The 72,089-nt window shown below is 46.6% G+C and overlaps 2 protein-coding genes across 3 annotated transcripts; one reads left to right on the top strand and one right to left on the bottom strand.

Moving 5' to 3' along the window:
* Positions 1-37,996: 37,996 nt before the first annotated feature.
* FBXO45 (F-box protein 45) lies at positions 37,997-54,327 on the bottom strand. Its single transcript, XM_063915542.1, has 3 exons — positions 53,828-54,327; positions 51,498-51,854; positions 37,997-38,959 (listed from the first exon to the last, which is right to left on the bottom strand). Exons 1-3 carry the CDS (start codon positions 54,116-54,118, stop codon positions 38,774-38,776), a joined length of 834 nt encoding a protein of 277 aa, XP_063771612.1. The 5' UTR covers positions 54,119-54,327; the 3' UTR covers positions 37,997-38,773.
* WDR53 (WD repeat domain 53) lies at positions 54,310-60,785 on the top strand. 2 transcript variants are annotated; one of them, XM_063915541.1, is made up of 3 exons: positions 54,310-54,549; positions 56,423-56,916; positions 59,615-60,785. In XM_063915541.1, the coding sequence occupies exons 2-3, from the start codon at positions 56,425-56,427 to the stop codon at positions 60,194-60,196; spliced, it is 1,074 nt and encodes a 357-aa protein (XP_063771611.1). In that variant the 5' UTR covers positions 54,310-54,549; positions 56,423-56,424; the 3' UTR covers positions 60,197-60,785. The 2 variants fall into 2 exon arrangements, with proteins under 2 accessions (XP_063771611.1, XP_063771610.1); XM_063915540.1 differs by having other exon boundaries at positions 54,311-54,544.
* Positions 60,786-72,089: the final 11,304 nt, after the last annotated feature.

Below are 72,089 nucleotides of genomic sequence, written 5' to 3'. Positions count from 1 at the left end.
AAGAGGCTTGAATAAAACTCCCACCCTTGTTGTAACAAACGGTACCAGGACTATAACCTGGTCTTGACATAATTTTGGGATTGCCGCGGTTACTGCTTCGTTTTCTGGCGGAGAAGCTGGCAAGGTCGATTTGAAAAATCGGCACGGGGGAATGTCTTGAAACTCTAGCTTGTATCCCTGGGATACTATTTGCAACACCCAGGGATCCAGGCCTGACAGAATCCAATCCTGGCTGAAGAGTCTGAGACGTGCCCCCACCCGAGCAGTCTCCCGCAAGGGAGTTCCAGCGTCATGCTGGCGATTTGGCAGAATTAGGGGTAGACTTCTGCTCTTGGGAACCTGGAGCCGGTGTGGGCTTATTTCCCCTTCCCCTACCTGCAAAGAAGGGGGAACCTCTCGCCTTTTTGTATTTATTGGGCCGAAAGGACTGCATTTGCGGTTGATAGGTCTTTTTTGCCGGTGCAGGCGCAGAGGGCAAAAATGTTGACTTGCACACAGAAAGAAACCAGGAACTAGCGCTGCATAGTACACACAAAAGAAACAGGATAGTTCTTCGTAATTCATGAGATTGCTGCTTTATCTCTCACTGGAGTCACACTTACAGATTGTTTCTACCATGCATGTCCATAAAGGTATCTTTTCATACGATGTATTAACCCCACACAAATAGAAAATGGTACACACTTACAGGATATTTCTACCTCGCGTGTCCACAAAGGTATCTTTCGCTGCACATGAATTTTCAAAAGTGTAGAAAATCCCAAAAAACTTCACACAATATGCAGATATGGATATAACTTACATTGACTTTCTGTCCCGCATGCCCATAAAGGTATCTTTATCTTTTCCTTTTGTGTTAGACTCTGGTGAGTATTCCCAAAAAGGATCCAACAGGATAATTTCCACCAACAGGAATGTTTAATACATAAAGATAAAAATAATAAAAATTACAAAAAAACACAAACAGAAAGTCAAAAGGGATATCTGGATCTTGGCAGCTGATGGAAGACTCGTTCACCCACCGAACGGCTGCAGACAGGATGGTGACCAGGAACAGAGTCCGAATCGCCGATACCAGGATCCCACACTAAAAGCAAGAGACGGCTTCAACGCGTTTCCGGGAGTTCACTCCCCTTTGTCAAGAAGTGCTGTCCTCTTCACATTTCCGGATATTTATACCGTCTTTAATTATACAGCTGACAATCATTAAAAAGTTTCTTTACAACATCTCATATCACAAATGTCATATAACAACATACATAAAACATAATAAATTCTCACTTTTAATATTATATAAAAGATATAGTCAAGAAAATATAATGAAGCAAAACATACATATAATGAGGTAAAAGGGTGAATTACAACGGGCATTTACTCTGTCCATTCATATCCGATGATTACCCAAATTGCAAAAAGGCTGTAAGCCTCATGCAGCAAACCCGCTGTCTAAATAAAATACCGTCCTTAAATAGAATATTATACGGTAATAGAATGGGATACATAATATGAAAGATTTTAACAAACTTCTCTGACCTAAACTGTAATAAAACAAAAGATGCCCATAAAGGTATCTTTATCTTTTCCTTTTGTGTTAGACTCTGGTGAGTATTCCCAAAAAGGATCCAACAGGATAATTTCCACCAACAGGAATGTTTAATACATAAAGATAAAAATAATAAAAATTACTAAAAAAAACACAAACAGAAGAAAAAAGGAATAAGGTTAACTGAGGGTAATAAGAGTGTAAAAGAAACCACTGTCCCGGCCATAGAGAATCATGGTAGAACCAAAATATATAATCTAAGCGATTATATATTAACTAAAGAGGAAACGGAAGTCCTTAAAAAAGGACTCAAGTTTTCTCCATCGAGTAAATTAAATGAGTTTGAGGTATATGTAGACCTGCAAAGATTTGTGCGCAAATTGGCATTGAAAAGGTTTTTTTTCTGAAAAAGATGGAAACAAGGATTTATAAGTGGGGAGCGTTAAGGTATTTAAAAAGAAATCCACTTTTTACCCTAAGCATTAAAAGGGTTGTTTCGTGGCCAATTTTGAAAAACTTGTTAAGGAAGACCTAGAATTAGCTACGTTCAAACATCCTAAAGGGAATCTAAACCAGGCACAAATAAAGGCCATAAGTTCCCTTAGAAGCAATAATTCCATTGTTATAAAGCCAGCAGATAAGGGAGGGGGCGGGGGGGGGGGGGGGGTTACTGGTTCTAAATAGGGACGATTACCATGCAGAAATAAACAACTATCCTGCAAAGATACATATAGGAAATTGAGGGGTAATCCCTCTAGTTCCATATCAAAAAAGTTGGAGGTATTTCTTAACTTATATTTGTCCGACAGAACCATTTCAGATACTGAGGTAGAGTTTATAAGGTTGGATAACCCCTCCATTCCGGTTATTTATGTTCTCCCTAAATTGCACAAGAGCATAACTAGTCCCCCCGGACGCCCTATTGCGGCAGGTGGAAATTCCATTCTATCTAATTTGTCAGCTCTCATAGATAGTAAACTACAACCATTTGTATTTAAGATAAAATCATATCTTAAGGATACAGGAGCTACTATACAGAGATTATTGGAAGTAGAATGGAGCCCACAGTTTTTTCTTATTACAGCCGATGTTAAGTCGTTATACACTATCATTCAACACCACTTGGGTTTGGAAGCTGTCAATTACCATCTAAGACAAAATAATGAAAATGTACAGGAAAATAACTTTATTATTGATGGAATATCTCTAATTTTAGAAAATATTTTTTTCTGGTACGAGGGGGACTTTTTTCTCCAAACGTCAGGTACAGCTATGGGCACCAGGCTGGCACCCAGTTATGCTAATTTATTTATGTCCCATTGGGAGGACCAGTCAGTATGGACAGGCCACCAGTGGGGTGCCAGCCTGGTGCTCTGGGCTCGTTACATAGACAATATTATTTTTGTATGGAGTGGCAGTAGGTCGGATTTGGACTCTTTCTGTACCCATCTTAATGAGAATAATAAGAACATCGAACTGACCTTTGAGATTAGTAAGGAAAAGGTAAATTTTTTAGATCTTACCATTTATCCTGAGGGTGGTGGTTAATTACTACCAATTATAAGAAACCCCCGGATAGCAACGCATACATAAGTCAAAGTAGTAATCACCCCTCCAATTGGATAAGAAGCATACCCAATAGTCAATTTAGACGACTAAGACGGAATTGCACAACAGATGAATCCTTTGATATGGGTTCTAGATCAATGGAGGTGGATTTTATAGATAAAGGCTATAATTTGGCCTTAGTACAAAAAGCAAAGGTAGAAAATAGGACACTATCACAGGCAGATATCATAAAAAAAAATAAGGAAGGATGATAAGGTTAATGACTCTAAAGGTGTTAGTTTTATTAGTAAATACTCATCACAACACAAACAATTTGAAGGTATCATACGAAAGCATTGGAGTATACTTACCAGGTACCCATTATTGAAAGCCCAAATTACTGACACCCCGAAATTTATATACAGAAGGGCAGACAATTTAAAAAATATGTAGTAAGAAGTTCTTTGGAAGTAGAAAAGAGACAAACCCGTATAGTGTCCAAGGGTTTTTACCGGTGTGGTAGCTACAACATGTGTAAAAATTGTAAATCTGAAGTGAGTAAGCTCACCCATTATAAATCCAATCAAACACAAAAATTATTACCAATTAAAGATTTTATCACATGCTGCAGCAAAAACTTTATCTACTTATTGGAGTGCAAATGTGGCACCCAGTACGTAGGGAGAACGAGAAGAATGCTTAAGGAGCGTATGGGGGAACACTGTAGAAACATAAAAAAAGGCCTTGAAGGACACAGTATATCTCTTCACTTCAGGGATAAACATAATTGTGATATAAAGGGGTTGAAAAGCTTTTGTGGGATAAAAATCTGTAAGGGAAATTGGAGGATGAATAATATAGAGGTGAATTTAGCAAAACTAGAGATGAAAACCATCTTTGAACTTAGAACATTAACACCTAATGGTTTTAATATGGAGTTTGAAACGAAATGGTTTATTTAGTATGTCATACACTAATATACCTGTTATGGTGTTGTTTTGTCCTCCCTTTTCCCCATTGTATGAGAATTCCCGGCAAAAAGGGTGAAGAAATATGATCATCGAATATGGTTCCATATATGGATTTAAAAGGACTGACAGACTATAGGATCCTTTAAACCTTTATGATTCAAGGACTTATTTAAACATCTTTTCTCTGTTTGTAATGGATCCCACAGTGTATAATGTATTGAAATCAAAGGTATTTACTTGGCACTATGAAATCTTTTTCACTTGCCTTATTCGCTATTTTAACTACCCTCTAAATTATTCAAATAAACATGTTTCCCTTATAAGATTTTATGTGGGAATAAATCCCTTCGTCTTTGTAGATTCTGGTGGGTATCCTTAGTCAAAGGTATATGCTGTAGCTGTAGAAGCCGGGTATAATTTGGGTTTGTTCCCCATTCATAGTTTCTATTCACTCCGTCCACTCCGATCACGTGATCAGAGTTTTAGAATTATACTTTCTACTTTGGGTCTGTAGGGTATCAGTAAATCCCTTCGGTTTTATTATTTGGTACTGTATAGGATGTTTGTGTTAAATGTGTGAATATGAGCGGGCAGCATTCTGTCCATTTGTAGTAACATTACGGGATATGTGTACCCGTCTTATTAGGACTTTAGAATCTCTGCCAATCACGTGATTGGAGCTTCTTAATAAATATACATCTTTTGTTTTATTATAGTTTAGGTCAGAGAAGTTTGTTAAAATCTTTCATATTATGTATCCCATTCTATTAACGTATAATATTCTATTTAAGGACAGTATTTTATTTAGACAGCAGGTTTGCTGCATGAGGCTCACAGCCTTTTTGCAATTTGGGTAATCATCGGATATGAATGGACAGAGTGAATGCCCGTTGTAATTCACCCTTTTACCTCATTATATGTATGTTTTGCTTCATTATATTTTCTTGACTATATCTTTTATATAATATTAAGTGAGAATTTATTATGTTTTATGTATGTTGTTATATGACATTTGTGATATGAGATGTTGAAAAGAAACTTTTTAATGATTGTCAGCTGTATAATTAAAGACGGTATAAATATCCGGAAATGTGAAGAGGACGGCACTTCTTGACAAAGGGGAGTGAACTCCCAGAAACGCGTTGAAGCCGTCTCTTGCTTTTAGTGTGGGATCCTGGTATCGGCAATTCGGACTCTGTTCCTGCTCACCATCCTGTCTGCAGCCGTTAGGTGGGTGAGCGAGTCTTCCATCAGCTGCCGAGATCCAGATATCCCTTTTGACTTTCTGTTTGTGTTTTTTTGTAATTTTTATTATTTTTATCTTTATGTATTAAACATTCCTGTTGATGGAAATTATCCTGTTGGATCCTTTTTGGGAATACTCACCAGAGTCTAACACAAAAGGAAAAGATAAAGATACCTTTATGGGCATGCGGGACAGAAAGTCAATGTAAGTTATATCCATATCTGCATATTGTGTGAAGTTTTTGGGGATTTTCTACACTTTTGAAAATTCATGTGCAGCGAAAGATATCTTTATGGACACGCGAGGTAGAAATATCCTGTAAGTGTGTACCATTTTCTATTTGTGTGGTGTTAACACATCGTATAAAAAGATACCTTTATGGACATGCGTGGTAGAAACAATCTGTAAGTGTGACTCCAGTGAGAGATAAAGCAGCAATCGCATGAAGAACTATCCTGTTTCTTTTGTGTGTACTATGCATCGCTAGTTCCTGGTTTCTTTCTGTGTGCAAATTCTGTAGTTTGAGAGGTCTCTGGGTGTAACCTCTATTACCTAGGAACAAGCAGCAGCTAGAAAGCGCAGGGCTACAATCAATCTGTCTTTTTCTAAAAATGTTGACTTACATGCGGTAGCCGCCGAGACTAACGCATCCAGGCCATTGCCAAATAAGGCCTCACCTTTATATGGGAGAGCCTCCATGTTTCTTTTGGAATCTGCATCCGTGATCCACTGGCGAATCCCTAACGCCCACCTAGCCGATACTGCCATGGTAGCGGCTTGTGAACCCAAGAGTCCAATATCCTTCATTGCTTCCAGCATGTAGGCGGCAGCGTCCTTGATGGGTGTAGTACTGGTGACCGGTGGTCTCCTGACCGCCGGTCACCTTACCGACGCCGGGATCCCGGCAGCATACCGACGCCGGGATCCCGGCGGGGAGGGGCGAGTGCAGCAAGCCCCTTGCGGGCTCGCTGCGCTCGCCACGCTGCGGGCTCGGTCGCGACCTGCGGTCGCCATGGGTTCTATTCCCACTCTATGGGTGTCGTGGACACCCACGAGTGGAAATAGTCCCTGTTGGTCGGCATGCCGACCATCGGGATAGTGAGCCGTCGGGCTCACGGAGGAGGTCATGTGACTGTCGGTCAGCTGACCGGCGGTCACATGAATACCATCCGTCCTTGATATTCCCTAACTTAAGGAGTATCTCATCTTTATCAATTGTGTCAATTTCTGATGACACGCTTTCTGACCATTTTTCAATAGCACGACTCACCCATGTGCAGGCAATAGTGGGCCTGAGCAGTGTACCATTGGTAACATAAATGGATTTCAATGTCGTTTCCATTTTGCGGTCTGCCGGCCCTTTAAGAGAAACCGTGCCAGGAGCAGGGAGAATTACCTTCTTTGTCAACCTGGAAAGTGCACTGTCTAACACAGGGGGTGACTTCCATTTTTTCCTGTCTTCAACCGGGAAAGGATAAGCTATGTGAATCCTTTTGGGAATAAAAAAAATTGTATCAGGATTCCCCCACATCCCTTCAAACAGAGCATTTAGTTCGTGTGAAGGAGGGAACGTGAGTTTGGATTTCTTTTCCTTACATAAATAAGCTTTCTCCTGAGGTACAGGAGTGCTTTCTGTAACCTCCAACACGTCCCTTATAGCCACAATCATATATTGTATACTTTTTGCCAATTTATGATCTCTCTCTCTGGATTCACTATTTTCGACACAAGAATCAGAATCCGTGTCGGTATCAGTGTTTAAATTTGCAAATGGTTTCTTATGTGAGCCAGAGAGGCCACCCGCATAATGAATAACAGCATCCTGAAAAATCACATCTTCCACAGATTTTCTCCAGCATGCAGCCTTAGATTCAGACTTATCCAATCTACGGTTAATCAGATGCATACTGTCACGTAGCTCTTGCAGGCTCTTGGTGTGCCGGTAGCGCCACCACATTACAACTCTGTGTCCCTAAAATGGCTTCCTCCTGGGAGGAACTCCCTGCCTCACACGTGTACACCACACTCACAGACACACTGGGACTTATTTTGGGGACAGACCCACTGTAAAATCTGTCAGAGGGACACAGGATAGGAGCAGCCAGTTCACAAACCCAGCTCCAGTATTGCCTGTGAACACAGTATGTCCACAGCCCAAAAGCGCTTTTAAATAGTAATATACACTATCAAATATACCACAATCGCTTTGTGCCCCCCCTTTATAGCACCCTGTACTTGTCAGAAGTGGAGGAGAGGACCAGCGTGTTCTCTGCAGCCTGAAGAGAGAGAGAAAATGGCGCTGAGTAGTGTGCTGGCTGCCTGAGGAAGAAGCTCCGCCCCCACAATAACGCATCCTTACACTCAGTATATTGACTTATTATTTATACTGGTGGGGGTAGGGCTGTGCCAGCGGCATCTTATGCCCCCTTTTAGCCCGCTCCCTGCACTGCCTGTGTGGGCAGCACTGGCGTGCTGCGCTCCCGCCAGCCTCGCCGCACCTCAGCCGTCACTTACTTGATTACTTTGAAAGTCTTAAAGTGCCCATGTCTCCTGTGGATCTCATCTATACCCCCATGGTTCTTGAAGTGACCCCAGAATCCTCTACGGACTAAGAGAAAAGGATTTACCGGTAGGTATTAAAATCCTATTTTCTCACACGTCCTAGAGGATGCTGGGGATGACATCAAGACCATGGGGTATAGACGGGATCCGCAGTAGACATGGGCACTCTAAAGCCTTTTCATTGGGTGTGAACTAGCTCCTCCCTCTATGCCCCTCCTCCAGACCCCAGTTTTGGAAACGTGCCCATACTCATACTCACCTGTCTTCTGACTTCTGGCTCTGTGAGGGGGTGACGGCGTGCTGTGGGAGTGATCATCTAGACACGGCTAGCGTTCAGTTCCCTTCAGGAGCTAATGGTGTCCTGTCAGCCAGAAGCAGAGCCATGAAACTCTGAGGAAGTTGGTTCTGCTTCTGCTTCTGCCCCCTCAGTCCCACGAAGCAGGGAGTCTGATGCCAGCAGATCTCCCTGAAAATAAAAAACCTAACAAGTCTTTTCAGAGAAACTCAGTAGAGCTCCTCAGAGTGCATCCAGTCGACCTGGGCACGTTTCCAAAACTGGGGTCTGGAGGAGGGGCATAGAGGGAGGAGCTAGTTCACACCCAATGAAAAGGCTTTAGAGTGCCCATGTCTACTGCGGATCCCGTCTATACCCCATGGTCTTGATGTCGTCCCCAGCATCCTCTAGGACGTGTGAGAAAATAGGATTTTAATACCTACCGGTAAATCCTTTTCTCTTAGTCCGTAGAGGATGCTGGGGTCACTTCAAGAACCATGGGGGTATAGATGAGATCCACAGGAGACATGGGCACTTTAAGACTTTCAAAGGGGTGTGAACTGGCTTCTCCCTCTATGCCCCTCCTCCAGACTCCAGTTATAGGAACTGTGCCCAGGGAGACGGACATTTCAAGGAAAAGGATTAATTTTTAAACTAACGTGAGATACATACCAGCTCACACCTCAAGCACACCGTACAACATGGCATTTAACACAATGCAAGTCAACGGCATGAACAACATCAGCAACAGGCTGACTATAAACGTAACACAACATGTGTTCAACCACAACTAGTAACTGCAGATACAGTACGCACTGGGACGGGCGCCCAGCATCCTCTACGGACTAAGAGAAATAGATTTACCGGTAGGTATTAAAATCCTATTTTCTCATACGTCCTAGAAGATGCTGGGGTCACTTCAAGAGCCATGGGGTTTATACCAAAGCTCTAAAATGGGCGGGAGAGTGCGGATGACTCTGCAGCACCGATTGACCAAACATGAGGTCCTCATCAGCCAGGGTATCAAACTTGTAGAACTTCGCAAAGGTGTTTGAACCCGACCAAGTAACCGCTCGGCAAAGCTGTAATGCAGAGACCCCCCGGGCAGCCGCCCAGGACGAGCCCACCTTTTTGGTAGAATGGGCTTTCACCGATTTCGGTAACGGCAATCCAGCCGTAGAATGAGCCTGCTGAATCGTATGACAGATCCAGCACGCAATAGTCTGCTTGGAAGCAGGAGCCCCAATTTTATTGTGAGCATGCAGGACAAACAGAGCCTCCATTTTCCTAAACTGAGCCGTTCTGGCCACATAAATTTTCAAAGCTCTGACAACGTCGAGGAACTTCGATTCCAACAAGGTGTCAGTAGCCACTGGCACCACAATAGGTTGGTTCAAGTGGAACGACAAAACCACTTTCGGCAGAAATTGCTGACGAGTCCTCAACTCTGCTCTATCTTCATGGAAGATCAAATAAGGGCTCTTGTGAGACAAGGCCGCCAATTCAGACACCCGCCTGACGGATGCCAAGGCCAACAGCATGACCACTTTCCAAGTGAGGAATTTCAACTCCACCTTTTGTAAAGGTTCAAACCAATGAGATTGAAGGAATTGCAACACCACGTTAACATCCCACGGTGCCACAGGGGGCACAAAGGGAGGTTGGATGTGCAACATGCCTTTCATTAAAGTCTGAACTTCTGGAAGGGAGGCCAATTGTTTCTGGAAGAAAACCGATAAGGCTGAAATTTGTACTTTAATGGAGCCCAACTTTAGGCCCGCATCCACAGCGTCTTGTAGAAAATGGAGAAAACGTCCTAACTGAAATTCTTCCGTAGGAGCCTTCTTGGATTCACACCAAGACACGTATTTTCTCCAAATACGGTGGTAATGTTTAGACGTTACTCCTTTCCTGGCCTGAATAAGAGTGGAGATGACTTCCTTTGGAATACCCTTTCAGGCTAGGATCCGGCGTTCAAACTCCAAGCCGTCAAACAAAGTCACGGTAAGTCTTGGAACACGCACGGCCCCTGCTGTAACAGATCCTCTCGTAGAGGAAGGCGCCAGGGATCACCTATGAGTAATTCCTGAAGATCCGGATACCAAGCCCTCCTTGGCCAGTCTGGAACAATGAGGATCGCTTGAACCTTTGTTCTTCTTATTATCTTTATCACTTTTGGAACGAGTGGAAGTGGAGGAAACATGTACACAGACTGAAACAACCACGGTGTCACCAGGGCGTCCACTGCCATTGCTTGAGGGTCTCTCGACCTGGAACAACATCTCTGAAGTTTCTTGTTGAGGCGAGATGCCATCATGTCTATTTGAGGAATTCCCCAAAGACTTGTCTCTTCTGCAAAGACCTCTTGATGAAGACCCCACTCTCCTGGGTGGAGATCGTGTCTGCTAAGGAAGTCTGCTTCCCAGTTGTCCACTCCGGGAATGAAGATCGCTGACAGAGCGCTTGTATGCCTTTCCGCCCAGCGGAGAACCTTTGTGGCCTCTGCCATTGCCGCTCTGCTCTTTGTTCCGCCTTGGCGGTTTATGTATGCTACTGCTGTTATGTTGTCCGACTGAATCAAGACGGGACGACAGCGAAGATGTTCTGCTTGCAGTAGGTCGTTGTAAATGGCCCTTAGCTCCAGAACGTTTACGTGTAGACAAATTTCCTGGCTTGACCATCTTCCCTGGAAGCTTACCCCCTGTGTGTGACTGCTCCCCAGCCTCGGAGACTCGCATCCGTGGTCACTAAGATCCAGTCCTGGATCCCGAACCTGCGTCCCTCTAGGAGGTGAGAGCTGTGCAGCCACCACAGGAGTGAGATTCTGGTCTTGGAAGACAGGATTATCCTTCGGTGCATGTGCAGATGGGACCCGGAACATTTGTCCAACAGGTCCCACTGAAACACTGTGGCATGAAATCTGCCAAACTGAATGGCCTCGTAGGCCGCCACCATCTTCCCCAGCAACCGAGTGCATTGATGGATCGATACTCTTGCTGGTTTCAGAATTTGTTTGACAGGTTCTGAATTTCCAGCGCCTTTTCTACTGGAAAAAAAAACTCTGTAATTCTGTGTCCAGAATCATTCCCAAAAACGACAGCCATCTCGTCGGAACCAACTGTGATTTTGGCAAGTTTAGGAGCCAAACATGTTGCTGCAGAATTATCAGGGAGAACTTAATGTTCTGCAGTAATTGGTCCTAGGATCTCGCCTTTATCAGGAGATCGTCCAAGTATGGGATAATTGTGACTCCTTGCTTGCGCAGGAGAACCATCATTTCGGCCACTACTTTGGTGAAAATCCTCGGAGCCGTGGACAGACCAAACGGCAACGTCTGAAACTGGTAATGACAATCCTGAAGTGCAAACCTCAGGCAAGCCTGATGTGGAGGATAAATGGGAACATGTAAGTAGGCTTCCTTTATGTCCACTGATACCATAAAATCCCCCTTCTCCAGACTGGAGATCACTGCCCGGAGAGATTCCATCTTGAATCTGAATTTTTTTTTAGGTAAAAACTGAGGGATTTGAGGTTCAGGATTGCGCTGACTGAGCCGTCTGGCTTCGGGACCACGAACAGGCTCGAATAAAAGCCTTCTCCCTGTTGCGACGGGGGAACCCTGACAATGACTTGATTGTGACACAATTTTTGTATTGCAGCACATACCACCTCCCTATCCGGAAGAGAGGCTGGTAAGGCCAATTTTTAAAAAAGGTGAGGGGGAACGTCTTGAAACTCCAGTTTGTACCACTGGGACACTATTTCTAAAACCCATGGGTTCAGGGCCGAATGAGCCCAGAATTGACTGAAGAGTTTGAGATGTGCCCCCACCGGTGCGGACTCCCGCAGAGGAACCCCAGCATCATGCTGTGGACTTGGCAGAAGCCGGGGAGGACTTCTGCTCCTGGGAACCGGCCACGGACGGAGATCGTTTACCTTTTCTCTTTCCTCTAGTAGCAATGAAGGAAGACCCTCTGCCTTTTCTGTATTTATTGGGCCGAAAGGACTGCATCTGATAGTGGTGTGATTTATTTTGTGGTGCAGGCACATAAGGTAAAAATGATGACTTACCCGCGGTAGCCGTAGATACCAAATCAGCGAGGCCGTCACCAAACAATACACCACCTTTATATGGTAGAGACTCCATAGCTTTCTTTGAGTAAGCATCAGCATTCCATTGATGAATCCACAATGCTCTCCTAGCTGAGACTGCCATGGCATTGGCCCTTGATCCCAAGAGGCCAATATCCCTCACAGCTTCCTTTAGGTAGACTGCTGCGTCCCTGATATAACCTAATGTCAAAAGAACGCTATCCCTATCCAGGGTATCTGTGGGGATATAGCCAGGGCTAATACTGTATTTGTGGTGTTTCAATCTTTATAGCGTATAATGTACTTTTTATTCCTTGTTCCCATGTCTCTCTGGCTTGTGTCACTATTACCCCATGTGTGTGTTCATCCATTAGCCTATATATTCTGAACTATAATCTTACCCAGGTAAATACAGGTGTGCTGTGACCGGGCACATAGTGCTGTCATGTTATGTTATTGTAGGAGGATGCCAGTCTGGTATGAGGTTATTACAGGTTATCATTGCTATGCCTATTGAGTCCATCTATGATCCTCATATGGTCACACAGGAAATACATTTGAGGGCCAGGTTATGTCTCTTTGAAGCTTCTCCTGCACAGGGGACAATCAGGACTTAAACCAATTTCCCTGTCATTGTGCCTTCTGTTTACTGTCCTCTGTTCCATCCTGGTCTCTCACATACAACGCGGAGCCTGACCCAGCATGTGGTCAGCAGGAGGCCAGCTGTGGGAGGGAGTAGGAAAATACCTGAGGTGGGGTCCCACCAATCAGGAACCTGCGTCTCCTCCCCAGGTGAGCGCGGCATGATGGGCATTTGGAAGGTTTTAAAAGAGGTTGCGCAGGTCAGCTCCTCATGTTAGTTGCAGGACTCTGGCTAAGGGGTGATACTCTGCCAGGGTACCTTGTGGAACGCATCACCAGTGCTGTGTGGCCTTATATGTATTTACTACTGCATGGACTAATCTACTATCACTGCTGTGTGGACTCAGTGATAGTTCTGCTGTGTGGACCTGTTTATCTGGAACTTCTGCGTGGAATTGCTGTGGACCTAAATCCTCTACTGGGACTTACTATCTGGACTGCTACCTCTATACTGTTTCTGGGTTATACCTATTTCTGTTTCCTGTGAATTATCTACTACTGTGTGCTGTGAGAAATAAACCATCACTTTGGTTTCATCGGCTCTGTGTCTGAGTGATTAGAAGAACCCCGTATCCTCACATTTGGCGGCAGCGGTGGGATCATTCAGACACCAAACACCGACCACAGGACGCGTGAAAGCCCAGCAGAGAACAGAGGATCAGGCCATATGTAATGCAAGAGGAACTGCAGTGAGGTGGTAGCAAGTGAGCAGGTGTCAGTTCTGTGCAAGATAAAATGTTTCTAAGGAAAGAAAATGAACGCCTCAAGTCTCCCAGGGCCGTGGAGCTCGTGGATGGAGGTGTGTCGGTGTATCAGCAGGCTGGTAAGCCGAATCTGTTATTAATTGTTACAAAGATGCAGTACATTTGGGAGTACTGGAATGAAGCTAGGCGGATGATCAGTGGCTGGAGAGTATCCAGCATACAGGACAAGTTGTGTTACCTTGGGGATGTATTCCTGTACTGTAAAAGTGAGGCAGCCTCATGGAATCTGCTGGGGGAGCCAGAGTTTGTAGAATTCACAGAGGAAGTGATTGCTACAGTGACCCAAATGATGCAGAGAAGTCAATATTCTGAGGCTGAAGGGCAAGTCCAGAACAAATTATCTTCTGGGTTAGAGCCATATCCAAAATGGGGCCGCTGCAACCCGGGCAGATGACTGAGGGGTCCGCCTTGCAAGTGCCTGTTACCAAGGGAGAAGAGTTATTGTCAGCGGGGCCCATAACCACATTGGAAGAAATGAGCATGGAGGAGCTGATAGCAGAATGCCAGCTGCGGGGCATCCCTTTCCAATTCTGCACTCGCAGGGAAATCCTCCAGCTTATTCTCCAGGATCAGGGGGATCCAACAAAAGCGTTCACTGACTATCGGACATGGATCCTCCATACCGGCCCAGGGAGGAGTGTGTGGGAACAGCTGGAGTGTCTGGAGGAGTGCTTCATTGTGGCAGAGGAAGAGGCAATGGATCAGGGGCTTCTGGATACCCCAGCATGGCGAGACCGGTGTTGCAGGGTGGATGCAGAAAGACACTGTCTGCAACAGCTTCTCCCACACCCAAAGGAAGCAGTTGCCCAGTGTACTATGCTGGGAGAGGCTAGCGCTGAAGTGAAGAAGGATATGCCCACAATACAGACATCCCAGGAGGAGCTGCGCTACACCTTCCCTTTTGCTGAAGTGGAAGATGTAGATCAAGTAACTAGCTGCCAGGGAATCAATGAAGACTGTGCCCAAGAGATCACCATGGTTGGGGGAGTATTGTTCAACGCCCCGACTATAAACACACCAGTCAAGGATGGCCTTTTGCTCCAGGATGCCCAGCTTATTCAGCTGGGGGAGGCTCATCGCGATGGATTGGCGATGGCAGCCCCATATATTTCACTGAGGAAGGCTGATGAGAAAATTTTCTGTGTATACCCAGCTACCCTAACTCTACAAGAAGATTATGAAGGAGTATTCCCATTTAACAATTTGGCAAATGAGGAGCTGCAATCGGAATACTGATACGTACCCTGTGATTAAAAAGTGACATTGGTAGCAGAGACTGTTACCATAATATCAGAGCAGGAACTAGAAAAGGATGTGTTGCATCACCGTAATGTCTTTGGAAGTGTTGTGGACTGTAACTATGTGCCAACGGATGCGCCTGCCTTAAGCAAGATCCAAGCAACTACATATCGAGTGGAGGTTGGGAGACGCCGCTTGCTATCTCGTCTCCTTTACCAGGGTAAAGGCACAGTACAACCCACACCCCTTTCATCTGCAGAGCAAGAGAAAGTTGTGGAGATAATTGTAGAAGCTTCAGTTGTTAAAACCCTGACTGGTACCCCACAAGCTACTAAGCGCACAGGACTGGCAGGGGAGGAGGTTATCCAGGAGGAGGAGTGCGCAGAAGGAGCTGCAGGTGAGATACTGGCTTTCAAGGGGGGAGCGCTGGCACAGGAACAGCCTGTGCTGTTGACTCCCCTGCAGCCATTAGCAGAATTTTTCCTGCGGAAGGGTCCATTCTCAGCACTGGGCATTGAGCCCACATGTTGTACTGAAATTTGCCAGCCCCCTAGTTGGGGTTTGAGGAAGGAAGGACGGGACAGAGTTGCGGAAGTGCTGTGGGCAGAACCCCAATATTGGCCTGCCTTTAGGCAGCTGTTCCTTGTGCAAGAGGGGGAGGTGGAAAGTACTCCCTGCCCCATTGTGCCAGAGGCAAAGGTATTAGTACACCCACTAGGTATGCCAGGTGTAGGAGTTTGCAATGTTGCGGAGTGGGGGTACCCAACATCTGAATTGCTAAATCCCCTGTTGATGAATATGGATATGTCATATTGTAATAGTGTCCTTGCTGGTTGTTTAACAACACTGCCTCTTACCACATGGGTCTGGTATGACATCACCCTGTGGGACTCAGGTGTAACACACACAATATTCTCTCCCCTGCACCCACCGCTCCTGGGTGGTAATGTTTCCTCAACACTTCGGAACGATGTGGGGATATGGCCAGGGGCTATTACTGTATTTGTGGTTTCAATCTTTATAGCGTATAATGTACTTTTTTTTCCTTCTGTTCCCATGTCTCTCTGGCTTGTGTCACTATTACCCCATGTGTGTGTTCATCCATTAGCCTATATATTCTGAACTATAATCTTACCCAGGTAAATACAGGTGTGCTGTGACTGGGCACATAGTGCTGTCATGTTGTTATTGTAGGAGGATGCCAGTCTGCTATGAGGTTATTACAGGTTATCATTGCTATGCCTATTGAGTCCATCTATGATCCTCATATGGTCACACAGGAAATACATTTGAGGGCCAGGTAATGTCTCTTTGAAGCTTCTCCACCACAGGGGACATTCAGGACTTAAACCAATTTCCCTGTCATTGTGCCTTGTTTACTATCCTCTGTTCCATCCTGGTCTCTCCCAGACAACGCGGAGCTTGACCCAGCATGTGGTCAGCAGGAGAAGGCCAGCTGTGGGAGGGAGTATGGAAATACCTGAGGAGGGGTCCCACCAATCAGGAACCTGTGTCTCCTCCCCAGGTGAGCGCGGCATGATGGGCATTTGGAAGGTTTTAAAAGACGTTGCGCAGGTCAGCTCCTCATGTTCGTTGCAGGACTCTGGCTAAGAGGTGATACTCTGCCAGCGTACCTTATGGAACACATCACCAGTGCTGTGTGGACTTATATATACTTACTACTGCATGGACTAATCTGCTATGACGGCTGTGTGGACCTGTTTATCTGGAACTTCTGCGTGGAATTGCTTTGGACCTAAATCCTCTACTGGGACTTACTATCTGGACTGCTACCTGTATACTGTTTCTGGGCTATACTTACTTCTGTTTCCTGTGAATTATCTTCTACTGCATGCTGTGAGAAATAAACCATCACTTTGGTTTCATCGACTGTGTCTGAGTGATTAGAAGAACCCCATATCCTCACAGTATCTAATTCAGATGACAAGTTATCTGCCAATTTTTCGATAGCGCTACTCACCCACGCAGATGCAATGGCTTGTCTGAGTAGCATACCCGTGGTGATATAAATGGATTTCAATGTATTTTCATACCTACGATCCATTAGAGCTGCCGTGTCAGGGGACTGAAGAGCCACCTTTTTGGACAGCTGAGATAGAGCTTTGTCCACAACAGGGGGTGACTCACATTTTTCCCTAGCCCCAGAGGGAAACGGATACGCCACTAGAATCCTTTTGGGAACCTGAAACTTGTCAGGATTTTCCCAAACCTTTTCACAAAGCGTGTTCAGTTCATGAGAGGGAGGAAACGTTACCTCAGCTTTCTTTCCTTTATACATACAGACCCTAGAATCAGGAACAGTAGGGTCCTCAGTGATATGTAATACGTATTTTATTGCCACAATCATGTACCGAATGCGCTTTGCCAGTTTTGGAACTAATCTGGCATCACTATAGTCGACACTTGAGTCAGTTTCCGTGTCAGCCAGCTGGGAAAAATGAACGTTTTTGTGACCCCGAGGGGGTCTGAACTTGAAACACATCCTCTACGGATTTCTTCCATGCGTGGTTCTGAGACTCAGATTTAGCCAATCTCTTATTTATCAGAGCCACATTAGCATTCAAAGCACTTAACACATTCACCCAAGCAGGTGTCGGCGGTGCCGACAGGGTCACACCCACAGCCATTTGTGTCCCTAACATAGTCTTCTCCTGGGAAGAGCACTCCGCCTCAGACATGTCGACACACATGCATCCAACACACGCGAACACACTGGGCCTATAGGGGACAGACCCACAGTAAAGCCTGTCAGAAAGACACAGAGGGAATTATTGCCAACTCACACCCCAGCGCCCAATCTGTCTGAAACACCACAGCAAATGCCCCAGACCTGCAGCGCTTTTATAATATACATAAAATGCACCAAAATCACTGTGCGCGCGCCCCCTGTTACTTGTACAGCAGTGTGAGGAAGGACCAGCGTCTCTGCAGCCTTGTGTAGAGAAAATGGCGCCAGGCTGTGTGGGCTAAGCTCCACCCCCGTGGCACGCTTCAGACCCGCTTTAAAAAAAAAAAAAAAAAAAAAATTATACTGGCGGGGGTCCAGACAGAACCCTGGCACTTAGTCCGCTCTTGCCAGGTTGTTATTGAGGCTAGATATGCTGCCCAGGGCAAACCCCTCCCCCGCGCCCTGCAGTGCCGCTGTGTAGTAGGAGCATGGCGCGCAGCGCGGTACCTCAAAGCCGTCACTGAAGTCTTCTGTTCTTCTACTCACCTGTCTTCTGAATCTGCAAGGGGGGGGTGACAGCAGGCTCTGGGAACAAGCATCTAGGCGTACCTAGCGATCAGACCCTCAGGAGCTAATGGTGTCCTGTAGACAAAGAAGCAGAGCCTTTAAACTCACAGAAGTAGGTCTGACTTCTTTCCCCTAAGATCCACAAAGCAGGGAGACTGTTGCCAGCAGTACTCCCTGAAAATAAAAAACCTAACAAAATCTTTTTAAAGAAACTCAGTAGAACTCCTCAGAATGCATCCAGTCTGCCTGGGCACAATTCTAAACTGGAGTCTGGAGGAGGGGCATAGAGGGAGGAGCCAGTTCACACCCCTTTGAAAGTCTTAAAGTGCCCATGTCTCCTGCAGATCCCGTCTATACCCCCATGGCTCTTGAAGTGACCCCAGCATCCTCTAAGACATATGAGAAATATATAAAGGGGCCCAGACGTTGCACTCTCTAACGATTGGTCAAACCAATGAGGTGGAAGGCCACAGCCCCTATGCATACTGGCCACACCCCTACCACTGCATTCCCCCGATGGGCCCTACATGCCCCAGTCCGACACAGTGCACATAGCTTCTCAGATTTTGAGAATGAATAAATTGCAAACAGACCAAATTCCCTTTGTAAACACATCCCTTTATTTTCAATATGAAAGCAGTCTGAGGTTGATTGTTTCACTTGAATTAAGATTTGCTCAAGGAACTGCACGAGGCAGAGAGGACAATACTCAGAACTTTCTAGTACACATAACGGTATCTCAGAGGCATTCTTCCACCACTGTTTAACATATAGAAATCAATTCAATTAGAATTCTGCATTGCACCTCCATAGTGGATTTTCATTAGCCCCTTGTAGTGGTGCGCAAAAATCTGATATTGCCGCGATTCTGGGGGATATGGCAATTTTAAATGCAAACCAGCATCACACCCACTAATTGAACTGAACCCAGTTTGCAGTAAAAGGTTACCAGTTGTTGAAAGAAAAACCAACCATAAGCCAGAGGGGAAAATGAAAAAAAATAAAATTACAATCAGTAGCAAGTGTCCAACCATGAGTAACAGGATAATCAAATGTGTTAATTTATTTTTGTAAGTACTGGGAACAGCAAGGTAGAGTAGTTTGCATCTTTCCATGAATAGAATAGGACAGACATTTAATAGTATGATTTGCGATAGTTAATGATTTGATCTTTGTATCCACACCACAATGCAGGAGCAGGATTACAGAAGGATTTATTAAATACATTTGTACCTTACATATTTTCTTTTATCAATATATAAACAGGACTGTACATGTGACCAAGTATACGGGGGGAAAAAATTAAGATTTTAAACCTACCAGTAAATCTTTTTCTCGTAGTCTGTAGAGGATGCTGGAACTCCGTAAGGACCATGGGGATAGACGGGCTCCGCAGGAGACATGGGCACTTTCAGAAAGACTTTGGATCTGGGTGTGCACTGGCTCCTCCCTCTATGCCCCTCCTCCAGACCTCAGTTAGAGAAACTGTGCCCAGAGGAGACGGACAGTACGAGAGAAGGATTTTTGTTAATCTAAGGGCAAGATTCATACCAGCCACACCAATCACACCGTATAACCTGTGATATACTATCTAGTTAACAGTATGAACATCATATCATCGGTCCAAAACAGACGAAACTATAACATAATCCTTAGGAAAGCAATAACTATATACAAGTCTTGCAGAAGTAGTCCGCACTTGGGACGGGCGCCCAGCATCCTCTACGGACTACGAGAAAAAGATTTACCGGTAGGTTTAAAATCTTATTTTCTGACGTCCTAGAGGATGCTGGGACTCCGTAAAGACCATGGGGATTATACCAAAGCTCCCAAACGGGCGGGAGAGTGCGGATGACTCTGCAGCACCGATTGAGCAAACCGGAGGTCCTCCTCAGCCAGGGTATCAAACTTATAGAACTTTGCAAAGGTGTTTGACCCCGACCAAGTAGCAGCTCGACACAGCTGTAGTGCCGAGACCCCCTCGGGCAGCCGCCCAAGACGAGCCCACCTTCCTAGTGGAATGGGCCTTAACAGATTTTGGTAACGGCAATCCTGCCATACAATGCGCCTGCTGAATCGTGTTACAGATCCCGCGAGCAATAGTCTGCTTTGAAGCAGGGCCGCCAACCTTGTTGGCTGCATACAGGACAAACAGTGCTTCTGTTTTTCTGATCCTAGCCGTTCTGGCCACATAAATCTTCAAAGCCCTGACCACATCAAGGGACTTTGAATCCTCCAAGTCACATGTAGCCACAGGCACAACAATAGGTTGGTTCATATGAAAGGATGAGACAACCTTAGGTAGGAATTGAGGACGTGTCTGCAATTCCGCTCTATCCATATGGAAAACCAGATAGGGGCTTATGTGATAAAGCCGCTAATTCTGAAACTCGCCTAGCCGAAGCCAAGGCTAACATGACCACCTTCCAAGTGAGATATTTCAACTCCACTGTTTTAAGTGGTTCAAACCAATGTGACTTAAGAAAACTTAACACCACGTTAAGGTCCCAAGGCGCCACCGGAGGCACAAAAGGAGTCTGAATATACCGTACTCCCTTAACAAAAGTCTGTACTTCAGGTAGAGTGGCCAATTCCTTTTGAAAGAAAATGGATAAGGCCGAAATCTGAACTTTAATGGAGCCTAATTTTAGGCCCAAATTCACTCCAGTTTGTAGGAAGTGAAGAAAACAGCCTAGATGGAATTCTTCCGTAGGAGTATTCCTGGCCTCACACCAAGAAACATATTTTCACCATATTCGGTGATAATGTTTAGATGTCACGTCCTTCCTAGCCTTTATTAGCGTAGGAATGACCTCATCCGGAATACCTTTTTCCGCTAGGATCCGGCGTTCAACCGCCATGCCGTCAAACGCAGCAAGTCTTGGAACAGACAGGGACCCAGTTGCAACAGGTCCTGTCTTAGAGGAAGAGGCCACGGATCTTCTGTGAGCATTTCCTGCAGATCCGGATACCAGGTCCTTCGTGGCCAATCTGGAGTATTGTTCTCACTTCTCTTTTTCTTATTATTCTCAACACCTTGGGTATGAGAGGAAGAGGAGGAAAGACATAGACCGACTGGAACACCCACGGTGTCACTAGGGCGTCCACAGCTACCGCCCGAGGATCTCTTGACCTGGCGCAATACCTTTGTAGCTTTTTGTTGAGACGGGACGCCATCATGTCCATTTGGGGCAGTCCCCACCGACTTGCAATCTGTGCGAAGACTTCCTGATGAAGTCCCCCACTCTCCCGGATGCAGGTCGTGTCTGCTGAGGAAGTCTGCTTCCCAGTTGTCCACTCCCGGAATGAACACTGCTGACAGTGCGCTTACATGATTCTCTGCCCAGCGAAGAATTCTGGTGGCTTCCGCCATCGCCACTCTGCTCCTTGTGCCGCCTTGGCGGTTTACATGAGCTACTGCGGTGACGTTGTCTGACTGAATCAGAACTGGTCGGTCGCGAAGTAAGGTCTCCGCTTGACGTAGGGCGTTGTATATGGCCCTTAGTTCCAGGATGTTGATGTGAAGACAAGTCTCTTGACTTGACCAAAGGCCTTGGAAATTTCATCCCTGTGTGACTGCTCCCCAACCTCGGAGGCTCGCGTCCGTGGTCACCAGGATCCAATCCGGAATGCCGAACCAGCGGCCCTCTAGAAGGTGAGCACTCTGCAGCCACCACAGGAGAGATACCCTGGCCCTGGGGGACAGGGTGATCCGCTGATGCATGTGCAGATGTGACCCGGACCATTTGTCCAATAGGTCCCATTGGAAAGTCCTTGCAGGGAATGGCTTCGTATGTCGCCACCATTTTTCCCAGGACTTGAGTGCAATGATGTACTGACACTTGTTTTGGCTTCAACAGGTTCTTGACTAGAGTCATGAGTTCCTGCACTTTTTCTATCGGAAGTAAAACCCTTTTCTGGTCTGTGTCCAGAATCATGCCGAAGAAGGGCAGGCGAGTCGTAGGATTCAGCTGCGACTTTGGAATATTGAGAATCCAGCCGTGTCGCTGTAACACCTTCAGTGAAAGGGATACGCTGTTCTGCAACTTCTCCCGTGATCTCGCTTTTATGAGATCGTCCAAGTACGGGATAATTGTGACACCCTTTCTTGCGCAGGAGCACCATCATTTCCGCCATTACCTTGGTGAAAATTCTCGGGGCCGTGGAAAGCCCAAACGGCAACGTGTGAAATTGGTTATGACAATCCTGTACCGCAAATCTCAGGTACGCCTGATGAGGATATATGGGGACATGCAGGTATGCATCCTTTATGTCCAGCGATACCATAAAATCCCCCCCTTCCAGGCTGGCGATGACCGTTCTGAGCGATTCCATCTTGAACTTGAATCGTTTTAAGTAAAGGTTTAGGGATTTTAAATTCAAAATGGGTCTGACCGAACCGTCCGGTTTCGGGACCACAAACAGGGTTGAGTAGTACCCCTTCCCTCTCTGAAGCAGGGGAACCTCGGCCACCACTTGTTGAAGACACAGTTTTTGAATCGCATGCAACACTATCTCCCTTTCCAGGGGAGAAGTTGGTAGTGCCGATTTGAAAAACCGTCGAGGAGGCACCTCTTCGAATTCCAGCTTGTATCCCTGGGAAACAATTTCCATTGCCCAGGGATCCACCTGTGACTGAACCCAGATGTGGCTGAAAAGTCGAAGACGTGTCCCCACTGGAGCGGACTCCCTCAGGGGAGCCCCAGCGTTATGCGGTGGATTTTGCAGAGGCTGGGGAGGACTTCTGTTCCTGGGAACTAGCTGTGTTGTGCAGCTTTTTCCCTCTGCCCTTACCCCTGGCAAGAAAGGACGATCCACATACTCTTTTGCTTTTATTTGAACGAAAGGACTGCATTTGATAATGAGGCGCTTTCTTAGATTGTGAAGGAATATAAGGCAAAAAAGTCGATTTACCTGCCGTAGCTGTGGAGACGAGGTCAGAGAGGCCCTCTCCAAACAATTCCTCACCCTTGTAAGGCAAAAACTCCATATGCCTCTTTGAGTCGGCATCACCCGTCCACTGTCGGGTCCATAAGACTCGCCTAGCAGAAATGGACATAGCGTTTATTCTGGAACCCAGTAAACTAATGTCTCTTTGAGCATCCCTCATATATAAGACAGCATCTTTTATATGCCCTAGGGCAGGGGTGGGGAACCTTTTTTCTACCAAGGGCCATTTGGATATTTAGAAAATCCTTAGGGGGCCATACAAAAATAATCAACTTAAAAATTAGCCTGCCTACAGTAATTTGTTATGCCCCAGCAGATAAAACCCCAGTCACTTGTTATACCCCATTAGATATGCCCCCAGTCAGTTGATATGCCCCATTAGATATGCCCCCAGTCACTTGTTATGCCCAATTTGATTTGCCCTCAGTCAGTTGTTTTGCCCCATTAGATATGCCCACTGTCAGTTGTTTTGGCCCATTAGATACGCCCCATTAGATACTCCCCTGTAGTTATGCCCCATTAAATATGCCCCTAGTAGTGCTGCTTACACACACACACACACACACACACACACACACACACACACATTAAAAGAAAGAAAAAAAACCCACAATGCTCACCAGCCCTGCTCCTGCTTCCGGACCGCTGCCCTCCCTCTCCTCGAAACTATGGGAGAGATTTCATGACGTCTCTCCCATAGCGCCACACATGTACACTGCCTGCGACAGAAGCTGGAGCTCAGGAGTGAGCTCCTGCCGAGGAGCCGGGCGCCCGCTGGTGGTAAAATCTCAGTGAGCGCTCGGCATCTCCTCTCGTTTAGGTGAGCCTGGCTGGGCCGGATCAAGGGGCTTTGAGGGCCTTATACGGCCCTTGGGCCTGAGGTTGCCCACCCCTGCCCTTGGGTCATTAAAATGGTATCCTTATCAAGAGTCTCAATATCCGTTGATAAGGAATCTGTCCATGCTGCTACAGCACTACAACCCAGGCCGACGCAATTGCCGGTCTGAGTAACGTACCAGAATGTGTGTAAATGGACTTCAAGGTAACCTCCTGCTTGCGGTCAGCAGGATCGTTGAGGGTAGCCGTGTCCTGGGATGGGAGCGCTATCTTTTTTGATAAGAGTGTCAAAGCTTTGTCTACCCTAGGGGAGGATTCCCACCGTATTCTGTCCTGTGACGGGAAAGGATACGCTATTAGAATCCTTTTGGGACTCTGCAGTTTTTTGTCTGGAGTTTCCCACGCTTTTTCGTATAATTCGTTCAGCTCATGTGAAGAGGGAAAGGTGACCTCAGGTTTCTTTCCCTTATACATGTGTACCCTCGTGTCAGGGATAGGGGGTTCCTCAGTGATATGCAAAACATCTTTAATTGCGATAATCATATATCGAATACATTTAGCCACCCTTGGCTGCAATTTTGCATCATCGTAGTCGACACTGGAGTCTGAATCCATGTCGGTATCTGTGTCAACTATTTGGGATAGTAGGCGCTTCTGAGACCCCGAAGGTCCCGGCGACATTGGGACAGACATGGGTTGACTCCCTGAATGTACCCTAGCTTCAGCTTTGTCTAATCTTTTGTGTAATAAATTAACATTAGCACTTAAAACATTCCACATATCCATCCAGTCAGGTGTCTGCGCTGCCGACGGAGACCTAATATTCATACACTCCCCCTCCTCCTTAGGCGAGCCTTCAACCTCAGACATGTCGACACACGCGTACCGACACACCATAGACACAGGGAAGCTCTTTTCTGAAGACAGGTTCCCCACCAGGCCCTTTGGAGAGACAGAGAGTATGCCAGCACACACCCCAGCGCTATATGACCCAGGAAAAAACACAGAATGTTTACCCAGTAGCGCTTTTGTAGCATGTATATGCGCCAATTATGTGCCCCCCCCCCCCCCCTCTACTTTAAAACCCTCTTTCACCATGTGTCAAGCAGGGGAGAGTCCGGGGAGCTTCCTCTCAGCGGTGCTGTGGAGAAAAAATGGCGCTGGTGAGTGCTGAGGGAGAAGCCCCGCCCCCTCGGCGGCAGGCTTCTGTCCCGCTCAAATTTCCTAACATGGCGGGGGCTCTTTTTATACATGTACAGTGCCCAGCTGTACATGTATATATGTGTATTTGCCACCGGAGGTGTTTATTGCTGCCCAGGGTACCCCCCCCTGCGTCCTGCACCCTTACAGTGACCGAAGTGTGTGAGGTGAATGGGAGCAATAGCGCACAGCTTCACTGCTGTGCGTTACCTCTATGAAGATCAAGATGTCTTCTGCCGCCTCTGAAGCCTTTTCCTCACATACTTACCCGGCTTCTCTTCCGGCTCTGCGAGGAGGATGGCGGCGCGGCTCTGGGACGGGCGGCGAGGGTGAGACCTGCGTACCGATCCCTCTGGAGCTAATGGTGTCCAGTAGCCTAAGAAACAGAGCCCTGAAACTCAGGAGGGTCTGTTTCTCTCTCCTCAGTCCCTCGATGCAGGGAGCCTGTTGCCAGCAGGCTCCCTGAAAATAAAAAAACCTAACTAAAATACTTTCTTTTACAGGAAACTCAGTAGAGCTCCCTGAAGGCACCCAGTCTCCACTGGGCACAGTATCAAACGGAGGTCTGGAGGAGGGGCATAGAGAGAGGAGCCAGTGCACACCCAGATCCAAAGTCTTTCTTAAAGTGCCCATGTCTCCTGCGGAGCCCATCTATCCCCATGGTCCTTACGGAGTTCCAGCATCCTCTAGGACGTTAGAGAAAACAAAAATGTAACATGAACTTTACCCAATGAAAGGCTGAAGAGCACCCCTCTCAGCTGAAGATAAATAACACAATGAGCAATGGAAAGTAATTATGTATTTACATCACTCACAAAAGGCTCACTGCAGAAATCATAAAGATGCTGAAGTCTGGATTTGCAGCGCTGATGAAAGCAGAAAGTATCAAAGCACAGTTCACTAGTTACAGTTCATTTTCTCTGACAAGTTTCTATTAGATAGCATTTCACATTCCAGAACACAGGCAATATGTGGCTCTCCAGTAGAGCCCATCGCACTATGGCCAAGAGTACTGTGCCAGTGACAGGCAGCCTCTATCCTAGAAAGCAGGTATGACAGAATAAAACGGTCAGAGGTGCTGCTGTCTATCTGAACCAGCCTTCCTTTATTACAGCATACTGTATGTAAACCTCCACAGACAAAACAAACCCTATTACCTCACAAGGCAATTAGCAGCATCTATAGAGATGGCAGTCTGACATCAACACAAGATTGTTGGGAGCTACTAAAATAAAATGGTCTGTCCATCCAATCCGGATCTAGATGTGCTAGGAAAAGGTTTGGTATAACATGAGCTGTTTAGATGAACTTTAATGACTTTATAATGTGAAGCACATTCGGCCATAAAATCTGTTTTACTGATAGCCCGTTTACACAAGAAAATGTTGTGGAGGACATTCAATTGCTTTTCTGGAAGCCAGATGGAGCTATTTAATTGGCACGCCAATCGGCGTGACTGCTGCGGACACCAATTACTGATTGTCCCCAAAAGCGCAGAGCTTAGCTGCGTAAATCAGCTAATCATGCACTTTGAGGATTCCTGCTTGCCACCTCAGGAGGGAGAGAACAGAAAATAAACTTTAAAAATGCAAAAGGAGGAACATTCATTTGAGTCCCATTTGTTATTCTATTCCCACATATGTGCAAAAAGCACAGCTGATGAAAAGCCATAAACAAAAATGGCTAAAATCTCCTAAACAAGAACATTTCAACAGCCTAACTAAGGACTTTTTCCTGGAACCATTTCAGCTAAAGTTCTGCACATAAAAAAATAAAACAAGTTCTATGCATTCTGCTGGGATTAAAAAACTATGGGCCGGATTCAGAGATGTATGCTAATCAGATGGTTAGCGCACATCTCAGAAAATGGGAGGACTGCACATCTAGGAGTCTGCTCGCAGGGTATTCCAGCGATAGCTTTACTGAAAAGCTATTGCGTTTGGGAGACCGAGAGGGGGCGTTCCTGGAAACAGGGGTGTGTTACTACGGTTTCCCGGGAAGGACTAGGCCATGGTCTACATAGCTGCACCTATATTTCTTGGGCTCGCAAGCTGCCAGGAACCGTCCAAGCTGAGTAAGCCTCAGTCTACACAGTCTGGCCATAACTACAACCATCGTAACCAACGGTCGCAATGTTGATCCGAGCCAGCATCTACGGACACGGCACTCAGATCGCAAATTCAATTCAGGAGGTATCTTTCATATAAACACCTACTGCTGCATTTGCATTTTGGTGGACGGAATTGCTAACCCACTTGTATGCGGCGCCGCAATTCCATCTCTGAATCAAGCCTTATGTTGTTACAGAACAGCAGTGGGGTGGGAGAAGGTCACCAAGGAGGGCTTGTTAAATTTAACAGGGTGACCATGCACTTTTATACTGTTAGAAGTCGGATCTGGATGTCTATTTATGAATTCTTGGGTTCTAAAACCTAGAGTTTGATCATGTTTATGCCCAAAATTTATGAGGCCAACGATTTTACTTGCAAGAAAAGGGATAATAAAATCATTGCACTTTTAAATTTTGTGCATAAGCATGTTACACAGTGCCAGGTTTTAGAACCCAAACTTGTACCCCTTTCAGTCCGCCACCTTTGAACACAGGTTATTGGCACATGAGCGCGCATAACCAGTGTTCAGGTGCAGTCTGAAAGGCGCAAGGGTTGAAATAACAGGTCGAGTGACCCAATATTTCAACCCTGGTCGTGAGCAAGTGTTCAACCCGGCTCACTGTGCGGTGTGAACGGGAACCGGCCCGATAAAACCCGTTTCCAGTTCACCCTCTGTGTATTGGCGGCGCTTGGAGATCACGCCGTCCCCGCAGTGTCACGAACCTGGCAATATGCCGGGTTACAGTAAGTAGTATCTGGGTGCCTGAGGCGGGTTGGACACTGGGAGCTCCTGTCTCAGGCTCACGTGCGCGACCCACCTCAGGCGGTCTGGAAGGGGTATAGGTTACACTACTTTTACACTGCCAAGTCAACCCTGGTTATCCTGGGTCACGGCTCGCTGTGAAAGGGTCCCTGGAATAAAAAAAAAAAACCCACCAGGTCACAATCCAACCTGGATAGCTGGCAGGGTTGAAACAGTGGAGATCATAGTTAAGGGGCAGTGTGTGAACAGCATAGTGAGAGCCAAACTCCCGGTACTTGGAGATGTACTTTAGTACTGCCCTGCTGGCACTCGGAGAGGACAAGTGTTCCCATGAATAAAGTAGTAGATTAAAGCAATTTAGACATTTGCTGTACATATGTAGAATGTATCTTTCTAATCCCCATAAAGAAAAGCACCACATGGCCTCCAGCTCAACTGGAAAAACAAAAAAATAAAAACCACACCTACTCCGCTATTTACATAAGCACACCCAATAGGGTGGTTTTCAAGATCTGTTGGAGGAACCTGTATCATGTCTTTTACATACAGGTTATGGAAAGAGCAAAAAAAAACAAAATATTTCCTAATGATGTTTGACTCCCCCTTTCCAGGTTGTAGATCTTTGCCTTCTTGCAATAAACAGGTTGTTGTTTTGTCACATGGAGCTTCCCATAGAATGCAAGAGAAACAATGGGGGGGGGGGAAAGCAGGATTTAAGTGTGTGCACATTAGTGTGAGGAGGATTATGAGGAATATTGAATTGGGCATTAGGTCCGTTACATGTGTAAAGTGTGGTTGCTAAGTGAGTGGTCCGCTAGCCAGAAGTCGATACAATTTAAAAAAAAGGATTACAAATGTGCCCGACTTCAACATTTTAGTCTGAAACCCAGACTCAGCCCTGGCCTAACTGGCATCTACACTCACCTACTTATTTGTGCATAGAGGCTTTCTAGGATTACATGGCCACTTAACCAGTTAATTTATAGATACGCTGGAAAAAATACTAGGTGCGAAGTAACCCTGCAACAACTTTTTTGGCAGGAAGTTCATTCTGATGGCATAGAATCCCACTTTTTGAAATTGGGAAAAAAAAAAAAAAACCCAGACATTCAATTTTTGTTAAACTGACATTCAAACTCTTAAGGCTCTCCTACGTCAGCAATCAGAAAAACAAAATTTGCAGATTGGGGAAACCTTTAAATCTGGAGAGAGGGGGGGGGGGGGGGGGAATCTCAATCAACGCCCATACATTACATATTTTTCAGTGATTTACAAATTATTTTCAGCAAATACAGATCTACCAGTCTTGAAAGGCCCGTCAGTTTAATAGAAAAGGTCTGCAAATCTGCTGATTGTTACCATACAATAGCAATCTACAGCCTCAATTGAGCTGTGAAAGCCACCATGTTGGACCCGATTTAACAATCCCAATTGATTTTTGGGCTTCACAGATCGCAGATTGAGACCCATACATTGCAGATTTACACAATCATCTGCAAAACGCCAAATTGCCCCAACTGATTGCTGATACATGGGGCCTTCATACCTTTAACCTCTTCAGTGGTATGCCCGAAAAAATTTCCGGGGCCAGCAGCGCTACCACGGAAATTTTCCGTGGCATGCCACTGCTCCCCCTCCCTCCTCCATGCACTCCGCTTGCCCGGTGGACTTTTGCAGAATGACGGGATCTAGTCATTCTGCAAAACTCCGCAAGCCGAGCGGAGCACAAGGGAGGAGTATTTTAGTGCTGGCAGGGCTAGTGCTCACCAGTAAATGCTATCCCTAGGGATGGGCAGCAGTCTGTTATCCATAGATGGTCACCATTGATGGATTACCTCGATGGCGTAAAGCCATTAAAGCCATCTGGAATGGATCCATCTTTGGTTTTAACCCATCGAGGGTCATCCCTGCATTACTGTTCAAATGCAGGCGAGCCATGGGGCGTGGCTTAGTGGGTTTCAGGGAGCGGAGCTAAGCTCCGTGCCCTGACTCAGAGAAAAAAACAAAACAAAAAAAGAAAACCCACAATTCGGTAGCACTGAACCATCAATGGCGGGAAACCATCTGTTTCTTCCCCATCGATAATAAAAAAATATTTGACATCGGTCATAGACCATCAATGATTTTGAATCGATGGTCGATGGCCATCCTTAGCTACCCCTAAAAATAAGCAGTTAAAAAATAAAATAAAAATTTAAAAGCCTACCCTGGGAGATGTGACCAAATTCCAAAAAGTCACCACTGAAGGGGTCAAGACCTGGAGCTCTTAATAGTTTATAGTAGCATCTTCAACATAGAATTTGATGGCAGATGAGAACCACTTGGCACATCAAGTCTAACTTCCATATCAGATGCATTGCTTTTCTTTTAGAACATGTCTACTCTAGTAGATAAGGCCAGTTATAAAGCTTACGCAATGTAGTGTGTGTGTCAGGAACCCTGGCATTTACACTGCCTGCAATTTGAAGAACAAGAGAAAGGGTATCATGGGACAGCTGCACGCTAGGCATGGAAGACATCCATGAGATACTATTGTAACAGTTTATCAATTAAAATCAGAACTCAAAAAACAGATTCCACCTTTATGCTGGGCATACATTGTACAGTTATCCGGGCGAGTATTTGCACGATTGAAATCAAAATATCAGTCCTACATGCCAAACTGTCCAGTATGTCGGTCCAATGCAATATTTTTGGAGTTTCAAGTCAGGCACATCAGGCAGTGTATGCAGTGCTGCGGCCAACATTTCCTCAGAGGGAAAAGAAAAAGAAAAAAACCCAATGGGAAAAGGTCTCCTACCTACAGGTAGATAAGGAAGCCATATACACCAGTATATCTCAGTGTATGGTCATATCATCTGCTGGGTCTGGCAAGTATTTAATCGGCCATGTATGCCCAGCATTAGTTAATGCTATACTACAGTAAATTTAAAAAGGAGGACATGGTTTTTACCAACACAGAAGACTGTATAATATTAGTTTCAAGCAGCTCATATGCCACAACTTACAGCAGTTACAAGTCTTGCACCAATCGGCAGACATTGCTTCAGTTATGTAAATAGTACAATTTCATATAGACAATATAAATGCACATTACTTCTTGACTCTGTTCATCTTTGAAAACTACAAATAGCATGAAACTGAAAGATACACAAATTAGTTTACATATGTATAAATCGTGCTCTATGATTTACAAGGATAGCTTGCACGCTCACATTCCACAGTGTCTCACTGACCTAGGTGCCAGGGGGTCCATCCCACTGACGCAGCCATTGAGGCCGATTTCAACAAGAACAAGAGTTGTAGGAGCATTTTTCAATAAGCTCAGAGACGCTAAGTGCACTATAGCTCAAGAGGTAACAGGACATTGCGACTGGAAGGAATTATAGCCTTTTCCTGGTTTCCGTAACAGACATGAAATGATTATGCAGATTAATCTATTACATGCTCTTCAAGCACTATGTACACTGGGGTGAAAAGATTTTAGATTATACCGATTTTGTAGGGGGTAGGGGTGTGTGGGGGGGGGACCCCAGAAAAGAGATCAAATTTACTAACCTTAGGATTGTAAGCCATCTACGATCCCTGTCTTAAAGCATCTGTAGGAAGAGACACACCTCCAAATAAGAGTAACCCTAACTATAACTTTCATATGCAGTATCTTTGTGATATGGCCACTATGATCCAAAACATTTCGGAAGTGAAGTGAAGAGAATGTTTTAGCTCTGGCAGTGATCATCCTTTTATGGTGAGGCAAGGGAACCAACTTCACAGTTCCACAGGAACAGTAGGCAAATGTAGACTCTACATAAACTCAAATACAAACAGTGACTGGCTACACTAGCATGCAGTAAAAGGCTAAATGCTGTTAATACAATTATAACACCTGAAAGGGAAACCATGAATGAATAAAACAAAATAGAACAAAGATTAGTATAACCTTGACACAGTTTCAGTCTCTACAGGCCTCATTTTTATTTTTGCAGTCCTCTTGACATTGGAATCAGTAAATTGCATCCTTTGGGGCCAATTCATTTGTTTTGGGCGTCTAAAAAGGACTGTTTAGAGGCCCCAACAATTGTCACAATTCAATTGATGTTTGGGCGCCCATGTACATTGCGCACAAATAGATAGGGTTTAGCCATATAAAATGGCTAAACCAGTCTAATGTTCAGCTTTGGATGTTGAAACTCCCATTCGGAAGCCCAAAGTGCTGACTTAGCGTGCGTTTCTTCTCGCACCTCAGGGGGCTGCGAAAAATAAGATTTTACTTACCGATAAATCTATTTCTCGTAGTCCGTAGTGGATGCTGGGACTCCGTCAGGACCATGGGGAATAGCGGCTCCGCAGGAGACAGGGCACAAAATTTAAAAGTTTGACCACTAGGTGGTGTGTACTGGCTCCTCCCCCTATGACCCTCCTCCAAGCCTCAGTTAGGATACTGTGCCCGGACGAGCGTACACAATAAGGAAGGATTTTGAATCCCGGGTAAGACTCATACCAGCCACACCAATCACACCGTACAACTTGTGATCTGAACCCAGTTAACAGTATGACAAACGTAGGAGCCTCTGAACAGACGGCTCACAACAATAACAACCTGATTTTTTTGTAACAATAACTATGTACAAGTATTGCAGACAATCCGCACTTGGGATGGGCGCCCAGCATCCACTACGGACTACGAGAAATAGATTTATCGGTAAGTAAAATCTTATTTTCTCTGACGTCCTAGTGGATGCTGGGACTCCGTCAGGACCATGGGGATTATACCAAAGCTCCCAAACGGGCGGGAGAGTGCGGATGACTCTGCAGCACCGAATGAGAGAACTCCAGGTCCTCCTTAGCCAGGGTATCAAATTTGTAGAATTTTACAAACGTGTTCTCCCCTGACCACGTAGCTGCTCGGCAGAGTTGTAATGCCGAGACCCCTCGGGCAGCCGCCCAAGATGAGCCCACCTTCCTTGTGGAATGGGCCTTGACAGATTTAGGCTGTGGCAGACCTGCCACAGAATGTGCAAGTTGAATTGTGCTACAAATCCAACGAGCAATCGTCTGCTTAGAAGCAGGAGCACCCAGCTTGTTGGGTGCATACAGTATAAACAGCGAGTCAGATTTTCTGACTCCAGCCGTCCTTGAAATATATATTTTCAATGCTCTGACAACGTCCAGCAACTTGGAATCCTCCAAATCGCTAGTAGCCGCAGGCACCACAATAGGCTGGTTCAGGTGAAACGCTGAAACCACCTTAGGCAGAAAGTGAGGACGCGTCCGCAGTTCTGCCCTGTCCGAATGGAAAATCAGATATGGGCTTTTATACGATAAAGCCGCCAATTCTGACACTCTCCTGGCTGAAGCCAGGGCCAGTAGCATGGTTACTTTCCATGTAAGATATTTCAAATCCACCGATTTGAGTGGCTCAAACCAATGGGATTTGAGAAAATCCAAAACTACATTAAGATCCCACGGTGCCACTGGGGGCACAACCAGGGTCTGTATATGTAGTACTCCTTTTACAAAAGTCTGGACTTCAGGAACTGAAGCCAATTCTTTCTGGAAGAAAATCGACAGGGCCGAAATTTGAACCTTAATGGACCCTAATTTGAGGCCCATAGACAATCCTGTTTGCAGGAAATGTAGGAATCGACCCAGTTGAAATTCCTCCGTCGGGGCCTTCCTGGCCTCACACCACGCAACATATTTTCTCCAAATGCGGTGATAATGTTGTGCAGTCACCTCCTTCCTGGCTTTTACCAGGGTAGGGATGACCTCTTCCGGAATGCCTTTTTCCCTTAGGATTCGGCGTTCAACCGCCATGCCGTCAAAGGCAGCCGCGGTAAGTCTTGGAATAGACACGGTCCCTGCTGAAGCAGGTCCCGTCTTAGAGGTAGAGGCCACGGATCTTCCGTGAGCATCTCCTGAAGTTCCGGGTACCAAGTTCTTCTTGGCCAATCCGGAGCCACGAGTATCGTTCTTACTCCCCTTTGCCGTATAATTCTCAGTACTTTTGGTATGAGAGGCAGAGGAGGAAACACATACACTGACTGGTACACCCATGGTGTTACCAGAGCGTCTACAGCTATTGCCTGAGGGTCTCTTGACCTGGCGCAATACCTGTCCAGTTTTTTGTTGAGGCGGGACGCTGAACACACGCCCTGGAAGTTTCTTCCGTGTGTGACCGCTCCCCAGCCTCTCAGGCTGGCATCCGTGGTCACTAGGACCCAGTTCTGTATGCCGAATCTGCGGCCCTCTAACAGATGAGCACTCTGCAACCACCATAGCAGAGACACTCTTGTCCTTGTGGACAATGTTATCCGCTGATGCATCTGCAGATGCGATCCGGACCATTTGTCCAGCAGATCCCACTGAAAAGTTCGTGCATGGAATCTGCCGAATGGAATCGCTTCGTGAGAAGCTACCATTTTTCCCAGGACTCTTGTGCATTGATGCACAGATACTTTTCCTGGTTTTAGGAGGTTCCTGACTAGATCGGATAACTCCCTGGCTTTCTCCTCCGGAAGAAATACCTTTTTCTGAACAGTGTCCAGAATCATCCCTAGGAACAACAGACGTGTCGTCGGGATCAGTTGGGATTTTGGAAAATTCAGAATCCACCCGTGTTGTTGGAGCACTACTTGGGTTAGTGCTACTCCGACCTCCAGCTGTTCTCTGGATCTTGCCCTTATCAGGAGATCGTCCAAGTAAGGGATAATTAAGACGCCTTCTCTTCGAAGAAGGATCATCATTTCGGCCATTACCTTGGTAAAGACCCGGGGTGCCGTGGACAATCCAAACGGCAGCGTCTGAAACGGATAATGACAGTTTTGGACCACGAACCTGAGGTACCCTTGGTGTGAAGGACAAATTGGAACATGAAGGTAAGCATCCTTGATGTCCAAGGACACCATAAAATCCCCTTCTTCCAGATTCGCTATCACTGCTCTGAGTGACTCCATCTTGAACTTGAATTTTTGTATGTACAGGTTCAGAGATTTTAGATTTAGAATCGGTCTTACCGAGCCGTCCGGCTTAGGTACCACAAATAGCGTGGAGTAATACCCCTGTCCCTGTTGTAGGAGGGGTACCTTGACTATCACCTGCTGAGAATACAGCTTGTGAATGGCCTCCAATACCGTCGCCCTGTCGGAGGGAGACGTTGGCAAAGCAGACTTTAGGAAACGGCGAGGAGGGGACTTCTCGAATTCCAACCTGTAACCCTGAGATACTACCTGCAGGATCCAGGGGTCCACCTGCGAGTGAGCCCACTGTGCGCTGAAATGTTTGAGGCGACCCCCCACCGCCCCTGAGTCTGCTTGTAAGGTCCCAGCGTCATGCTGACGCCTTTGTAGAAGCCGGGGAGGGCTTCTGCTCCTGGGAAGGAGCTGCTTGTTGCAGTCTCTTACCCTTTCCTTTGCCTCGGGGCAAATAGGAATGTCCTTTTGCTCGTTTGTTCTTATAGGAACGAAAGGACTGCGGCTGAAAAGCCTGCAGCTTTTTCTGCTGGGAGGTGACCTGGGGTAAAAAGGTGGATTTTCCGGCCGTTGCCGCGGCCACCAGATCCGATAGACCGACCCCAAATAATTCCTCCCCCTTATACGGCAATACTTCCATATGTCGTTTGGAATCCGCATCACCTGACCACTGGCGCGTCCATAAACTTCTTCTGGCAGATATGGACATCGCACTTACTCTTGATGCCAGAGTGCAAATATCTCTCTGTGCATCTCGCATATAAAGAAATGCATCCTTTAACTGCTCTATAGTCAGTAAAATACTGTCCCTATCCAGGGTATCAATATTTTCAGACAGTGACTCCGACCAAGCCACGCCAGCACTGCACATCCAGGCTGAGGCGATTGCTGGTCTCAGTATAACACCCGTATGTGTGTATATACTTTTTAATGTATTCTCCAGCCTCCTATCAGCTGGATCCTTGAGGGCGGCCGTATCAGGAGACGGTAACGCCACTTGCTTTTATAAGCGTGTGAGCGCCTTATCCACCCTAGGAGGTGTTTCCCAGCGCGCCCTAACCTCTGGCGGGAAAGGGTATAATGCCAATAACTTCTTTGAAATTAGCAGTTTTCTATCTGGGGTAACCCACGCTTCATCACACACTTCATTCAGTTCCTCTGATTCAGGAAAAACGATCGGTAGTTTTTTCACACCCCACATAATACCCCTTTTTGTGGTACTTGCAGTATCAGAGATATGCAAAGCCTCCTTCATTGCCGTGATCATATAACGTGTGGCCCTACTGGAAAATACGTTTGTTTCTTCACCGTCGACACTGGATTCAGTGTCAGTGTCTGTGTCGACCGACTGAGGTAAAGGGCGTTTTACAGCCCCTGACGGTGTCTGAGACGCCTGGACAGGTACTAACTGGTTTGCCGGCTGTCTCATGTCGTCAACCGACTTTTGTAGCGTGCTGACACTATCCCGTAATTCCATAAACAAAGCCATCCATTCTGGTGTCGACTCCCTAGGGGGTGACATCACCATTACAGGCAATTGCTCCGCCTCCACGCCAACATCGTCCTCATACATGTCGACACACACGTACCGACACAGCAGACACACAGGGAATGCTCTGATAGAAGACAGGACCCCACTAGCCCTTTGGGGAGACAGAGGGAGAGTTTGCCAGCACACACCCAAGCGCTATAAATATATATAGGGACAACCTTAATAAGTGTGTTCCCTTTATAGCAGCTCAATATTATAAATATCGCCAATAAGTGCCCCCCCTCTCTGTTTTTACCCTGTTTCTGTAGTGCAGTGCAGGGGAGAGTCCTGGGAGCCTTCCTCGCAGCGGAGCTGGGCAGGAAAATGGCGCTGTGTGCTGAGGAGAATAGGCCCCGCCCCCTTTTCGGCGGGCTTCTTCTCCCGGTTTTTTTGGAACCTGGCAGGGGTTAAATACATCCATATAGCCCCAGGGGCTATATGTGATATATTTTAGCCAGAATAGGTATATTACATTGCTGCCCAGGGCGCCCCCCCCAGCGCCCTGCACCCTCAGTGACCGCTGGTGTGAAGTGTGCGGAGAGCAATGGCGCACAGCTGCAGTGCTGTGCGCTACCTCATGAAGACTGAGACGTCTTCTGCCGCCGGTTTCTGGACCTCTTCTCTATTCGGCATCTGCAAGGGGGTCGGCGGCGCGGCTCCGGTGACCCATCCAGGCTGTACCTGTGATCGTCCCTCTGGAGCTAGTGTCCAGTAGCCTAAGAAGCAAATCCATCCTGCACGCAGGTGAGTTCACTTCTTCTCCCCTAAGTCCCTCGTTGCAGTGAGCCGGTTGCCAGCAGGACTCACTGAAAATAAAAAACCTAACAAACTTTTTCTAAGCAGCTCTTTAGGAGAGCCACCTAGATTGCACCCTGCTCGGACGGGCACAAAAACCTAACTGAGGCTTGGAGGAGGGTCATAGGGGGAGGAGCCAGTACACACCACCTAGTGGTCAAACTTTTAAATTTTGTGCCCTGTCTCCTGCGGAGCCGCTATTCCCCATGGTCCTGACGGAGTCCCAGCATCCACTAGGACGTCAGAGAAATAAAGGTTAGCTCTGCAACTGGGCATTTAAACAGAGCAACAATCGAATTGTTCCATTTTGAGCCCCCTAGTGCACATTGAGCCCCCTAAATGCACATTACTTCTTGACTCTGTTCATCTTTGAAAACTACAAATAGCATGAAACTGAAAGATACACAAATTAGTTTACATATGTATAAATCGTGCTCTATGATTTACAAGGAAAGCTTGCACGCCCACATTCCACAGTGTCTCACTGACCTGGGTGCCAGGGGGTCCATCCCACTGAATCAGCCCCTAAGTGTTGTCTGCAATGTTAAGTACTGTAATAAAACTTTAGTCATTTAAAAACAATGCTCAATCACATTTATATTACCTGTAAACTTATCTGAAACTTCCAGCACTGAACAGTGAACCATGTCCTGACTGGGATTCATTGCTTTAAAATGAAAGGAAAACCATCCTACTTCAACTTGTGTTACATATAGCATGATTTAATAAGATACACTTTGCTATGGAATGACATGCTTCAGAGTTGAGAGAATCCTATACTATTCACTATAAAACACGACAAAGATGCACTGAAGAATATAAAGTATACTCTTAAAATACTTCTGTATGGTTTCATGATACTTTCCCTTTAAGTAAGCCAAACCTGAGCCAATAGTAAAAAGATTAAAAGGGGAAAGGCAGACTTGTATTCCCTGACCAGCTCAAATAAGAAAGCATAAAATAAATAGAAGACAAAAAAAAAATACAAGCTATAAAAACCAAAAAGACCATAAAAATATAAAATATAGGCTTAAAAACCATCTGCATGAATACAATACCATACAATCTGTCAGATGTCAAGGGGACCAGAGCATTTAAAATAAAATTATACACAAAGTGAACTCCAGACATTTGATTCCTGAATGGAAAGGGGAGGTAGGGAGAGCATCATGTGCTGCTACCCCCATCTCTGAATCCATATGTACTCCATCAGTAAAACGTTTCCGAAGCACAATCACCAAATCAACACAAGAACAATCTCTCAACAGGGAGGAAAATAATGAAACCTTAATCTCCATACACATACAAATGACCCACAGATTCTTTGCAATCATATTAAGATGGAAAATCTTCCAAGTCTTGTTTAAGGAAGGATGATCCCTTGATTGCTTCTGTCCTTTAGGTACCCGTACAGCGGGTCATGCTTTCTGCTCCTTTGCATGCACAGCCTCTCCTGCCTGGTCACTCCGGGAGATAAATCATCCATCCAGTGGCTTTCCTAGGTAGACCAAAGTCACTTCTGTGTTTCCATACACTGCAGAAACTGCTGGAAAGAGAGAGGTCTTTGGAAGTCCTCTAAATGCCACTCCTAAAAACTCAAATCCACGCTCGAAGGCCAAGGTCTTGTCTTCCATGTCCAAAATTACTCTGATCCTTTCACCTATCTGCAGATGAAGGGAAAAATAAAATAAAATAAGAATTTACTCACCGGTAATTCTATTTCTCATAGTCCGTAGTGGATGCTGGGAACTCCGTAAGGACCATGGGGAATAGCGGCTCCGCAGGAGACTGGGCACAAAAGTAAAGCTTTAGGACTACCTGGTGTGCACTGGCTCCTCCCCCTATGACCCTCCTCCAAGCCTCAGTTAGGATACTGTGCCCAGACGAGAGTACACAATAAGGAAGGATTTATGAATCCCGGGTAAGACTCATACCAGCCACACCAATCACACCGTACAACTTGTGATCTGAACCCAGTTAACAGTATGATAACAGAGGAGCCTCTCGAAGGATGGCTCGCTACAACAATAACCCGATTAGTTAACAATAACTATGTACAAGTATTGCAGATAATCCGCACTTGGGATGGGCGCCCAGCATCCACTACGGACTATGAGAAATAGAATTACCGGTGAGTAAATTCTTATTTTCTCTGACGTCCTAGTGGATGCTGGGAACTCCGTAAGGACCATGGGGATTATACTAAAGCTCCCAAACGGGCGGGAGAGTGCGGATGACTCTGCAGCACCGAAAGAGAGAACTCCAGGTCCTCCTCAGCCAGGGTATCAAATTTGTAGAATTTTGCAAACGTGTTTGCCCCTGACCAAGTAGCTGCTCCGCAAAGTTGTAACGCCGAGACCCCTCGGGCAGCCGCCCAAGATGAGCCCACCTTCCTTGTGGAATGGGCTTTTACAGATTTTGGCTGCGGCAGGCCTGCCACAGAATGTGCAAGCTGAATTGTACTACAAATCCAACGAGCAATAGTCTGCTTAGAAGCAGGAGCACCCAGCTTGTTGGGTGCATACAGTATAAACAGCGAGTCAGATTTTCTGACTCCAGCCGTCCTGGAAACATATTTTCAGGGCCCTGACTACGTCCAGTAACTTGGAGTCCTCCAAGTCCCTAGTAGCCGCAGGTACCACAATAGGCTGGTTCAGGTGAAACGCTGAAACCACCTTAGGGAGAAACTGAGGACGAGTCCTCAATTCTGCCCTATCCGTATGAAAAATCAGGTAAGGACTTTTATAGGACAAAGCCGCCAATTCTGACACGCGCCTGGCTGAAGCCAGGGCCAACAGCATTACCACTTTTCATGTGAGATATTTTAAGTCCACAGTGGTAAGTGGTTCAAACCAATGCGATTTTAGGAACCCCAAAACCACAATGAGATCCCAGGGTGCCACTGGAGGCACAAAAGGAGGCTGTATATGCAGTACCCCCTTGACAAACGTCTGAACTTCAGGAACTGAAGCCAGTTCTTTCTGGAAGAAAATCGACAGGGCCGAAATTTGAACCTTAATGGACCCTAATTTTAGGCCCATAGACAGTCCTGTTTGCAGGAAATGCAGGAAACGACCCAGTTGAAATTCCTCTGTAGGGGCCTTCCTGGCCTCGCACCACGCAACATATTTACGCCAAATACGATGATAATGCTGTGCGGTTACATCCTTCCTGGCTTTGATCAGGGTAGGGATGACTTCATCCGGAATGCCTTTTTCCTTCAGGATCCGGCGTTCAACCGCCATGCCGTCAAACGCAGCCGTGGTAAGTCTTGGAACAGACAGGGTCCCTGCTGGAGCAGGTCCCTTCTTAGAGGTAGAGGCCATGGGTCCTCTGTGAGCATCTCTTGAAGTTCCGGGTACCAAGTCCTTCTTGGCCAATCCGGAGCCACGAGTATAGTACTTACTCCTCTCCGTCTTATAATTCTCAGTACCTTGGGTATGAGAGGCAGAGGAGGGAACACATACACTGACTGGTACACCCACGGTGTTACTAGAGCGTCCACCGCTATTGCCTGAGGGTCCCTTGACCTGTCGCAATACCTGTCTAGTTTTTTGTTGAGGCGGGACGCCATCATGTCCACCTTTGGTTTTTCCCAACGGTTTACATTCATGTGGAAGACTTCTGGATGAAGTCCCCACTCTCCCGGGTGGAGGTCGTGTCTGCTGAGGAAGTCTGCTTCCCAGTTGTCCACTCCCGGAATGAACACTGCTGACAGTGCTATCACATGATTTTCCGCCCAGCGAAGAATCCTTGCAGCTTCTGCCATTGCCCTCCTGCTTCTTGTGCCGCCCTGTCTGTTTACGTGGGCGACTGCCGTGATGTTGTCTGACTGGATCAACACCGGCTGACCCTGAAGCAGAAGTCTTGCTTGGCTTAGAGCATTGTAAATGGCCCTTCGTTCCAGGATATTTATGTGAAGTGACGTTTCCAGGCTTGACCACAAGCCCTGGAAATTTCTTCCCTGTGTGACTGCTCCCCAGCCTCTCAGGCTGGCATCCGTGGTCACCAGGACCCAGTCCTGAAAGCCGAATCTGCGGCCCTCTAGAAGATGAGCACTCTGCAACCACCACAGGAGAGACACTCTTGTCCTTGGGGACAGGGTTATCCGCTGATGCATGTGAAGATGCGATCCGGACCATTTGTCCAGCAGATCCCACTGAAATGTTCTTGCGTGGAATCTGCCGAATGGAATCACTTCGTAGGAAGCCACCATTTTTCCCAGGACCCTTGTGCATTGATGCACTGAGACCCGGTCTGGTTTCAGGAGGTTTCTGACTAACTCTGATAACTCCCTGGCTTTTTCCTCCGGGAGAAACACCTTTTTCTGGACTGTGTCCAGAATCATCCCTAGGAACAGCAGACGTGTCGTCGGAATCAGCTGTGATTTTGGGATATTTAGAATCCACCCGTGCTGCCGTAACACTACTTGAGATAGTGCTACTCCGACTACTAACCGTTCCTTGGATCTTGCCCTTATCAGGAGATCGTCCAAGTAAGGGATAATTAAGACGCCTTCTCTTCGAAGAAGTATCATCATTTCGGCCATTACCTTGGTAAAGACCCGGGGTGCCGTGGACAATCCAAACGGCAGCGTCTGAAACTGATAGTGACAGTTCTGTACCACAAATCTGAGGTACCCTTGGTGAGAAGGGTAAATTGGGACATGGAGGTAAGCATCCTTGATGTCCAGAGACACCATATAGTCCCCTTCTTCCAGGTTCGCGATCACTGCTCTGAGTGACTCCATCTTGAACTTGAACCTTTGTATGTAAGTGTTCAAGGATTTCAGATTTAAAATAGGTCTCACTGAGCCGTCCGGCTTCGGTACCACAAACAGCGTTGAATAATACCCCTTGCCCTGTTGCAGGAGGGGTACCTTGATTATCACCTGCTGAGAATACAGCTTGTGAATGGCCTCCAATACCGCCTCCCTGTCGGAGGGAGACGTCGGTAAAGCAGACTTTAGGAAACGGCGAGGGGGAGATGTCTCGAATTCCAATTTGTACCCCTGAGATACCACCTGAAGGACCCAGGGGTCTACTTGCGAGTGAGCCCACTGCGCGCTGAAATTCTTGAGACGTGTCCCCACCGTGCCTAAGTCCGCTTGTAAAGCCCCAGCGTCATGCTGAGGACTTGGCAGAAGCGGGAGAGGGCTTCTGTTCCTGGGAATTGGCTGTCTGTTGCAGTCTATTTCCCCTTCCTCTGCCCCGGGGCAGAAATGAGGAGCCTTTCGCTCGCTTGCCCTTATGGGGACGAAAGGACTGCGCCTGATAATACGGCGTCTTCTTATGTTGAGAGGCGACCTGGGGTAAAAATGTGGATTTCCCAGCCGTTGCCACCAGGTCTGAAAGACCTACCCCAAATAACTCCTCCCCTTTATAAGGCAATACTTCCATATGCCGTTTGGAATCCGCATCACCTGACCACTGTCGCGTCCATAACCCTCTTCTGGCAGAAATGGACAGCGCACTTACTCTTGATGCCAGTCGGCAAATATCCCGCTGTGCATCACGCATATATAGAAATGCATCTTTTAAATGCTCTATAGTCAGTAATATACTGTCCCTGTCTAGGGTATCAATATTTTCAGTCAGGGAATCCGACCAAGCCAAACCAGCACTGCACATCCAGGCTGAGGCGATTGCTGGTCGCAGTATAACACCAGTATGTGTGTAAATACATTTTAGGATACCCTCCTGCTTTCTATCAGCAGGATCCTTAAGGGCGGCCGTCTCAGGAGAGGGTAGAGCCACCTGTTTTGATAAGCGTGTGAGTGCTTTATCCACCCTAGGGGGTGTTTCCCAACGCGCCCTAATCTTTGGCGGGAAAGGATATAATGCCAATAATTTTTTAGAAATTATCAGTTTTTTATCGGGGGAAACCCACGCTTCATCACACACCTCATTTAATTCCTCAGATTCAGGAAAAACTACAGGTAGTTTTTTCTCACCGAACATAATACCCTTTTTAGTGGTACTGGTATTATCAGAAATATGTAAAACATTTTTCATTGCCTCAATCATGTAACGTGTGGCCCTATTGGAAGTCACGTTTGTCTCTTCCCCGTCAACACTGGAGTCAGTATCCGTGTTGACATCTGTATCTACCATCTGAGGTAACGGGCGTTTTAGAGCCCCTGATGGCTTTTGAGACGCCTGGACAGGCACAAGCTGAGTAGCCGGCTGTCTCATGTCGTCAACTGTCTTTTGCAAAGAGCTGACACGGTCACGTAATTCCTTCCATAAGCTCATCCACTCAGGTGTCGACTCCCTAGGGGGTGACATCTCTATTATAGGCAATTGCTCCGCCTCCACATCATTTTCCTCCTCATACATGTCGACACAACGTACCGACACACAGCACACACACAGGGAATGCTCTGACAGAGGACAGGACCCCACTAGCCCTTTGGGGAGACAGAGGGAGAGTATGCCAGCACACACCAGAGCGCTATATATATATATATATATATATATATATATATATATATATATATATATATATATAACCTTAAATAAGTGTTTTTCCCCCTTATAGCTGCTATTTGTTAATATCACGCCAATTAGTGCCCCCCTCTCTTTTTTACCCTGTTTCTGTAGTGCAGGACTGCAGGGGAGACGTCCTTCCAGCGGAGCTGTGACGGAAAATGGCGCCTGTGTGCTGAAGAGATAGGCTCCGCCCCCTTCTCGGCGGCCTTTTCTCACGCTTTTATGTGGAATCTGGCAGGGGTTAAAATTCATCCATATAGCCCTGGAGGCTATATGTGATGTATTTTCGCCAGCCAAGGTGTTTTTATTGCTGCTCAGGGCGCCCCCCCCTAGCGCCCTGCACCCTCAGTGACCGGAGTGTGAAGTGTGCTGAGGAGCAATGGCGCACAGCTGCAGTGCTGTGCGCTACCTTGGTGAAGACAGGATGTCTTCTGCCGCCGATTTTCCGGACCTCTTCTTGCTTCTGGCTCTGTAAGGGGGCCGGCGGCGCGGCTCTGGGACCGGACTCAGAGGCTGGGCCTGTGTTCGGTCCCTCTGGAGCTAATGGTGTCCAGTAGCCTAAGAAGCCCAATCCACTCTGCAAGCAGGTGAGTTCGCTTCTTCTCCCCTTAGTCCCTCGATGCAGTGAGCCTGTTGCCAGCAGGTCTCACTGAAAATAAAAAACCTAAAACTAAACTTTCACTAAGAGCTCAGGAGAGCCCCTAGTGTGCACCCTTCTCGGTCGGGCACAAAAATCTAACTGAGGCTTGGAGGAGGGTCATAGGGGGAGGAGCCAGTGCACACCAGGTAGTCCTAAAGCTTTACTTTTGTGCCCAGTCTCCTGCGGAGCCGCTATTCCCCATGGTCCTTACGGAGTTCCCAGCATCCACCAGGACGTCAGAGAAAAAAAATTTGAACATGATGCCCTAGTTACACACACACCACTCCTTCTCCTCTGTGGGAACAGTGGGGCAGATGTATTGACCTGTAGAAGGCATAAGGAAGTGATAAACCGGTGATATGTGCAAGGTGATAAAGGCACCAGACAATCAGATCCTAACTGTTAATTTACATATTGAAACTGATTGGCTGGTGCCTTTATCACCTTGCACATATCACTGGTTTATCACTTCCTTATGCCTTCTACAGGTTAATACATCTGCCTAAATGTGTGGGTCACACACTAACATTCAGTAGATTTTTTTCTTTTTTTTTTCTTTTAGATACACTGCATAGCCATACATAACATAACCGCAGTTAAAACAGCTGTCGGGTCTTTGCCGTGTGTTGCCCATTTTGTTATGCTGTGCATCTAAATACATCTTTTTCCAACTGAATGCGAGTGCGGACCCACACTTTGTTCCCGCGGAGAAGGAGGCAGCGAGTGTTAATACAATTCTTTATGGACCTTACACTTAAACTACATTTATAATTTGAGTACTGAGATAGATAGATAGATAGATAGATAGATAGATAGATAGATAGATAGATAGATAGATAGATAGAGATAGATATATTAGCAGACTAATCAAAATTAAAGTACTATATTTTTAAGGGGATTGCCCCAGAATATAGATTTTTAATTGTTCTGTCTAGTTCTTATATAACGCAAGAAATAGTCTATCTTGTAGCAATTCAGAGAATATCTTGTTACACAATGTAAATATCAGGATTTTGGTACTTACCGATAAATCCCTTTCTCCGATTCTACAGGGGCCACTGGAGCGTAGTTACAATGGGGAAATAGTAGGTAGTTTAAAATTCTCACTATGGCTAGCTCCTCCCCTACTATCTCCCCTCCAAGCCAGTCTACGTAAAACTGTGCCCGAGGAGAGCTGGAATAAACAAACCATAAGGTAGAGGAGGTTAATGACGCCCTGTAAACCAGGATAACCTAAACCAAACCTGGAACAGAACCTGACAAAAAAACCAGGCTAGCCTGAACTCAACAAGCAGTCATATGGTGATCTGCAAACCGTTAAGCAAAAAACAAGGAGGAACAGCGCTGGGCGGGCGTCCAGTGGCCCCTGTGGAATCGGAGAAAGGGATTTATCGGTAAGTACCAAAATCCTGATTTCTCCTTCATCCACTAGGGGCCACTGGAGCGTAGTTACAATGGGGACGTCCCCGAGCTCCCAAAAACGGGTGGGAGAGCGCTAAGAGTCCTGTAAAACCACTCGGCCAAACTGTGATGCAGAGGCCGCAAAAGTGTCAAACTTGTAGAATTTGACAAAACGAATGTCGGTCCGACCAAGTAGCCGCCCGACAAAGTATTCATGGAGACCCCACGGGCAGCTGCCCACGAAGGTCCCACAACACGCATATAGTGCGCTGAAAAGGAAAACGGAGGTTCCCGAGCAACCGCCAAGAAGACTGTCTGAAGGTCAGATGAATCCAACAGCCCAGCATATGCTGGGACCCTGGTTATTTAGTACGGGAGTATCGTACAGAACAAAGAGGAAAAAACACTTTGTCGAATAGCCTAAGACCTCTGTAGAGAGAGTCGGCGAGCCCTGACAACATTCAAAGAGGACTGAAAGACACTAGTGTCAGATTTATATGAAAAACGTACATCCCCTCTGGAAGAAACGACCGCTGAGGCCGAAGCTCAGCCGGGGGAGTTGCCAATAGAGTACTCCCTGAAAGAGAGCCCGAACTTACGGCCGCCAGGCAAATATCTTTTGGAAGAAAACCGAAAAAGGAAGAGACCCAAAATTTCAGGTCAATGTGGTTTGAAGCACAGCCATGCAAAACCTCCCAGAGAAAACCAAAATGAAGGCTGAATGGTAACTGAAAGAAGGGGAAAACCCCTTTTTATCCTTATTATGTCCCTTAAAGTTTTCCAAAAGTGGCAAAAGCGAGAAGAGGTAACAGACTTCTGAAATCGGGGCCCAGTAGGCATAACCGAACTAGGGAACTCCTCCCTTCTGAGGTCTCGTGAACAGTCACACGTTTAAACGAACTCAGTGTAAGATGAACAAAGAAAAGGACCCTGTTGAAGTAGACAGTCCAGTCGAGGTAGGAGCCAAGGCTCCTCTACTGACAACAGGTGTCTGTATCTTCAAGTCATGTGCGGCCCAACAAGAGCCACGGAGAGGACTAGCACGCATATTTCCCTCCTGTGTTATCGACCGTGAGGTAGAATTAGAAAAGGAGGCAGGATAGAATAACCCGAAACTCCCAGGAACCCTGAGGGTATCCTCGGCTATTGCCGCCAGAGCTCACGTCCGAGAGTAGGAAAAGGTTAAAGAGTCAGTCAGAACGCCCTGAGGTCGATCCAAAATCTCCGCCCACAGCGGACCAGCTGACAAAACTCCGGGGAATGTTCCCTCACCCGGGAGTCTGACCTGGTAGCTTGACCTGGAAAGAAAATTGTTGTCCCCCGCTCAGAGGGGAATGTAGGCGACCACTCATTGCGTTGCAGCTTGACTGAAGAAATAGAGTACCTGGTACCGAGGAAGGAAAAATCCTCCGACGGACCCTGTTGAAAAAACGTCTATGAGGAGCATAAATTGGATCTGTGTCGAACCAGAAGCTCCTGGATCCTCCGGATATTCAGAAGCCCCTAATGTACAGAGTGGGATAGTAGTAGTAGATTGTCCCATTAGGGAACCAACGTCACCTCCTGCCCTTGAAAAAGTTATTCTGTGATCTTTCTGAACCCTGTGGGAGCGGAAGAGATCAAAAGGAAAGGACTGACAGTGAAAATAAGAATCCTGTAATGCGAATCTGAGAACAGCCTGATAAGGAAAACCCAGCGGAAAACCGTAAACAGGCATCTCTGAAGACAAAGGACACGTAAAACTCCCTTTTTTGTTCAAACTAGCGATCACAGACTGAAAGGATTCTAAGGCCAGAATAGGCCTGGCCGAGCCAACTTGCTTCGGAACGTGAATAGAAAACAAAGGCCTGAGAACTATCCCGATTCAAATGATCTGTGAAAAACAGGGAACACCACCCTTTGCGATTAGAAGCATATGGAGCGCCGCCTGCATTATGACTCTTGTCATTGTAAATCGGCTGACCCATGCCGAGGGACTCCCGAGACGGTTGTACCCCAAAATCTAGTCTGTAACCGCCCAAGCCTTGTCCCCCTGTAGTGGGTGTATAGGATGATCGAAAATCAGACTGGACCGAGGATGTTGAACCTCTGCTTCAGCCTTTTAACCCCGAGATCCCCTGGCTACTGAGATATCGCCCGTGTGGAGTCAAAAGCTTGAAAGGGCACGGAAAAATCTAAAGGAAAGACCGATAAAGGTCTGTCTTGGAGCTTGGGCAGTAGTAGGAGAAATCAAAGTGGACTTACCTCCAATGGTTCAAGAAATCCTGCAGAAAGTTTCTTCCCCTGAACCATCTGCCCCGTAGGATTTCATGTTCACCTGTCACTGTCGCAGCCCCAGAGGTCGTCGGGTTAAGACAGCCCAATCGAAAAAGCAGGTTCCGAGTCTGCAGACGTGGAGACCTCCAAAGAACATAAAGCAGAATCGTGATTCTGACCTGTACCGAAGTATCAATTGATTCTGATGCGAAACAACCTATAACCTAGAGGACAATTGTTTCACAACCTACCTGCTCCGGACCAGGTAGAAACCCCGCTGCCGTATATGTGTCTTCAGTGGATCCCTGAGCCAGGTTGCCTCAGGAAAACGGCAGTTTGTTGGACCGGAGATACATCGAGGGGTATACCCTGGAGAGGTTCTGATACCCTTTCCTGCCGTCTGCGGGGAAAGGATAGGAAAACAAACATTGTTTGATACCTGAAATGGTGTATTCGGGTGTCTGCCGGCCGCCTACCGGAGCCTGCCCAGCTCATCCGAAACTGGGCCAGTCGCTGTCATTTCGTCATCGGCGTCGAACCCTGATGGACTTGACGTGTCCGTCTCCTTTACCTGCAGTATCAGCTGAACTGCTGTCTAATGCACCTGGATATTCGGAGACATTGGTTCCGACTCCACAGAAAACAGACATCATTAGTATTGTAACATGGAAGGTTAACAAGGTTCCTTTAGAAACCTGGAGAGGTGAAATGACGTACCAGGTCTCTGGTTAATAGTGACCTTACCTGCATAATCTGAGCTGTTCAAACAGGAGTGTCCTGCAGGTGCGTGGAGGGCTAAGCAGATGGCTCAACCGCATAATTCACACCTAAGAGGGAGCTCTTTGACTATCCCAGGTGAGACACGAAAGGTGGGTTACATAAACAGAGCCCTATGTAAGGTCAGCACTATAATGTGTAGTGACCGACACGATTCAAATAAACTCTCTGGGGCAGCGGAGACCTGAACCAGTAGCGCTGCGCTGTGGGACCGGAGTCTTAGCCCTAGGCTATAGGATCTCCCCTTAAAGGTTTTTTTTTTTTTTGGATGTTCAGATACCCGCTACTAGCGTTCTGAGCCACAGCGTTATTTGTCTGATGCCTTAAACACATTTCCCAAATTACTAATAGCATTAGTAACTAGTGACACCAAGGAATAATAAAGGGAAGGCAACACCCCGCCCTGTATGTAGTGTACCGCTAATTTAGGTGCACCAGATGTTTCTCGGAGGTTCCGCTGGCTTTTCAAAATGGCGGCCAGCCTGCGAGAAAAGATGGGGGAAAATGGTATGTGGCAAGGTGGGGTATTCTGCTATTAGAAAACATTGCGGAAGTGTTTGTTTTATCCCCTATATATGGTATTGTATGGATATATCTATATACATATACATACATACATACATACATACATATATATATATATATATATATATATATATATATATATATATATATATATATAAAAACCTCTCTCTCTCTCTATCTATCTCTCTATCTATCTATACACATACACATACACCACAGTGAACCCAACCGGGTAGAGAAATACTGTGTTTGTGAACCTAATAGGGTAGATAAATACTGTGTAATAGAGCAGGTTCCCTGATCTACATGTATAAAATGTTGGGGACTGCCCTATAGGGAGGAATGTAGCTATATTTCAGCACCACAATGCATACAAAAACTAAAAACCCCAGAGACAGGATCTGTTGCCTAGAGACAGTAACCGAGCTGGGAGCCCGCTGTTATAAGCCATCACCCCCCCCTCATACCTTGTACTATGCACATAATAAATCCTCCCTGCACAGCCAGGAGAGGAAATGAGCTTTGAGCGGTCCGGAGGGCGGGGGACTGTGGAGCGGCGATGTCATGCTGCAGCGGCCGGGGAGCGGAGAGAGCCCGCCGTACAGAGCGGGAGTTAGCTTCGCCCCCCTGCTTCGGCGCCAAATTTGAATCCGCTGCATAGACAGCAGAAAGGGTCCCTGTATCCCCCGGCCGCCTCACTTAGAAAATGTATCTCCCCGGGCCGCTTGTATGCTGCGGCCGGGGAACGGAGAATGTAAATGTATCCCCCGGCCGCCTGTATGCTGCGGCCGGGGAACGGAGTGTATCTTCCCTGCCGCCTGTATGCTGCGGCCGGGGATGCGGCCGGAGAGAGGGGGTCTGAGCCCGCCGAACGGAGCGGGAGTTAGCTCCGCCCCTTGTATTACCCGCGGGGAGATATTTGTATATCACCCTAAAGGGAAGCTTTGAATCTCAGTATATGGAGCAGCTACTAGCCCACTGAGCTACACAGGCTACTCCTGCAGGTAGTAAGAGCGCTAAGCCCGCTTACAGAGCGGGCTGAAGCTCCGCCCCCCACATAATGGCGCCAAGTTTAAATCAGTAAGTGCGCCTTTTAGGACGTTTAGAGTCACTCACAAGCTCCTGATAGCAAAATTTATTCCGAATCTCTTGATATCAATTCCGCACCATGTCCCCCAAACTAGGAGACCATGATGTGCCATACATTAAATCAAGTAAAAACATACATCAGTCTGGAGGGGGGGAGATTGTACTCACCACTGTCCTGATGTAGTGTCGTCAGGAGCCGCACTCAGCGGAATCTTGCCCGACCGATCAGCCCCGACACACGCCGCACGCAGCGGTGTCCGGTCGTTGTGGAGCGGCCCCGACACGCGCCGCACGCAGCGGTGTCCGGCCATTTTTTATACTCACTGCTGCCTTGCTGCCGGAATCTTCTGCTGGATGGAGTGGTCCCGACACGCGCCGCACGCAGCGGTGTCCGCCAACTCAGGAGAGCTCAGTGTCTCCCTCAGCCGGGGCCCATCCCGAGCCGCACGCAGCTGCGATGGGACCCCGCCGGCAGCTCCAGCGGTGCAGACTGGCAGTGGCAGAGCTGCCAGTCTGTGTGTGTAAGTAAGAAAAATAAAATAAAGAAAAAAGAAAAAAATTCTTCAGCTAAACCCAAGTGAACCAGCTACCTCGGGCACTAAACTAAGACTGGCTTGGAGGGGAGATAGTAGGGGAGGAGCTAGCCATAGTGTGAGAATTTTAAAGTGCCAGCTCCCAATTACTACCTACTATTTCCCCATTGTAACTACGCTCCAGTGGCCCCTAGTGGATGAAGGAGAAATTATGGATATATTAAGATTGCCAAATTATGTAGATCCACTGATCATAAAACTAATCTTTCAAATGGAAGGTTTTTTGTTTTTGTTTTTTAATGTAAAACACATCCCCCCCAAGTGATGTGCTTGAGTTCTTTCCTCAGCACAATTAAAATTATTCATTGTATTTTTGATTATGACAAACCAAAAATAAATAAATACATTGTAAAATAGTTTAAATAAAGATGCTTGAAGCATTTTGCAAATAAAGCTCTGTCTCAAAATTAAAGAGCTACTTTTCACTCACCTGATATTTGGGTGCATTATTACACTGTGGAAAGCTTCCATTGACTTCTCCATTATGTAACAAATTATTATCCACTAGGTTCCAGCCCCAACTTTGGTCATCGCTTCCAAGAAGTGCCACATAACCCTGACACTGCATGGGAGCCCGTTTTGTAGCAATGCCAATAACCGCAACAGTGCCAAGTGGCCCTTCCCACCATACCTCCCAGGCATGACGCCCTTCACTGAAGCCAATTTTGGTGCGTGCCCCATCAGTGCTTTGAGCAATAGGATTCCGGTGTAGAGTGAAGCCATTTTTCTTAATATAAACGTTCCTAGAGCAGTCGCCGGAGCTAAAACCGTGCTGGAAGGCTCGAACCTGCATTTAAAAAGAATATTCTACATGAAGAGATTCACAGGGGATGTCACAATACCCGCCGTGCTTTTATAAACCAGGCCTATTAATCATAAACACACAGAGGAAGGGGGATCAAGAAATAATAATAATAAAAAAAAAAAAAAAAAAAACTACAACGTAAATAAATCATAACTTTACAAAGTGCAGGTTGTCAGAAGAAGTCATACATGATCTGGTACAATGGTGTGCAAACTGGTCTAGTCGAAATTGATCCTCATCCCCTAAAACTGTCAGCATGTGTTGCAACACACACACACAACACTAACTAAACAATGCATAGAGAATAGATAATATCTATAGGTTTAAAGGAAAACAAAGAATTTACATGTACTTTTTATACATTTACTTTTAAATCTTGAGAACCCTTCACCAAAACAAGACTTTTTAAAAAGACATACTCCCACTGCTGCTGCATCCAATGGCTCCCTAGCAATGAAATGCAGGAAAACTGAGGCAACCTTGCACCGCTCGGGAGTTCTACCTTATAGCACAGGTTCTCAAAGGGTGTAGTACGGGTGACCGGCGGTCTCCTGACCGCCGGTCACCTTACCGACGCCGGGATCCCGGCGGGGAGGGGCGAGTGCAGCGAGCCCCTTGCGGGATCGCTGTGCTCGCCACGCTGCGGGCTCGGTGGCGACCTGCGGTCGCCACGGGTTCTAGTCCCGCTCTATGGGTGTCGTGGACACCCACGAGTGGAAATAGTCCCTGTTGGTCGGCATGCCGACCATCGGGATAGTGAGCAGTCGGGCTCACGGAGGAGGTCATGTGACTGTCGGTCAGCCGACCGGCGGTCACATGACTACCACCCGTTCTCAAACTCTGTCCTCAGGACCCCACAGTATGCATGTTTTGCAGGTCACCCAGAAGGTGCACAGGTGTATTAATTACTCACTGACATTTTAAAAGGTCCACAGGTGGAGCTAATTATGTCACTTGTGATTCTGCAAGACCTGCAAAACATGCACTGTGTGGTGTCAGAGGACCGAATTTGAGAACATGTGCCTTATAGCATACAGTACAAGGGCTTTAACTCATAGGCAACATCAGAACTCACCATTAAAACATACTACCGTCATATGATCATAATAAAGAGAGCAGGGTCGCCCTATCCAACATCTCTCCAGGTGGCTAGCTATCCAGGGCAGGGTCACCCTAACAAGTCTTCCCAGATAGCATCACCCAAATACCCTGGGCATTATCACCCTACGAAAGATTCTCTTTAGGATCCGAAAACAGATCCCAAGTAGAGAACTATGGCTCAGATTTATCAAGCCTTGGAGAGTGATAAATAGCACGGTGATAAAACACCAACCAATCAGCTTCTGTCATTGTTCAAACACAGCCTGTGACAGAAGTTAGGAGCTGATTGATTAGTACTTTATCACCGTGCTATTTATCACTCTCCAAGGCTTGATAAATGGGGGCCTATGAATGACAATGAGGTGGGCGAAGGGACCTACAGTATTGTCAATGTCAAGTGGGTAGGGGAGGAGGGCAGGGATTAGAAAAATGTGGGGGAGGGGAAGGCACCGTGCCTGGGCCCCGGGGCTGGTGGGATGATTGATTCTATTTCGGAGTGGGAGAAGGGACCTTCTGACGTATCTAGGGGAGGAGACACGTCACCAGGGGGGAGGAGCTACAGGCGAACAGGGTACCCGAAAAGTACGCTCGCCACGCTTCAGGCTCGGTGGCTCGCTCCGCTCTCCACCTGATTACTAAAGGTAATAGTTGGCCACCTGATTACTAAAGGTAATAGTTGGTGGCGTGGATAGTAGAGGAACTATCCCGCTGGCCTTGTTCCTCCCCCTTGTGTTGTGACTCCTCCCCCAGACGGAAAAGGTCCCTTAGCCCCATCTACCCTGGTGGGATGGGGTTGAGAGGCACCGTGCCACAGGGGTCAGCATGCAGAGTACCAGCCAGCCCAGAGCCCTCACCTTGGCCTTGTAGCTGGGCAGGTTACAGAGCACGTCGGTGCGCAGGGCCTCCTCGCTGACGGTGCGCAGGCACAGGCTCCTCCACACGTCGCTGTTCTCGTCCCCGTGCAGGCAGCGGTGCCAGTGCTTACACACCAGGCCGCAGCTGCGAAGGTCTGACAGCTCCAGGTAGGAGAAGACCAGCTCCAGCACACGGCTCGGCAGCCTTCCTGTGCCTGAGACGAGCGGCGGCGGAGGAGGAGGGGGAAGCTGCGCGGCGGGAGCAGCAGAGGGAACGGCGGCAGCCGCCATTCCCTCCGTATTTCCCGGTACCGGCGGCTCAGGAACCTCCACACTCCCTCATCACCAGGCGCCGAGCAGCATCCTGCTGCATCACGTAACCACCAACCAATCAGCGGCCGAGCCCGCACAAATGACTCAGAGAGCAGCCAATCAGGCGCTAGGTGACCAGAAACTCTTCCTGCTCTCGCCGTCCCGGGCTCCCCGCAGCGCGGCCGGCCTCCTTATGACAGTGAGACAACCACTCACATGGCAGCGATCTGCTGCGCATGCGCCGCACCCCAACTGTGCGTCTACCAATCGGAGCATGCCGTTCATGGCTTCAGCTGTCAGCGTGGAGAAGCTGCCCAATGGGCGTTGGCGGCGAGTGCGGGCTCGGGAGGAGTAATCGCTCAGCGCCATCATTCTGCGAAGAGTTTGCTGCTCTCCCGGAGCCAGGTCAGGTCGGTGTGTGATGCCGGGGCTCAGAGCCCGGCGCCTGCTTACATGTTTCACCCTCCTCCATAGATGGCGTAGTTCCACAATAGCTGGACAGCCACAGCCAAGGCAACTTCCACCGTGGAGTGATTGGTGGGCTTGTCCTGTGTGTGCTCATACTGCATATACGGTGCAGTATCTTGTTGGTAGAACTATATGTCAGAGAGGCTGGTGTAAGGGGAAAGGCCACAATTCTACGTAGCCAGGCTCATCCTGGCTGCCGCAAATCACACACACACACAATTATACCCCTTTTCCACTAGCTTTTAAAACACGGTTAAATGCGCGGGGGCGCGCATTTACCCGTGTTTTTCCCTAGTGGAAACGGCCCCCCCTTCAGATTCCCGGATCAAGTGATCCGGGAATCCTACCCGGGTAGCTTGCAGGGTTGAGCACGTGTTCAACCCGGTAAGCTGTGTAATGTGAACGGGAGGCCGTTCACAGTGTATGGGAGGGCGGCACTGGGAGATCATTTGATCTCCCAGCGCCGCCCCTGCTGCGTCACCAACCTGGCAATATGCCGGATTGGTGAGCGCTGTGGGAAAAGGGGGCTGTAGCACGGGTGGCAGCCGTGTCAGGCGACACGCCGGCGACCCGTGCTACAGTGGAAAAGGGGTATTAGTTTGGCGCTGTGCATGCGCACATACAGGGGTGCGTGCCTATATTCGCACCTCTGGCTCATTGTGTAATCTTGGGGGGGATGCAGTCAAAATACCTGCTGTCAGAATCCCAACGGATGGTAAAATACCAACAGCTGAATCCTGACCAACACTGGGTATTCACACTCGGTGGGTCCACACCAACAACTGAGTGGGAATATAACCTGTGGCGAGCGAAGCGATCGTCCGGGCCCAAAGCGCGGCGAGCGCACTCGCTGCCGGGATTCCCCACCCTTATTATATTTAAAGAGAATAATTGGGGAAGGGTTACATTAAGAAAGAGGCTGACAAACATGGACATCCCCCTTCTAATGGCATATATTGTTTTGTTTTATAAGAAAGGCTTTAGTACTATAGAATGTACAGTACATGTAGATGACACGCATTTAAAAATGAGAGCACATTGTCAGCTATATTAAGTGTAAACCTGAAGAATAGTCTGTTCTGTACATACAGATGGAGCCTCGATCATTTAGCCTTCCCTGCTGCGCCATGGTGCACCAAGGTTTATTAGCATAAGCCTTTCATCTATTGTTCTCAGCTGCAATACAATACAGAGAGAACAATACAGCAGGGGATTAAGTCCGACAGCACTGGCTCAGTTAACACTATTATAGGGATAGATGAGCAGGGCTCCATCTGTATATTTGTCAATCTTTAATGAGAATCTAATGCTCTATACACCTATCCTCATTGCAGGATTACCATGATGGGACAATTCACTTGTTCTCCCTGATGACTGTTACTAATAGGCCCTTGCGCTGGGCAGCTTCCTGAGGTGGTGAGCACAATTGTGCCAAACCTGTGGTTAGAGTGCCCAAAGCAGGACTTTATAGATGCTATATGGACCGGCCCATCTATGTGGACTCAACATGCGCGATAATTAGGGGGCACCTAGAATTATTGAATTAGCGCACTATTGAATTCACTCCCGAGAGTCAACACGCAATCAGATGCCACTTGCGCTTTGACAGTATAGAGTACTTTCAGAAAAGAAAGAAGACCACTGGGGAGTTATTCATCAGTTAGGACTTCACAACTGGTAACTGGTGGCTGGCTGTTAGGCATTGGCTATAATGTTGCCTATTTGGGGAGGGACCAGATAGTGCATCTTATTGACCAAAAACAAATCTGGTATGCAGGTCATAAATATTCAACTTGTTTTTCTTTGCCTACCTAGATATGAGTGGAACAATGATGGCAAAGTGGGATACTGGTCACTCGAATGCAATATTGAGCTTGGCTATCAGCAAAGACAAGGTTGTTGCCTCTGGGGCTGAAGGTGGGGAACTTACTGTCTGGAGTGAGCAAGGACATCCGTTAGGCAAATTACACATGAATGGTGGCGATGATGTAACTGGTGTTGTGTTTTCCCCAATTTCCTCCACTAAGCTTTATGCTTCTCATGGCGAGATTATAAGTGTGCTGGACACTAGAGTATTTAAAGAACCGGTGGAGAATTTCAGTGTCAACAAGGAAGAGATTAACTGCATTTCTGTCAATGAAACGGACAGCCTTCTAGCTGCTGCTGATGACTCTGGTGCAGTGAAAGTCTTGGATCTCGATAGTAAGAAAGTCTGCAGAACATTACAGAGGCACACTAATATCTGCTCCGCAATTGCATTTAGGTCCCACCGGCCACAAAGTCTTATTTCGTGTGGTCTTGACATGCAGGTACGTACATTTCTGTGTGTCTGCATCTTTCATGTACTTCACATTCATATCTTGAACACTTTGTACCAGTTTTAAGGCAACAGTAATTTGGGTGCTTAGTTTTTGCTTAACTAAAACTATGATGTGAAATGTTTCATCATATTGGATGTACGCTGCCAAGATGCCAGTTCCAGTATCTATGGGAATTGCCCCTCGCTCTGCATTTATCTGTAGAGTCGTATGAAATATCTGACTTTATAGCGGGTTACTGAGACCCTGGCAGAATAGTAGTCTTTGTCCTGTAATGCCCTGATCCATAGCATAGCCTTTCACCTGGCTAGGTATAGTGGTCATATTTGCAGCAAAAGAACCCTGCGTACTGTACTGAGGGATTGTATGAAATATCGATATTTAACATGCCCACACTGTCAAAATGTCAACTTGTTCTGTATGTCAACATTATGAATTTCAACAGCCAGGATGTTGAATCCTTTGTAGAGTACCACACTACAGTATATATGCAACTATTGTGGATGAGTTTATCTTTATTACCGGATACATATTAATAAATTACCTGTGCTCAGGTTTTCCTAACTTCCCTTCCCCACAGCACTCCTATTTCAGCCTAAGCCTAAATAACCTCATTTCATGTGTCAATATTCTGTGTCACATTCTGAGTGTCGACATGCAAACATTGACATTTGCAGTGACGACATTCTGTCCATGTCATCGTTACGGTATCCACATTGGGAATGTCGACATACTTACTGCATCCCCTGTACTTGGATATAGTTAAAAGGAGGTAGGGTGGAAACAGTCAATTTTGTAAGTGTAGTATTTCTATGCTGATTTAGATCAGTATATGTGATTTAAAAAATAAAACCTACTTCTATTTGAGCCCGCAATTCAAAATAGAAAACCACCTACAAAGCCATAGTTACCATCTGAATGTGCTGAATATGTATGCAGTCTAGCGTATAATTACAGCACATTACAGAGAATATTTAATAATTGACAGCAGTATTTTATTTTCAGAAATAGCGATGATATAATGCTAGAATTACTTATGTAACAAACAAATGGACTGGTCCGGTAAATTATTGCATAGCTTTATGGACCTATGCCTATAATTGTATGGATCCACGTACCTAAAGTGGACCTTTCACCAGGTCCTATGATTTTTTTTTTGAGCGGGTGGTTTGTTTTTGTTTGTTTTGCAATTTTTGTCACTCTGAACATTCCTGTACAGGAATCCTCAAACCACAGGAGAACTGTGACATATAAAGGCAGTCAGTCTGGGAGCAAGTATGTGTTCTTAGGAGGCAATTCAATTGATTTATTGGGTGCTCGTTGAAGCAACAATCTGATGCCCATTACTGTTGACATGCTCAAAACTTGCCTAAACTAATAGGTGCAATGCAAAAAATGTTGTTCGGGTCCCCAAATAGCCAAATTTTAGCAAATTTTGTCTTGCCACCACAGGAGGCTACAAGCTGAAATGTTTGTGCATGCTGCTTTTCATGCCCAAATGGAGCAACAATTGAATTGCTTTGTTGGGTGCTCATAAGATATAACTGCGGTAAAATCAAATGAAATTCCCCATGGAAAGTTTAATTCAGAAATTGCAGTCAAGCGATCTGTTAAGAAAGCTTGTTCCTGTGGTGTTCGCTAAGGAAAGCCTTCCTGACCTTTGCAGAAAATGTTTCCCGGTGTTCAGGGGCTTTTGTTTTTTTATATATTTAGTGTTTTCCTTTGCGAACTACATAATTCACAAGACATGTTCTAGTAAACCTAGTTTCTCTGTATAGTCTGCTAGTTTTCCACATCAATGCCTGTACTACATACAGTATATTAAACATTATTGCTGCATCTCCTTTATGGAGCATTTCATGAAGAATATTGGCCCTCATTCCGAGTTGATCGCACCAAGCAACTTTTTGCTGCTATTGCGATCAACTAATCTCCGCCTATGGGGGAGTGTATTTTAGCATAGCAGGGCTGCGATCGCTTGTGCAGCCCTGCTATGCTAAAAAAGTTTCACTCAAAACAAGACCAGCCCTAGACCGACTTACTCTGTGTGATGGATCCAGCGATGATGGGCCTGGCTTTGACGTCACTCCTCCGCCCTCCGTTTGCCTGGACACGCCTGCGTTTTGCTTACCACTCCCTGAAAACGGCAGCAAACGGTATGTTGACGCCCCTGAACCCCCTCTTGCTGTCCATCTTTTTGTGGTCGCCGCTGCGACCGCTTTCTTCTCTGTAAGTGTTGTTGCGTCGCCGGGCAATGTCGCGCGTGCGCATTCCAGACCCATCCACACCGCAGCAAAGAACAGCTGCGTGCGAATGGGTCGGAATAACCCCCATTATCTTGTGTCTTTGTTGCATCAGTCAGCCTACTAAATCCTAGCCTAGCAGCAACTAGTCGGTCTTGCATCCCTGCACCATAACACTGGCCTGCTATGCCACACTAAGTCACTCTAGTGCCAAGTTTTTGGCTACCCTGTCCCTAAAGGGTACAGGGGGATTACATGTTATTTATTTGTATTAGACTAGCTATTACAATTATGTTTGCTACTGCCTCAATCATTAACTCATTTTTCATTCTTATTTTTGTTAACATTACTTTCATATAAAAAGGCTGTGTACACTTGTTCTCTCGTGAAAGGTGAATGAAAATAGTACGATCTCTTATATGCGTTTCTTGGGTTCTAAACTGTAGGTGATGCTCTGGAACGTGCAGAAAATAAGACCATTATGGCTGACAAATCTGCAACACTTGGCTCAGGATGAAGAAGATATGGATTACCATCAATCTCCAGGTCAACTCTTCAATCCACCACTGGCTCATTCACTTTCTGTGTCTGCCTGTGGAAATGTGTTTTGCTGTGGCGCTGAAGATGGCAAAATCCGATATTTTCGAATAACTGGAACACGTTTTGAGGAAGAGTTATGTTTTAAAGCTCATAGTCAAGGAGTCTCTCAAGTTTCTTTTCTCGGACAGGATCCCGGGCACACCTTGTTATTATCAGGAGGCAATGATGGTAAAGTATGTCTGTGGGATATTGGCAATGACACTGCACAACATCAGAGACAGCAAAAACATCACCGTTCCAAGAAATCCACATCCAGTGTCAAATTCAGACAAATTGCAGAGGCTGCACCAAGGGTCAGCTCAAAGCTGTGCGTTGAACATGGAGAAAAGGTGAACTGGATACTAGGAGCGGAGTTACAGGGAGCAAAGGCGCTTCTGGTAGCAGATCCAAGCAGTTCCATATCAGTGTATCAACTAGGCGAGTTGTAGGTTGCAGTGAAATACCATTTAAAGTGCTTTTAATTAACATTTCATGCCAGGTTGATATTCAGTGCCTTATTACAGAGACTGATATTTAAAGTTGGAATGGAACAAAGCTTAAGGGAATTGTAATTGTGCTGTCAAGTTGCTGAAATACAAAGCAGCAAGTAGAGTATCTGCCATTTTGCACTGGTCACAGCACTGTACGGAATTAGGTACATTGAGAAACATACCCCGCATTAAGAAAGTGCACTTTCAAGACAAAAACGTTAAAGAAATTTTACGTATTTTATTTGAAATGTAAATATACTTAGACATGTTATAAAGCAGAGTTTCGAAACTCCATTCCTCATGGACCTCTAATTGTGCATATTTTACACATCTCTGTATCACAAGTACAATAATTTGCACCAAATGTAGTAGATCTTTTAAAATGTGCCAGCCAGCCACATGTGTGCACCAACTAGGAGATCTGGAAAACATGCACCGTTCCTGAGGACTAGAGTTGGGAAACACTGTTAGAGGATTTGCATATATTGAGCGTCTTGGGTGTGCAGCAGGTATGCTCCCAGATTTAATAAACTTGCTGTGAAATTATTATTCTATTCCCTCAGTGTTTTCTTTTCCAAGTTGATGGTAAATATACAGTTTACACACTTTGTTGCTTAAAATGCCAAATATATATGGTATCCGGTCTTTAGGTCAACATGGCAAAGGTCGGCACATGAAAAGGTCAAAATGAGTTTTTCCATTTTTGTTCCCCCCCCCCCCCCCCCTTTTCTGAACTTTTTCATACTTTACGATCCACCTAGACTACGATTGGGAATAGTAACGAAGCAGGGGACACAGTGCACTAATTGGGGTTCCCGGTCACTTTACGAAGAAAACACCACAAAAAATATAAAAAACTCATGTCGACCTTTTTCCATGTCGACCTTTCCATGTTGACCTAATGACCGCGTCGACCTAGTTACTGTCGACCAATAGTGGTGCATGTAAAGACTGTTGACCCTATGTTCCACACCCATATATACATAGCATTGTAAAATAGTTTATGCTTTTGATAAGTTTTTGGATGAGGCCACCACAGAACAAACCCATTTCTAATATTTATGTGTAAGATTGTGTTACTCTACAAGAAGGGTAAGTACATAAATACCATACTTAAGATATAGTGCTTCATCCTCTGCAATGTCCATGCTACACAATGTAAGAAATAGCCTCTGCATGCAACAAGAATGCAACATGGTTTATTTGTGAACACTGTCAATGTATTCTTTTTGCAAATGTAGCTCTTTCATGACTACTCTATCTTCATCAACATAGTCATACAGTATATTTTTGGGGGGTTTATTTGCAAGGAGTCTGGTTGTAGAACCTGACACTTGTGGGCGTGTTTATGCCAAATATTAAAATGGCCAATGCTTTTACTAGCTGTCTTGTTAGTTTAAGCATTGCCATTTTAAAAACTAGGCATAAACATGCTCAAAAGTGTTAGGTTTTAAAACCTGATTTCCTAAATAAACCCCATTGTATCAAGAGGACCTCACATGCCTAGTCTTACTAGGACCAATATTACTAAGCGGTTTTGGTGGGCTTTAGAGCCAATGGAACCTGTTGTAAACTGATGGCGGTTTCCAAGTCAAAATCACTGAATTTACTAAAGTGCGTTTTGACATTCTAAACGGAACCTGCTGTTGGTTACTGAAATTATGATTCCTTTGCTACATATACATTGTTTAGAAATGTTGGATGGACCCCTAACATCTGTACAGATTTCTATATATTATATGGTAAGAAACTGATTTTAATAAGCATGGGGTTCTTCTGCCATAGTGCCAACCAGTCCTACGCACTGGTCAACACAGGGCTGTAATGCCAATCAGCCGTAGGCATTGGGGCCTGCAAAAAAAATCCAATGTGTGCTGTGTAGTATCCACAATAGAATAGGTCATGTATAGTAGCCATCATGAAATGGGATGTGTATGGAAAACTAGCCATCACAAAATATGGGTGCCAAATGATGCTAATCCAAAGTAGTAATTTTAGTGTCGGAACAGAAGCTGATAAAGATTCTCATATTTAACCATATTGATGATACAACTGCTCCTTCAAGGTTTTTTGCGTGACTACTAAACAAAAACCCCACAACACCATAGTGTGTATACTGTTGTGCTAGCTGTAATCCATTTGAGGTTGTGCATTTGCAGTTACCTTTTAAACACAAAATTATTCAGATACCATCAACATGAATTCTGATCCCCCATAAACGGAAAAAAAGATCTTTATTCCGAAAATAAATAAAATAATGGTGTAATACCTTATCCTGTAACACATATATATATATTCTAAAGTTTAAAAAAAAAAAACACTCATGTAATTCGCTTTAGATTCAGGTAAAAAGTTCCCTGCATGTCCATCATTATTCTATCTCTAGCATGCTATGGCAGTCATGGGTGTGCTGATGCTTGTAGTTCTACAAGCTAATAGAAATAAAGCCTAAATGCAAAAACACTGCAGCTAAATCTGGCACTACTTCTTGCCACCTAATACACCAAATGAAATTAAAAAAATGTATTACATTCATCGCTGTGTTTTCTACTCTCTTAACATGTTTATGGTAGAAATTGCTATATCAAAAATGAAAGCAGTTGACTGTAATGAATTAGCTTCTCAACATGTTCACTCCTAAGGTGTGTGGATTGCAAACCCTAAAAACTTAGAAGAATCAGATATTTCACCAGACCAAGAAGCAGCGGAGAATTCTACAAATGTCAGAATACCTCTCGCTTTACTCGTGAGAGGGCAGATCACCATCAAAACAAGACTTCATTCTTTAACCCTTTCATTACCCCACACCCAGGAAGAGGTCTCATGTTTACAGTATATTTGTCCAATGGAGGACCTATATTTATGACCGTGGTTCTCAACAACAGTCCCCAAGTGCCACCATCAGGTCAAATTTTGTGAATCTCTAAAATCGTGCACAGGTGAGTTAATGTATTTGGCTGGGTCAATAATTATCTCACCTTGCCTAGAAACAGAAATCTTCTAAACATGATCTGTTGGCAAAACTTGGGGTTAAGATTAAGAACAACTAAACTACTGAATTCATCTGGGTCAAAAGGGGCTATGGGGCTGGTTGACAATATAACAGGGAACATGTGCTGCAGGTCTCCCACCTGCTATAGTGTAACCAGCTTGCACCATTCCCTTAACAACAGATTATGGAAGCTGATTTCTGTGGTCACTTCCATAGGCTGTGAGCAGTAATAAGTTTGTGGGAAGTTACACGTGAAGCTGTTTACGCTTAACCTATGGGTGAAATTGACTAAAACGGGCCAACCTCTCTCGGGGTTAATGGTCCCGTTCCCCGCTGACAGGACACTAGCTCCTGAGGGAACAATTCACAAGCCCCACCACGGTGAGCGTACATTCCCGCAGCATGCCGCCACCCCTAACAGAGCCAGAAGAATGAGTGGTGAGTACTAAGCCGGCGTCCTGGTTAGCGGGTTGCCGGCCATTATGGCGGCATGAGGGTACGGAGACGCACGGCTTCTAAATAGGGCAGACTGCGTCTCCCGCTGTGTACGGACACAGACGCTGAACAACGGACACAGTACCCAGACTGGCAACATAGCCATAAAAGGAGTCTGTCTCCATTTTATGCACATAACACATACAGCCAGTATAAAAAAGAGCGGGAAGACTGCGCGCCATTGAAGGGTAGGGGCTTCACTATGAAAGGATCCACAGCTCACCAGCACCATTTTCCCTCTGCAGCGGACACAGACGCTGACTGACAGGGATGCGCAGTTCCTCTGGAGAGACTTCAGATTACCTCAGCGGTACCACGGGGTCATAGCAGGGGGGGAGCGATTATTAGTGTACTAAGTCCCTAATCTAGGAACTTAGTCTGCTACCCAGCTAAGCTTGGCATTTAGCGTTAAGGGCTCTGTGTGCTGGTTCCATACTCCCTCTGTGTCTCCCTGGAAGGGCTCTTTGTGGGTTAATTGTGCATTTAACCTTTCTCTGACGTCCTAGTGGATGCTGGGAACTCCGTAAGGACCATGGGGAATAGCGGCTCCGCAGGAGACTGGGCACAAAAGTAAAGCTTTAGGACTACCTGGTGTGCACTGGCTCCTCCCCCTATGACCCTCCTCCAAGCCCCAGTTAGATTTTTGTGCCCGGCCGAGAAGGGTGCATTCTAGGACTCTCCTGCGTTTCTAAGAAAAAGTTTAGTTTTAGGTTTTTTATTTTCAGTGAGACCTGCTGGCAACAGGCTCACTGCATCGAGGGACTAAGGGGAGAAGAAGCGAACCTGCCTGCTTGCAGCCAGCTTGGGCTTCTTGGCTACTGGACACCATTAGCTCCAGAGGGACCGAACACAGGCCCAGCCTCGGAGTCCGGTCCCAGAGCCGCGCCGCCGGCCCCCTTACAGAGCCAGAAGCAAGAAGAGGTCCGGAAAATCGGCGGCAGAAGACATCAGTCTTCACCAAGGTAGCGCACAGCACTGCAGCTGTGCGCCATTGCTCCTCAGGCACACTTCACACTCCGGTCACTGAGGGTGCAGGGCGCTGGGGGGCGCCCTGAGCAGCAATAAAAAACACCTTGGCTGGCGAAAATACCTCACATATAGCCCCCAGGGCTATATGGATGTATTTTAACCCCTGCCAGAATACAGCAAAAAGCGGGAGAAAAGTCAGCCGAGAAGGGGGCGGAGCCTATCTCCTCAGCACACAGGCGCCATTTTCCCTCACAGCTCCGCTGGAAGGACGTCTCCCTGACTCTCCCCTGCAGTCCTGCACTACAGAAAAGGGTAAAACAAGAGAGGGGGGCACTAATTGGGCGCAGTATTAACATAACAGCAGCTATAAGGGGAAAAACACTTATATAAGGTTATCCCTATATATATATATATATATATAGCGCTCTGGTGTGTGCTGGCATACTCTCCCTCTGTCTCCCCAAAGGGCTAGTGGGGTCCTGTCCTCTATCAGAGCATTCCCTGTGTGTCGGTACGATTGTGTCGACATGTATGAGGAGGAAAATGATGTGGAGGCGGAGCAATTGCCGGTAATGGTGATGTCACCCCCTAGGGAGTCGACACCTGAGTGGATGAACTTATGGAAGGACTTACGTGATCGTGTCAGCTCTTTACAAAAGACAGTTGATGACATGAGACAGCCGGCTACTCAGCTTGTGCCTGTCCAGGCGTCTCAAAATACCAGTACCACTAAAAAGGGTATTATGTTCGGTGAGAAAAAACTACCTGTAGTTTTTCCTGAATCTGAGGAATTAAATGAGGTGTGTGATGAAGCGTGGGTTTCCCCCGATAAAAAACTGATAATTCCTAAAAAGTTACTGGCATCATACCCTTTCCCGCCAGAGGATAGGGCACGTTGGGAAACACCCCCTAGGGTGGATAAAGCGCTCACACGCTTGTCAAAACAAGTGGCACTACCGTCTCCTGATACGGCCGCCCTTAAGGAACCTGCTGACAGAAAGCAGGAGAATATCCTAAAATGTATATACACACATACTGGTGTTATACTGCGACCAGCAATCGCCTCAGCCTGGATGTGCAGTGCTGGGGTGGCTTGGTCGGATTCCCTGACTGACAATATTGATACCCTGGATAGGGATAGTATATTACTGACTATAGAGCATTTAAAAGATGCATTTTTATATATGCGTGATGCACAGAGGGATATTTGCCGACTGGCATCAAGAGTAAGTGCGCTGTCCATTTCTGCCAGAAGGGGGTTATGGACGCGGCAGTGGTCAGGTGATGCGGATTCCAAAAGGCATATGGAAGTATTACCTTATAAAGGGGAGGAGTTATTTGGGGTAGGTCTATCAGACCTGGTGGCCACGGCGACTGCTGGGAAATCCACATTTTTACCCCAGGTAGCCTCTCAACATAAGAAGACGCCGTATTATCAGGCGCAGTCCTTTCGGCCCCATAAGGGTAAGAGGGCAAAAGGCTCCTCTTTTCTGCCCCGTGGCAGAGGAAGAGGAAAAAGGCTGCAGCAGACAGCCAGTTCCCAGGAACAGAAGCCCTCTCCCGCTTCTGCCAAGTCCAAGTGGACCCCTGGATCCTTCAGGTGGTATCTCAGGGGTACAAATTGGAATTCGAGACGTCTCCCCCTCGCCGTTTCCTAAAGTCTGCTTTACCGACGTCTCCCTCCGACAGGGAGGCGGTATTGGAAGCCATTCACAAGCTGTATTCCCAGCGGGTGATAATCAAGGTACCCCTCCTGCAACAGGGAAAGGGGTATTATTCCACACTGTTTGTGGTACCGAAGCCGGACGGCTCGGTGAGACCTATTTTAAATCTAAAATCTTTGAACACTTACATACAGAGGTTCAAATTCAAGATGGAGTCACTCAGAGCAGTGATCGCGAACCTGGAAGAAGGGGATTATATGGTGTCTCTGGACATCAAGGATGCTTACCTCCATGTCCCAATTTACCCTTCTCATCAAGGGTACCTCAGGTTTGTGGTACAGAACTGCCACTATCAGTTTCAGACGCTGCCGTTTGGATTGTCCACGGCGCCCCGGGTCTTTACCAAAGTAATGGCCGAAATGATGATACTCCTTCGAAAGAAAGGAGTTTTGATTATCCCTTACTTGGACGATCTCCTGATAAGGGCAAGATCCAGGGAACAGTTGGTAGTCGGAGTAGCACTATCTCAAGTAGTGCTGCGGCAACACGGTTGGATTCTCAATATCCCAAAATCGCAGCTGATCCCGACGACACGTCTTCTATTCCTTGGAATGATCCTGGACACAGTCCAGAAAAAGGTGTTTCTCCCGGAAGAGAAAGCCAGGGAGTTATCCGAGCTAGTCAGAAACCTACTAAAACCAGGCCAAGTATCAGTGCATCAATGCACAAGGGTCCTGGGAAAAATGGTGGCTTCCTACGAAGCAATCCCGTTCGGCAGATTCCACGCAAGAACATTCCAGTGGGACCTGCTGGACAAATGGTCCAGATCGCATCTTCAGATGCATCAGCGGATAACCCTGTCTCCAAGGACAAGGGTGTCTCTCCTGTGGTGGTTGCAGAGTGCTCATCTTCTCGAGGGCCGCAGATTCGGCATTCAGGACTGGGTCCTGGTGACCACAGATGCCAGCCTGCGAGGCTGGGGAGCAGTCACACAGGGAAGAAATTTCCAGGGCTTGTGGTCAATACTGGAGACATCACTTCACATAAATATTCTGGAGTTGAGAGCCATTTACAATGCTCTAAGCCAAGCAAGACCTCTGCTTCAAGGTCTGCCGATACTGATCCAGTCGGACAACATCACGGCAGTCGCCCACGTAAACAGACAGGGCGGCACAAGAAGCAGGAGGGCAATGGCAGAAGTTGCAAGGATTCTTCGCTGGGCGGAAAATCATGTGATAGCACTGTCAGCAGTGTTCATTCCGGGAGTGGACAACTGGGAAGCAGACTTCCTCAGCAGGCACGACCTCCACCCGGGAGAGTGGGGACTTCACCCAGAAGTCTTCCACATGATTGTAAACCGTTGGGAAAAACCAAAGGTGGACATGATGGCGTCCCGCCTCAACAAAAAACTGGACAGGTATTGCGCCAGGTCAAGGGACCCTCAGGCAATAGCTGTGGACGCTCTGGTAACACCGTGGGTGTACCAGTCAGTGTATGTGTTTCCTCCTCTGCCTCTCATACCCAAGGTACTGAGAATTATAAGACGGAGAGGAGTGAGAACTATACTCGTGGCTCCGGATTGGCCAAGAAGGACTTGGTACCCGGAACTTCAAGAGATGCTCACAGAGGACCCATGGCCTCTACCTCTAAGAAGGGACCTGCTCCAGCAAGGACCCTGTCTGTTCCAAGACTTACCGCGGCTGCGTTTGACGGCATGGCGGTTGAACGCCGGATCCTGAAAGAGAAAGGCATTCCGGAGGAAGTCATCCCTACCCTGATCAAAGCCAGAAAGGATGTAACCATAAAGCATTATCACAGCATTTGGCGGAAATACGTTGCTTGGTGCGAGGCCAGGAAGGCCCCTACGGAGGAATTTCAACTGGGTTGATTCCTACATTTCCTGCAAACAGGAGTGTCTATGGGCCTCAAATTGGGATCCATAAAGGTTCAGATTTCGTCCCTGTCGATTTTCTTCCAGAAAGAACTGGCTTCAGTGCCTGAAGTTCAGACGTTTGTCAAGGGGGTGCTGCATATACAGCCTCCTTTTGTGCCTCCAGTGGCACCTTGGGATCTCAATGTCGTTTTGGGGTTCCTAAAATCACATTGGTTTGAACCGCTTAAATCTGTGGATTTAAAATATCTCACGTGGAAAGTGGTCATGTTGTTGGCCTTGGCTTCGGCCAGGCGCGTGTCAGAATTGGCGGCTTTATCCTGTAAAAGCCCTTACCTGATTTTTCATACGGACAGGGCAGAATTGAGGACTCGTCCTCAATTTCTCCCTAAGGTGGTTTCAGCGTTTCACCTGAACCAGCCTATTGTGGTACCTGCGGCTACTAGGGACTTGGAAGACTCCAAGTTGCTGGACGTAGTCAGGGCCCTGAAAATATATGTTTCCAGGACGGCTGGAGTCAGAAAATCTGACTCGCTGTTTATTCTGTATGCACCCAACAAGCTGGGTGCTCCTGCTTCTAAGCAGACTATTGCTCGTTGGATTTGTAGTACAATTCAGCTTGCACATTCTGTGGCAGGCCTGCCACAGCCAAAATCTGTAAAAGCCCATTCCACACGGAAGGTGGGCTCTTCTTGGGCGGCTGCCCGAGGAGTCTCGGCTCTACAACTTTGCCGAGCAGCTACTTGGTCAGGGGCAAATACGTTTGCTAAATTCTACAAATTTGATACCCTGGCTGAGGAGGACCTGGAGTTCTCTCATTCGGTGCTGCAGAGTCATCCGCACTCTCCCGCCCGTTTGGGAGCTTTGGTATAATCCCCATGGTCCTTACGGAGTTCCCAGCATCCACTAGGACGTCAGAGAAAATAAGAATTTACTTGCCGATAATTCTATTTCTCGTAGTCCGTAGTGGATGCTGGGCGCCCATCCCAAGTGCGGATTGTCTGCAATACTTGTACATAGTTATTGTTAACCAATTCGGGTTATTGTTATTGTGAGCCATCTTTCCAGAGGCTCCTCTGTCATCATGCTGTTAACTGGGTTCATATCACAAGTTGTACGGTGTGATTGGTGTGGCTGGTATGAGTCTTACCCGGGATTCATGAATCCTTCCTTATTGTGTACGCTCGTCCGGGCACAGTATCCTAACTGAGGCTTGGAGGAGGGTCATAGGGGGAGGAGCCAGTGCACACCAGGTAGTCCTAAAGCTTTACTTTTGTGCCCAGTCTCCTGCGGAGCCGCTATTCCCCATGGTCCTTACGGAGTTCCCAGCATCCACTACGGACTACGAGAAATAGAATTATCGGTAAGTAAATTCTTATTTTTCCTGTGTGTGTGCTGTCACTGTTACAGTATGTCAGTCAAAGAGTGTGTTTCATGTAAGGCACAGTGTTCTTCTTCCCCAGGGGTTTCACTAGTATGTACTCAATGTAGTTTCCCTTCCCAGGCTAGTGGGGCAGAACCAGCATGGCTGGACTCCATTAGGGGAATGATTTCCACAATCTCTACTAAGTTATCCAGGAATGAGAAAGAGATGCAATACTTAAGACAATCTATGACTGAGTTTATGAAAAGAGACTCGGTACCCAAACAAGCGTTTCAGTCTCCTGCCATTTGTCCGCAAAAACGCACTTTGGCCCATATCCTGCAGTCTGACTCGGATAATGAGGAGTCAGAAATGGAGGAGAGTGAGGTGGACTCAGAGGTGGGGGAGGGTACTCTTTTGCAGGGAATAGAGGCTCTTATAGAGACTATCAGAGAAGTTCTGATTATCCCTGATAAGGTGACAGAGGAGGGTGAGGAATCTTATTTTAATATAAATAAGAAATCCTCGGCCACTTTTCCTGTGTCAAAGGAACTAAGGCCCTCATTCCGAGTTGTTCACTCGCTAGCCGCTTTTCGCAGCAGTGCACACGCTAAGCCGCCGCCCTCTGGGAGTGAATCTTAGCTTAGCAGAATTGCGAACTAAGTTTTCGCAATATTGCGAAAAAAAATTCTTTGCAGTTTCTGAGTAGCTCGAGACTTACTCTTCCAGTGCGATCAGTTCAGTGCTTGTCGTTCCTGGTTTGACGTCACAAACACACCCAGCGTTCGCCCAGACACTCCCCCGTTTCTCCAGCCACTCCGGCGTTTTTCCCAGAAATGGCAGCGTTTTTTCACACACTCCCATAGAACGGCCAGTTTCCGCCGAGAAACACCCACTTCCTGTCAATCACACTACGATCAGCAGAACGAAGAAAAAACCTCGTAATGCAGTGAGTAAAATACCAAACTTCTTAGCAAATTTACTTGGCGCAGCCGCAGTGCGAACATTGCACATGCGCAGTTAGCGGAAAATCGCACCGATGCGAAGGAAAATAACGAGCGGACAACACGGAATGAGGGCCTAAATACCCTGTGGGTTAATCCGGATAGGAAATTTCAAATCCCTAAACGGTTGTTATCATCCTTTCCTTTTCCTCCTGAGCTTAGGAAAAAATGGAAAAACCCACCGATTGTGGATGCATCAGTATCCAGGCTTTCACAAAAAATTGTATTGCCTGTCCCTGGTGCAGCCTCCCTAAAAGACGCGGATGATCGTAAAATTGAGACTACGCTCAAATCTTTGTATACAGCTGCTGGGGTGGCCTATAGACCCACTATAGCATGTGGGTGGATTACAAGAGCCATTGCTAAATGGTCGGGTTACCTGATTGAAGGGTTAGACACCTTGCCTCAGGAGGAGGTTATCTTGTTCCTGCAGCATATACAGGACTCAGCGAACCCTATAGTGGAAGCCATAAAAGAAATAGGCTTGCTTAATGAACGCACTACAGCTATGGCAGTGTCTGCGCGCAGGGGTCTGTGGCTACGGCAATGGACTGCGGATGCGGACTCCAGGAAAGGTGAGGCATTATTTGGAGATGAACTAGACAAATGGATCTCCAAAGCTACTGCGGTTAAGTCCACATATCTTCCTTCTGCAGCTCCCCCAGCTAGGAAGGCTCTCAGGACCCAATTTACAGATTTTTCGGACTGCCAAGTTTAGGGGCAAGCCCAGAGGTTCTTCTGCCGCCACCAGAGGTGCTAGAGGAAAACCACGCAAACCAGCAACTGCCGGTTCACAGGAACAGGGCTCAAGCTCTGCTTCCTCAAAACCTTCAGCATGATGGTGCACCGCGATGCCTGGAAGACTGGCAGGTGGGAGCCCGGCTAAAATTCTTCAGTCACATCTGGACAAGATCGTGCCAGGATCCCTGTGTCATAGATCTTATTTCCCAGGGCTACAGACATGATCTGCCACCTCACAGATTCTTCAAATCAGGCTTACCAGTTTCACAAAAGGCAAGTATAACTTTACAGGACGCCATTCAAAAACTGGTACAGACCCAGGTCATTGTTCCAGTTCCACCTCATCTGCAAAACAAGGGTTGCTATTCCAACTTGTTTGTAGTACCGAAACCGGATGGTTCAGTGAGGCTGATTCGGAACCCATACTTACTAGTGTTCAAATTCAAGATGGAGTCTCTGAGAGCGGTGATCTCAGGTCTGGAGGAGGGGGAATTCCTAGCATCTCTGGATGTCAAGTATACTTACCTTCGCATTCTGATCTGGCCGCCTCATCAGGCTTATCTATGGTTTGCACTGCAGGACTATCACTACCAGTTCCAGGCCCTGCCATTTGGTCTCTCCACGGCACCGAGAGATGATGTTTCTACTCCGCAAACACGGAGTGAACATAATTCTGTACCTAGACGATCTTCTGATAAAGACACCGTCCAGGGAGCGGTTGTTGGACAGCAT

This window comes from Pseudophryne corroboree, chromosome 4 (assembly GCF_028390025.1).
Source record: "Pseudophryne corroboree isolate aPseCor3 chromosome 4, aPseCor3.hap2, whole genome shotgun sequence".
NCBI classification, from domain to species: domain Eukaryota; kingdom Metazoa; phylum Chordata; class Amphibia; order Anura; family Myobatrachidae; genus Pseudophryne; species Pseudophryne corroboree.
The sequence above is the reverse complement of the archived record's forward strand: the minus strand, read 5'-3'. Positions and strand labels throughout refer to the sequence as shown.

What these genes read in the sequence shown, in the direction of transcription:
- FBXO45 (XM_063915542.1), bottom strand. Translation starts at nt 54,118, where the DNA reads ATGGCGGCTGCCGCCGTTCCCTCTGCTGCTCCCGCCGCGCAGCTTCCC. An exon ending in TGCCCAGCTACAAGGCCAAG is followed by an intron (nt 51,855 to 53,827) that starts GTGAGGGCTCTG and finishes TTTTAAATGCAG; the next exon opens with GTTCGAGCCTTCCAGCACGG. An exon ending in ATAATGCACCCAAATATCAG is followed by an intron (nt 38,960 to 51,497) that starts GTGAGTGAAAAG and finishes CTTCATCTGCAG; the next exon opens with ATAGGTGAAAGGATCAGAGT.
- WDR53 (XM_063915540.1), top strand. Translation starts at nt 54,376, where the DNA reads ATGCGCCGCACCCCAACTGTGCGTCTACCAATCGGAGCATGCCGTTCA. An exon ending in TGCTGCTCTCCCGGAGCCAG is followed by an intron (nt 54,545 to 56,422) that starts GTCAGGTCGGTG and finishes TTGCCTACCTAG; the next exon opens with ATATGAGTGGAACAATGATG. An exon ending in CGTGTGGTCTTGACATGCAG is followed by an intron (nt 56,917 to 59,614) that starts GTACGTACATTT and finishes TCTAAACTGTAG; the next exon opens with GTGATGCTCTGGAACGTGCA.